This window comes from Zingiber officinale, chromosome 3A, assembly GCF_018446385.1.
Source record: "Zingiber officinale cultivar Zhangliang chromosome 3A, Zo_v1.1, whole genome shotgun sequence".
NCBI lineage: Eukaryota > Viridiplantae > Streptophyta > Magnoliopsida > Zingiberales > Zingiberaceae > Zingiber > Zingiber officinale.
The window spans coordinates 116,116,990-116,189,078 of NC_055990.1; the positions used below are offsets into that span (position 1 = coordinate 116,116,990).

The 72,089-nt window shown below is 43.1% G+C and overlaps 1 protein-coding gene across 1 annotated transcript; it reads right to left on the reverse strand.

Moving 5' to 3' along the window:
- Window positions 1–37,377: 37,377 nt before the first annotated feature.
- On the reverse strand, window positions 37,378–59,209 carry LOC122052316 (probable mitochondrial-processing peptidase subunit beta, mitochondrial). The gene is made up of 9 exons (XM_042613787.1): window positions 58,572–59,209; window positions 58,321–58,485; window positions 58,096–58,233; window positions 57,854–58,005; window positions 57,655–57,763; window positions 57,453–57,551; window positions 38,024–38,089; window positions 37,810–37,917; window positions 37,378–37,686 (listed from the first exon to the last, which is right to left on the reverse strand). The coding sequence occupies exons 1-9, from the start codon at window positions 59,169–59,171 to the stop codon at window positions 37,609–37,611; spliced, it is 1,515 nt and encodes a 504-aa protein (XP_042469721.1). The 5' UTR covers window positions 59,172–59,209; the 3' UTR covers window positions 37,378–37,608.
- Window positions 59,210–72,089: the final 12,880 nt, after the last annotated feature.

Genomic DNA, 72,089 nt, shown 5'->3' on the forward strand with positions numbered 1-72,089 from the left:
ACGTGCTGCCCTTAAATTTCCAGCCACCCTCTGCTGTATAAAAGGAAAAACCCGAAATCCAAATCCTGAAGAACCCAATGAACACATAGCAATGTGTACAATTGCAAATAGTATAGAATTTGCTACTGGAACCCAACAAAAAGTAACAATCCTGCTTCAGGTTCAGTACCACGGCAAGGAGCAAAGGAAAACCAATTTACCAAAACCTACATGCTCAACATACTAATCCCTCTCATGTTCTTTCTTTGAAACCCACGGCAGCAAACCCTAAACCAACAATCTTCACAGAAAAATTCGAAAACAAGAGGAATAAGAATCTGGAACTACTCTACTGCAGGTGAGTAGCAACTTACCGAGATGTTCTTGGACTTACAACCGAAGGGGAAAGCTCCTAGGGCTTCAGAGAACTCGAGCTCTCGGTCTCTTCTTGTGCTCACGGCTCCTCCTCGACAAGAGGATCACAATGGTGTGAAGACCTCAAGGGGAAGGGTGCTCGCCGGCCACCGGAAATGCCCTAGCTGCTTGCTGCGTTTTCGCCCTCGCAGGAGCTGCCGCACGCCATTCGCAAGCGAGAGAGGAGAGGAAGGGAGAAGTTTTAGGTCACGGGGAAAATAATCCCTAAGTTCTCTCTTTATAACTAGGGTATTCTGTTATGGTTTAAGAATATTTCGCTTCCTTTTTATTATGAAACATCCATTGGAACGCCTGGCAAGTCACGTTTTGACCGGGTCAGAGGTCGCGGGTTCGATTCCTCAGCCGAACCCCCTTTTCCCATTTATTTTCTATTTCCTATTAACTATTACTTAAATAAATTTCATTCCCCTTTTAATCAGTAATGCTCGCTGGAACACTTGGTCAGCCGGATTCGCTTAAGAGTTGGCTCGGCCGGAGGTCACGGGTTCGAATCTCGGCTTGGACATTTTTTTGTCGAAACTTCTTTCGTTTAGTAAAAATACCAAACGACCTCCAAAAATTACATAAAAATACTCTAAAAATTTATAAAAATCTCTAGAATATTTATATAGCATTTCAAATATTTTTTAACCATTATTAAAACTCATAATGAGGAATTTTGGATTGTTACAGCTATGTAGCATTCTAATAGACTCAAGTCTGGCTACTAGGGCATATATTTCATCATAGTCAAGTTCCTCTACTTGCCATGTAACGACCCAATTTTTCCTATTTTGAGTTCCAAATGTCCATAGAAATATTTGGAAATTCCTTTAAAATATTCTAGAGATTTTTAGAATATTTTTGCGTAATTTTTGGAGGTCGTTTAGTATTTTTATGAAACAAAGGAAGTTTAGGCAAAAATCGTTGGAAGCAAGGTTCGAACCCACGACCTCGGGTCGGAACCGAAACCGGCTTGACCAACTGAGCTAGGAGATTTTTGTTAACTCTATGTAGAAAGAATTAAGGATATAGTATAGTTTGGAATAAAACCCTAGTTATTAAAGGACCTAGTTCTTTTCCTTCCCGAGCCGAAAACCCTGCCTTCTCCCCGATCTCGACTCCGCGCGGCGCTCCTCCTCGAGCGACAATGAAGAAGAAGTCAGGCGTGGTCTCCGGCGCCGACGAAGTTTCTCCCGACCATCCTTCATCCGCGGGTGGTTGTCGCGACAGAGGAGAACTTGGGAGCACGAAGGAATCGCCGGGAAAAGTTAGCTACCCGAACCCTAGAAGCTTTCTTCCTCTCCTTTCCGGTTGTAAGTGCAAGAAACCCTAGGTAAGTACTACTCACCTGCGGTAGGAGTTGCTCCGTACGCTTGGTTTCCTTGTTGAGTTTTTACTCTAGGGCTCCCTTGTGCCGAAATTTGATTCATGCTAGGGTCGGATTGTATTCCATGCTGTGCCGAATTGGGAGAATGAATTAAGGTTTTAAGGTGGCTGTTTGGATCCCTGAGTTGTGCCAAAGTGGCTATGCCAAACCTCCTCTAAGGCATTAGGATGTTGAATTTTTCTTATGTTAAGGGTTTGTTTCCTTGTTTTGGGTCTTTAGCTGTGCCAAAACTTTAGGATAAGCTTTAAGTTAGTTTTGTTTTATAGACCCTTTGCTGAGTTTGCATATAAGTATCTTTTGAGATTTATATGATTACGGATTAGCATGTTTTCGGAATTTCCTGCGCCAAGAGGCATTCTATGTTAGATTTCCTTTAGAATTTGACATGCTAAGCTTCTTTTTTTTGAATATGCATGCTAGTTCACTGTAACATGCAGAATTATATGCTAAATTTCCTTTAGAACTTGCTGTGTAGAAATTCTATGCTGTTGCCATGCTTTTTCCGTGTATTCCAGCTGAGTTACCATGATTTAGGTTGCTGGAATTAGTTTACTCCCATGCTACTACCATGTTTTAGAATTTCTGAAACCATTTTTTTGGAAGTAGTTTAGGATTAAAACACACTAAAAGCTTAATTAAATGCCAAGGCATTTTTAATATCAGAATAAGAAAGATAACAAGTAAGTAAAGCAAGAGGCTAGTACCCGACATCCAAGAGCTTGTCTTTAAACAAATCCAGGTGATCACTTCCGAGGTCTTGGCCCTGGTAGACCGAGGTCTGCTCTTTTAGGATTGGTGGCTCACAACCCCAACCTATTAGGGAACGCGCATGAGATGGTACTAAGCCTGGGCCCAAAGAAAAGAAAAGTTAAGAAAGAAGAAAGAAAGAAGAAGAGAGTAAAAGATAGGAATTAAAAGATTAATTTCTAACACAAGGATATAAGAAATGAAACAAGTTACATGCTTAGAATAAATAAAAAGTTAGTTTCTGAAATTCTAAGCTTATAGTATTAATTTCTTGTTATCCTGCTAGATAGTGAGTATGACTTGTATCCAGTTTATTTTCTGTATACCATGAGCACATGCAGATTGCTCTAGTATTTCAGTTTCAGTACTTTTGCATTACATTTATGCATTGCGAGTTTTGTGAGATAGATTAGTACTTACTAAGCGTTTTCGCTTATAGATCTATTTTTTTTTCCTCCTACTGCAGATAAAGGAAAAGCTAAGATATGAAAGGGAGGCGAAAGGATGGTGGTGGTGATGAAAGAAGTGTGTGATGTTGAAGTGTGAAGCCTTGGGACCAAGAAAAAGTTTAATTGATTTCTTGTATTGCTAGAGATTAATCCATTTAACTTGTCTCTTTCTTATGGCTGGATTCCTTTAGTATAGCTGAAAGGTTTCTTCTTAATACTGGTTCTAGACTTGGATTTTGTTGGAATAATTCTTGTTACTTGCTACTGGATTTGATTTTTGATCAGCTGTCGTGATGAAGTAGCTTGAGTGCTATACTGCCATGCATGTTAGTTTATTCTTATCCTTCAGTTTGTTGTCGCCGTGATTAAACCTGAGCAAATTATGTTAGCCTCCAATTTGATTGCAAATTTGATCAGCTGCCTTAAACTTGTGCAAATTATGTTGCTAGAATTGCTTCTTTCTTATATGCTTTTGATATGGTTGAAGCATTGTTTTATTTAGTTGCTGGAAGCTAGTTCCCTTAGAATTCGAGTTATGGTTTGGTTTTCATGGAAGTCGTAGCCTGCCTGTGTTATTATTAAGTTTAAAATTCCTACACAAGTCTTTAGCATGCAGTTACAGTTAACAATGTTTAAATTTAGTAATATGCCATGCTTTACTTGGGTTGTATACATTGCATGTTTAGTAGGAAGTTATTTTAAATTCAGAGTTTCTTTCCGAAATCTTAAGTAGTGCTTTTATTGCTTTGAGCAACCTTAGTATAGTTAGTAGTTAGGTAGCAGTCGCCCTTAGAATAGTAGTAATAAGAAGGGCGGTCGTTACAAGCCACTAGTCTAGCCTTGTTTCTAACAATTTCCCCATTTTCACTTAGTTTATTTCTAAATACCCATTTTGTTTTTATTACCTTTTTATTAACAGGTAGTGGTACTAAGTCTCATACTTAATTTCTTTCAAATTGGGCTAGCTCTTCTTGCATAGCTATGATCTAGTCTGGGTCAAGTAAAGATTCTTCTATCATTTTGGATTCAATTTTAGAGATTGATACAATTTGACTTCGATTTCTAAAAGCTTATCTAGTTTGGACCCTTAAATTTGGGTCACCAATTATTTGGTCAATTGGATAGTTTGGGATGGTTCTAGTAGGCTCATTCTCTTGAAGTTGATGTTCTTCTTTGTATTCATGACTTAGGTTTTCACTTGCTCCCCCTTGACTAGTATTACCTCGTACAAACTCAATTGTTTGAATCGGGGCTTGTTCTAAGTTTTGGTTGGATTTTTTAAATTTTACATTTATGGTTTCCTCTATTCTTAGAGTGTTTTTGTTATATACTCTGTAACTTCTACTGTTTAATGAATAACCCATAAAAAATTTATTTTCTATTTTTGAGCTAAATTTACCTAAGTGTTCTCTTGTGTTTAAAATATACACTGGACACCCGAATGCTTTAAAGTATTTAATATTGGGTATTTTATTATAATAAAGTTTAAATGAAGTTTTATTATTATTTTTATTTATCGTGGTTCGGTTTTGTACATAGCAGGCTGTACTAACATCTTCTGTCCAAAAATATTTTGAAAGTTGACATTCATTTAGCATTGTCCTGGAGGCTTCAAGTAGAGTCTTATTCTTTCTTTCCACTATTCCATTCTGTTGGGGTGTTCTAGGGTATAAAAATTTGTGATAATAATCATTTTCAAGGCAAAATAGATTAAAATTATTATTTTTAAATTCACCTTCGTTATCACTTCTTATTCATTTAATTTTTTGGCTTTTTCATTTTCAGTTTGTTTGTAAAAATTACTAAAGACTTTAAATGTTTGATCTTTATTTTTTAAGAATTTTACTCATATGAATCTAGAGTAATTATCTATTATTACTAGGCAATAAAGACTCTCATTTATGGATTTGATTCTATAGGAGTCAAATAAGTCCAAATGCAATAGTTCTAGTATTGAGTTAGTTTGAGTTTGATTAGTCGATTTGTGGGTTGATTTGGTTTACTTTCCTTATTGATAGGCATTATAGATTTTTGTATCTAAGTTGGATTATTTTGGTAAGCCTCTAACTAAACCATTTAATTTTGTTAACTCTCTAAAGTTTGTGTGGGGCATTCTTCTATGTCATAACCAAGTTTCTTCTTTTTGTGTCAGGTGACACTTAAGTGAAAAGATAGTTACATTGATTGCATAGATGTTGTCCTTTCTAAACCCTTTTAGGTTTATTTTATGCTTGATTAAGCATTCAGAAGATAAGAACCTAACCTTATATCCAGAATCGCACAGTTAACTAATGTTAAGTAGATTATATTTGAAGTTATCAACTAATAACACTTTTTTAACAATAAAATTAATTTTGAGTTCGATATTACCTATCCCAATTACCTTGAGTTTATCGTTGTTCCCAAAGGCAATTGTTCCTAAGCTTTTGTATGTTAGTTGAGTAAATTTAGTGTAATCTCCAATCATGTATCTAGAACATCCACTGTCCAATATCCACTTGGTTTCCTATAAAAGATAGGAATTTATTTATTAATTGGATAGGTTATGTTGAATTCAAATTTTAAGGTTTAGATTTAATTTTACGTTTTAAATTATTGTTTAAGTTAACTTAATTTAATTTAATTTATTTATTTACTTGAATTTAATTTTAATTTAATTTAATTTAATTTTAATTTAATTTAACTTAATTTATTTTTATTTTATTTTATTTTATTTTATTTTTAAAATTTTTGTCTTAGTCATCTCACCCGGTCTATATTTTCAATCAGGGAATCCTATGATTTTGTGAGATGAATTAAGTTCAATTTCAGAAGTTGATTTAACTTTGTGTTAGATTCAAGTTTGGCTTTGGTTTCAACAAATAGACATTCTTTGGATAAAGTTCTGGGTTATGGTGAGTCACCTGGACATCATTAAAGTAATCATGCGTTCGAGGTTTTCCAAATAGTTATATCCACTGAACTTAGTACAAAATCTTGGTCTAACTAGTTAGGATCCGTAAGGGGTAGCTTCAATTAGTTCCACTAAGGTAAATGCACCAGGTTGAAGCCATATCTTCCTAGACATGCATAGACAGAGTTTCCCTAACTTACTATCATCCAAACTTTATCAGTTTCGTAGGTCAAGTTAAACTTTTATCCCTTTTTAGACTAGTCCTAATTACCCATCCAGGTAACTTGTTATTTTTTGAGGTGCCAACTATTTTGGAGCCTCCCCTTTAATTATTGAGATTAGATTTTAAGTTTTGGATTTGTGTCATTTTGTTTTATAATTATAATAGACTTGATTATAGTTTGAGTTTGAATTAATTTTGTTTTTACTTGATCTAGGCTTAGTTCGTATGTGGCTTTAATGGATTTATCTAGAGGGAGTAGTTGAGTTTGAGTTATTTGGTTTTAGATAGTATATTTTATTTTTAGGTACGTAGTATTGGTTGAGTCCTACTTGCGTGGTTAAACACGCTTTTGGAACTCAAACCCTAATTTGATTTTTACTTTGGTTAATTAAGGATATAAAGGTTCTATTAGTCGAGCTGAACTTGTATCCGAGTCTGGACTTGTTGTACACAGCTCTTTGTGACCTAAGTATCATGTCGAGGTACTTGGATCTAGTTGTGAATTTCTCCAATAATTCTTTTTGTTTGACTATTTCGTTTTTCAATTTGAAATTATCCTCCTCAAGTTTTGCAACTTGAGTTGGGATTTTAGGTTGAATCAGGTCAATCGTTTAATTTGATTTTAATTATTCATTAAGTGTTTTATTTTCACTTGTTAGTTCATTTATTTTATTTTCAGAGTTAGTTAATTTCTAATTTAAACATGCAATAATTTTAAAAAACTTGTTGCTTAAACCAAAATATACATCATCAGAACCTTCGAAAACGACTGCGGACTCATGGCTCAACTCAAGTTCGGACCCATCTTCCAATTCACTCTCTGTAAAATATCGGAAATTGGCGAATAATGATAAGGGAATTTTCTAGAATTTTTGAAAATTTTTCGGGAATTTTTCGGAGCCCGTATGACTAAGTTTACGGGGATAAAAATGGGGGCCTAGAAAGAGCCTGTTTAGGCTACCCCATTTAAGCGAGGAAAAGTTATTTTTCTTTTCCTTTTTATTTTATTTTTCTTTTATTCTTATTTCTTTTCTCAGTTTCTTCCTCCCCGCGCGCCGACGCCATTTGCCCTAACCTCTCTGCGTCGTCTTCTTCTTCCCAACCGACGTCGCAAACAACCACCGCACGCCGGCGATTAATCCCTCTCAAATCCCCTCTGCCACTTCTTCTCCTCCTCCTCTTCATCGCCCGCACGCCCTCACCCTCTGCCGCCAGCGATAAGAGCTGATTTCCTCTCATCTGGCCGACGCGACGCTGACCCCGATCCGCCGGCGTTCGAGCCCTAGCGTCGGCCTCTCGCCACCGCCGGTCCGTGCCCTAGCCAGCCCTGACGCCACTGCCGCTCTTCCTGCTTTCCTCTGCGCCACGGCTGAACAGCCGATCACCGGATCGAGCGACTCCAGCCTCTGCTGATCTCACGCCTGAGCGCTACTGCCCTCACCTCTTGTGATGCCACCCGATCGTCGGCTTGACTGTCTTGTGCTCAAGCTTCCATCTCACACACAGTAAGCATTCCTGGTTGTTTCCATCAGTAAGCTACTAGGGTAGGATTGCTATGTGTTATTTTGGTTGGATTCATGATCATTTTTCCGGTTCTGGACTAGGAGGAAAACATCGGATCAGTGGACCTCTTCTTCATTGTTGCTGATTGAGGTTTCGGTTGAGGTAAGATTAGGTTGTAAGATGAGTTGTTGCTTGATTTGTGATCCCCAATTATTGATCTCAACTTGATTTGAACAATGGAAAGGAGTTCAACAGGGAGATTGTGTTATGAGGGTGTTTCCTGGTTCAGCAGCTGAGACATCAGATTTGGGTAAGAAATGTTGGATAGTAGATGTAACATCGATCTGATTTCAGTTTGCTGGTTGAGATATTGAGGTTAGTTATTTGTTTGATCATTGTAGCTCAGTCCATTCCTGTTATATGATTAATAGGGAATTAAATTTATTATGAGTTAAGGTAATTAACAGATGAGTTAATTGATAAATGAGTAAGTTGGATCCAATTTGGGTTAATTAATTTGAATGGATTGTGTAGGACAATCCAAATGGAGGTTCCTAATGAAATTAGGAATTTAGTTTAGTTTGTTACATTTATGTAATTAGCTAAATTTCGATACCATGTGTTACAGGACCTTGACGCAAGACGAGCATCTTGACATCGGATTAGACCGGATACGATCCTCTTATCGGAGGCGGGTACCTTGACTTATCTTTTTGATATGTCTTGTTGATATGTCTAGTAGGTTATAGCCTTTAGTAATAATTATGTTCGTCCTTGTTTCAGTACGTCACTACCGGATACTCGTTACATGCTTGTTTGCTTACCTGTTATGCATTTTATGCTAGTATCCATATGATTATATATATGCTCAGTGAGGTAGTGACATACCATGCTTGTTATGTTCAGGACCTATATTTTTGATAACCTATCTGACCTGTGTACTTTAGTTCTTCGTATTTGACCATCGATATTACGGTACTCATTTTATATATATGGATATGGTCATGTTGATCACTTTATTGCTATGCTTAGTGCCATGCATCATGATTGCATGCTGCGCGATTGTCGGCTCCACTATGGTTGAGCACATCGCCAGTTACATGTACCGCACACACCACCACTCATGGGTTAGTGGTATATCAGACAGGTGTGTGGCGATTCTGCTGTTTGGCTCCGTTGGTCTGAAGACTCAGCGTGGTAGCCGGCAGATAGTTCCGCTCTGTTTGGCTCCGCTAGCATTTAGTGTAGCAGCGTAGTAGCCGGCAGACGGTGGACTATGTTTGGCTCCGTTGGTCAGGTGACTCAGCGTGGTAGCCGGCAGAGACACCTCCCCGTTATCGTATACCGGGAGATGAGAGCATTGAGCTCCCCCATTTATGCTTTGGGGTTAGAGGACAGGAGTACTCCGACATCATCCCGTCCACTCACTCACTCATCAGGTGTAGTGATGGTAGAGTGCACGGTTGTCATAGCCCTACCCACTCGGCCTCACTATTGTGTGTGAGATGACTGACTGGCGTCAGGGGTGACCAGGACGCATCATTGGCATCATACGCATCTATGTATTTTCTGCTTGTGCTTGCTGCACTTATATGCTGCATTTGGATGGATGCATATGTTTGACATGTATACAGGATTTATGACACTTCCGGTCTGACGACCTGATTATTCTGATAGGTGGCCCTGGTGAGTACAGTACTCTTCAGCCTTTTCTATTATGCATTTCCTACTTTTGTTCATGAGACTGTACTCCATAGTTATTATTATTTGTTATAGTTTAATATACATGTCAACTAGGTATCTGCTGAGTTGTTGAACTCACCCCCGTGGACACTATCTTTTTCAGGTACCAGGTTGTTTTTTTTTAGAGTCGCTTGGAGTATCCTGCTTGTCGGTCCCCACGTCACATCAGAAGACCTGTCTCTGCCTTTGTTTATTGTTATTTTTGGTATATGTATTTGTGTACTTAGCTTTGTGTTCCGATTTTGTGTCCGGAGTATTGTTTTGTGGTGTGGTGTAAGCCTAGCCGGCTAGCATGTCATGTAATTTGGTTTTCTATCGTTTTTCTGTTGTGTTGGTTTTATTCCAGCCGAGTAGGCTGATGATATATATATAATTGCGTGGTTGTGTGTATATTCCAGCCGCTTGTGGATGATGTATATTATGCCTGTAGAAATGCTTCAGATTGTCACCCGTACAGGGGAGGTGTTGCCGAAATTTCTTCAGACAGGGACTCCTCTGGGGCGTGACAATTTAGTGGTATCAGAGCAGGTGTACAATACTTGCTATGTGTTCTGGATTTTCGAGATTTATCTGATACCAATTTATTTGGTATCAGAGATCGGCTTACGAATCTTATTTTTCTTGGTGTTTCGGATTTTATGTTTTGGTCTTCTCGATGTGACTTTTCGGATTATGGGACCTAGCAGCAGCAGGACATCTCCAAGCTATAGGAGGTATGTTGGTATACTGTTATCCTACTATTTAGTTAGTGTATGCATTGTTGACTGTGATAGTTATGACACTTTGTATCTGGTATCAGTCTGATGTTGTAGCCATTTTACATGTGAGGGGTTAGCCACTGACGATGATCGACCTTAATAGAGATTGAGGGATTATAGTTTCTGGTGATTTTTCATATCATACACCAGTAGATTTAGTTTCTGTGATTACTAGTTGGTTAGCGGATTGAGGTACATACCAGCCTCTGCTATTATTAGTTGGGTAATGGATAATATCTATATCTTTATGTTGACCTAGCCAGTTGTATACCATTTTATTTTAGTAAATTTCAACAGTAAATATTTATTTACTCATGTTAGATCGGTCAGTAGAAGACTGATTTACGTTTGCCGACTTGGGTAGTCATAGATCGATATACCTTTATGATTGTGGAGGATCATTTGTGGGTTATTTGTGCTTAGTTATGTATCTATAACACCTTTAAGTACATGACTTGTACTGACGTGGAAGGGACTAAAATAATCGTATATCGATGTCGGCTCGACCAGTTTTAGAGGACCGATGTATCCTATTTCATGAAGATTTTGACCATGAACTGTATATACCTAGTTGGATGACTTAGAAGGTGCATTGGGGTTTGTGACCCCGCTGATGTAAGGAATTGTAGAGCTAATTGCTTAACACTTATGAGATACAATCGTTACTAGTGTATAACTTGGAGAGTACATTTGGGTTTATGATGTTAAAATTTTCCCCATTAGATATAGTATTAGTAGGGTACGACATTGACTTGTAATGTTATACCATGGCGTGTATATCTCTTTTGTCCGCTACTAGTTCCGTTGAACCTAGAGCAGGGTTGTTACTGGATGATTAGGCTGCTTTGTTTTGGGTTGTCTATGATTGATGTATTCCTGCTTGATACAAATGCAGGATTTTTGTTTAGGTATACCCGTAACCCATGAGTGTTGGTAGCATAGGGTTGGTCTCTTTGATTGAGCTAGTATGCTGATTTTGCATGTTTAGGTTGCATGTATATTATGATTGTTATGTGTTGTAGGAATCCTGTGGTTGACTGTCCATTTGCGGGTAGTATATGTATACATGTTCTGTTATGGTTGTAGGTTCCTTGTGGATCATAGCTATGTAGTTCGATGTATGTATCTGAATGTATTATGGAAAGTATTTTGTCAATTTAATCTATGTTGTGGGATGTGCACATGAGTTTAGGTATTTTGCTTGATGTATCTTGTCGATTTAATCAGAGATGTGCTATGTGCAGATGCGTTTGGTGTAAGATTCGAGGTATCTTGTGGATTATATATGGTTTATGGGTACACTGGTGTTTATTGTGAATTATTGGAAGTATTACGTTGATTATACTCTTGGCATATGTGTATATATGTCATGTGAGTGTTGTTTGAGGAGTATTGTTGATTTTACCTACGATGATATATGCTCACAGGTTTGGTAGGTATTGTAGGAGGTATCACACTTATTTATACCTGTGCTATGAGTGTGTTTGATGTGTACTAATTGGTTGATTATGTTGATCATACCTATGTTGTGTGTACATGTGTGTCAGGTGTATTGTTGGTAGCAGCATGATGATTCTACTTACGTTGAATGCAGGATGTGGAGTGTCTGCATTATGTCATTTGTTGGATTACCTTGTCAACTAATTTTCTTATCATTGGGTGACTCACTACGATGTGGATAGAGTTGAGGATGGGTTTGATTTGATTACTGGATTGTGATACCCTAGGCTACCCACGTGATATGTGGTAAAGCGACCCCATGTAGTCTCTAGCTAGATAGTTAGGTGCCTTGGGCACTTAGGTTTGTTTGTGGTAGAGCGTAGCTCCCACATATCTTGGGTTGTTTGTGGTGGAGCGTAGCTCCCACATATATTGCGGATTGCTTGTAGCGGAGCATTGCTCCCATGTTTATTGTAGATACATATTTCGGATTATTTTGTGGTGGAGCGTTGCTCCCACATATGGAGGATTTCTTGTGGTAGAGCGATGCTCCCACATATGTGGTATTTCGTGTGATGGAGCGTTGCTCTCACACTAGAGGATCTATTCCTTGGTGATTTATGTTGTTGGTGATTAGATTTCCGATTTATTATCAGAGATCTTATGGATAGGAATGTCTGTGATACGGATGTTATGTGTCTTGGGTTTTGCCATTTAAGCTTACCGTGCCTTAGGTGTTTTCAGGGACTTGATGATTCTGGTATTCCGAGGATGTTTGGATCAGTTTCCATTGTCTTTGTTGACGATGATGTGATCTATTTCGGATCCGCGGTGAGTCACGTACATCATCTTTGCAAAGTTCTAGAGATGTTTCGATGAGAACATCTATATGCGAAGTTCAGTAGTGCATTTTGGGATTGTCTTCTGTGAGATTTTTGGGGCACATGGTGACCAGTAGGAGTATACCGTGGTTCCACAGGAGATCGAGGTTGTTACTGTTGGGAGTAGACGGAGTCTATAGAAGAGGCTCGCAACTTCTTTTGTTTGGCTAGAGATTTCCAGAGCTACGTTGAGGGTTTCTCACGGATGGCTATGCTACTTACACGCCTGACTAGGAAAGACGTGAAGTTCACTTGGACTGAGGATTGCAAGACCAGCTTCTAGGAGCTGAAGCGGAGACTAGTGACGGCTTCGATTTTGGTTTTACCTTCTGAAGAGGACGGATATATCCTCTACACCGACGCATTTATTCAGAGTTTGATGCTGTTCTAATGCAGCATGATAGAGTAGTCTCCTATGCTTCTCGTTGGTTGAAGGAGCAGGAGATGAACTACCCTGTACATGATCTGGAGCTAGTCGCCATTATTTTTGCCATGAAGATTTGGCGACATTATTTATATGGCGTTACATTTGAGATTCTCACTGACCATAAGAGTCTCAAATATCTGTTTTACTTAGAAGGAACTTAATCTCCGACAGAAGAGATGGATGGAGTTCTTGAAGGATTTTTAATTGTACCATTAGCTATCACCCAGGGAGAGCTAATGTGGTTGCCGATGTACTTAGCAGGAAGTCCAGAGGGACTTTAGCTTCCCACCGAGTTGTGGTCACAGACTTGATTCAAGGTTTCTCCGAGTTGGGCCTTGAGGGATAAGGACAGACAGAGCAGGGTATTCTTGTTACCATGGTTGCTCAGTCGTCGATCAGGACGAGGATCCGAGAGCCCTAGGCTGCTGATCCGTATTTGCAGTTTATTTTGTAGCCGGATAGTTTCCGGGCAGTAGACCGAGTTTACCCGAGATGAAGCGGTGGTTATATATTTCCGTGGTCGCTTATGCGTATCTCCATTTCACCCGGTCAGGGAGGAGTTACTTCAGGAGGCTCATCGCTCATGATTTGCTATCCACCCAAGCGGTTCCCGTATGTACCAAGATTTGAGGTGTTCCTATTGGTGGAACGACAAGAAGGAAGACATCGTGGATTTTGTAGCTAGATGTCTTGTATGTCAACAAGTGAAGGCCGAGCACCAGAGACCTGTCGGCTTACTTCAGTGGATTCCTATTTCCGAGTGGAAATGGGAACACATTACCATTGAATTTGTGGTAGGTTTGCCGAGGACACGACGAGGCCATGACGCGATTTGGGTAATCGTTGATCGATTAACCAAATCCGCGCACTCGTTAGTGATCCGGAAGACTGATTTCCTGGATCGATTGGTAGATCTGTTTTGCCGGGAGATTCATCAGATCACGTGGTGTCCTGTTGACTATTATTTCGGATAGAGACCCCCGGTTCACGTCACGTTTTTGACAGAGTCTGCAGCAGGCCTTGGGCACATAGCTCTGTTTCAGTACAGCTTTCCATCCTCAGACAGATGGATAGGCACAGCGGACCATTCAGACTCTAGAGGACTTGCTGAAGTCTTGTGTATTGGATTTTGGAGGCAGTTGGGAGGACCATTTGCCATTGGTAGAGTTCGCCTACAACAACGGTTTGCATTCGACTATTCAAATGCCACCGTTGAAGTGTTGTATGGTAGGCCTTGTTGGACACCCACCCTCTGGATGAGGTTGGGGAGGCCCAGTTGTTGAGACCTCATAGAGCCCAGCATGAGGCAGAGTTGGTCCGTACTATCAGACAGAGGATGTCAGAGGCGTAGGACCGTCAGAAGAGTTATGCTGATCGGAGACGCAGACCACTAGAGTTCTCTGTTGGCGACCATATATTTCTGCGAGTTTCACCCATGAAAGGGGTGAAGAGATTTGGCATCAGAGGTAAGCTAGCTCCGCAGTATATTGGCCCTTTCGAGATCTTGGAGAGGTCGGAGTCGTAGCTTACCGACTGACACTACCACCATCCCTGTCAGGCGTTCACGATGTATTCCACGTATCTATGCTGAGGAGATACGTACCCGACCTGACACATGTGCTGGCAGATATCTCAGTTCCAGTTCAGCCTGACATTACTGATGAGGAGATTCCGGTACGGATTTTAGACCGGAAAGAGCGTCAGTTGCGGAACAAGACTATCTGACTAGTTAAAATCGGATGACAACATCATTCGGACAAGGAGGCTACCTGGGAGCTCGAGGATAAGATCTGAGCTCAATAACCCCATCTTTACACTTGAGGTATGTGATTTAATTTACCGTTCAGCATTTTGTACTCTTTACCTGTTGTTAGCAGTTGCTGATGGTAGATAACGAAATTTGGAGATAAAATTTTTATTAGTGGGGGAGAATGTAAAATATCGAAAATTGGCGAATAATGATAAGGGAATTTTTCGAAATTTTTGAAAATTTTTCGGGAATTTTTCGGAGCCCGTATGACTAAGTTTACGGGGATAAAAATGGGGGCCCAAAAAGAGCCTGTTTAGGCTACCCCATTTAAGCGAGGAAAAGTTATTTTTCTTTTCCTTTTTATTTTCTTTTTCTTTTATTCTTATTTCTTTTCTCAGTTTCTTCCTCCCCGCGCGCCGACACCATTTGCCCTAACCTCTCTGCGCCGTCTTCTTCTTCCCAACCGGCGCCGCAAACAACCACCGCACGCCGGCGATTAAGCCCTCTCAAATCCCCTCTGCCACTTCTTCTTCTCCTCCTCTTCATCGTCCGCACGCCCTCACCCTCTGCCGCCAGCGATAAGAGCTGATTTCCTCTCATCTGGCCGACGCGACGCTGACCCCGATCCGCCGGCGTTCGAGCCCTAGCGTCGGCCTCTCCTCCTCTTCTTCAAGCGCCGGCCACCAGGTTCGCCGAGCCACCGCCGGTCCGTGCCCTAGCCAGCCCCGACGCCACTGCCGCTCTTCCTGCTTTTCTCTGCGCCACGGCCGAACAGCCGATCACTGGATCGAGCAACTCCAGGGACTCCAGCCTCTGCTGATCTCACGCCTAAGCGCTACTGCTCTCATCTCTTGTGATGCCACCCGATCGTCGGCTTGACTGTCTTGTGCTCAAGTTTCTGTCTCACACACAGTAAGCATTCCTGGTTGTTTCCATCAGTAAGCTACTAGGGTAGGATTGCTATGTGTTATTTTGGTTGGATTCATGATCATTTTTCCGGTTCTGGACTAGGAGGAAAACATCGGATCAGTGGACCTCTTCTTCATTGTTGCTGATTGAGGTTTCGGTTGAGGTAAGATTAGGTTGCAAACGGGTTGTTGCTTGATTTGTGATCCCCAATTATTGATCTCAACTTGATTTGAACAATGGAAAGGAGTTCAACAGGGAGATTGTGTTATGAGGGTGTTTCCTGGTTCAGCAGTTGAGACATCAGATTTGGGTAAGAAATGTTGGATGGTAGATGTAACATCGATCTGATTTCAGTTTGCTGGTTGAGATATTGAGGTTAGTTATTTGTTTGATCATTATAGCTCAGTCCATTCCTGTTATATGATTAATAGGGAATTAAATTTATTATGAGTTAAGGTAATTAACAGATGAGTTAATTGATAAATGAGTAAGTTGGATCCAATTTGGGTTAATTAATTTGAATGGATTGTGTAGGACAATCCAAATGGAGGTTCCTAATGAAATTAAGAATTTAGTTTAGTTTGTTACATTTATGTAATTAGCTAAATTTCGATACCATGTGTTACAGGACCTTGACGCGAGACGAGCATCTTGACATCGGATTAGACTGGATACGATCCTCTTATCGGAGGCGGGTACCTTGACTTATCTTTTTGATATGTCTAGTAGGTTATAGCCTTTAGTAATAATTATGTTCGTCCTTGTTTCGGTACGTCACTACCGGATACTCGTTACATGCTTGTTTGCATACCTGTTATGCATTTTATGCTTGTATCCATATGATTATATATATGCTCAGTGAGGTAGTGACATACCATGCTTGTTATATTCAGGACCTAGATTTTTGATATCCTATCTGACCTGTGTACTTTAGTTCTTCGTATTTGACCATCGATATTATGGTACTCATTATATATATATATATATGGTCGTGTTGATCACTTTATTGCTATGCTTAGTGTCATGCATCATGATTGCATGCTGCGCGATTGTCGGCTCCACTATGGTTGAGCATATCGCCAGTTACATGTACCGCACACACCACCACTCATGGGTTAGTGGTATATCAGACAGGTGTGTGGCGGTTCTGCTGTTTGGCTCCGTTGGTCTGAGGACTCAGCGTGGTAGCAGGCAGACAGTTCCGCTCTGTTTGGCTCCGTTGGCATTTAGTGTAGCAGCGTAGTAGCCGACAGACGGTGGACTATGTTTGGCTCCGTTGGTCAGGTGACTCAGCGTGGTAGCCGGCAGAGACACCTCCCCGTTATCGTATACCGGGAGATGAGAGCATTGAGCTCCCCCATTTATGCTTTGGGGTCAGAGGACAGGAGTACTCCGACAGCATCCCGTCCACTCACTCACTCATCAGGTGTAGTGATGGTAGAGTGCACGGTTGTCATAGCCCTACCCACTCGGCCTCACTATTGTGTGTGAGATGACTGACTGGCGTCAGGGGTGACCAGGACGCATCATTGGCATCATACGCATCTATGTATTTTCTGCTTGTGCTTGCTGCACTTATATGCTGCATTTGGATGGATGCATATGTTTGACATGCATACAGGATTTATGACACTTCCGGTCTGACAACCTGATTATTCTGATAGGTGGCCCTGGTGAGTACAGTACTCTTCAGCCTTTTCTATTATGCATTACCTACTTTTGTTCATGAGACTGTACTCCATAGTTATTATTATTTGTTATAGTTTACTATACATGTCAACTAGGTATCTGCTGAGTTGTTGAACTCACCCCCGTGGATACTATCTTTTTCAGGTACCAGGTTGTTTTTTTTTTGGAGTCGCTTGGAGTATCCTGCTTGTCGGTCCCCACGTCACATCAGAAGACCTGTCTCTGCCTTTGTTTATTGTTATTTTTGGTATATGTATTTGTGTACTTAGCTTTGTGTTCCGATTTTGTGTCCGAAGTATTGTTTTGTGGTGTGGTGTAAGCCTAGCCGGCTAGCATGTCATGTAATTTGGTTTTCTATCGTTTTTCTGTTGTGTTGGTTTTGTTCCAGCCGAGTAGGCTGATGATATATATATAATTGCATGGTTGTGTGTATATTCCAGCCGCTTGTGGCTGATGTATATTATGCCTGTAGAAATGCTTCAGATTGTCACCCGTACAGGGGAGGTGTTGCCGAAATTTCTTCGGACAGGAACTCCTCTGGGGCGTGACACTCTCTGATTCTAGTTCATACGCCATCAGTGTGAGGTAGTTGGTGTGTCTTGGCTAATCATTGTCTGATTCCTCTAAAGATGATTCGTCCCAAGTCGCCTTAAGGGCTTTCTCCTTCTTGAGATTCGGGCAGTCAGTCTTGTAGTGCCCCTTCTTGTTGCGTCCAAAGCATGTCACATTCTTGTTGTTCGAGTTAGAGGTGGAGTTGATCTTTTGCAAGTCATTGTCGGTGAAGTTCTTCTTTCCCCTTGTCACGCCCCAGGTAGTCCCTGCCAGAGAAAATTTCGACAGCATCTCCCATGTACGGGTGACAATATGAAATTTCCTACAATGCCCTCAGGGCCACATATACCTCGGCCAACACGGTCAGAACAATAATATATATAACAGTACAAATATAGCAAACATCCACGTAGTTTAATAGTAACAACTAAACATAAGCAAAGATAAGGAAATCATCGCAAAAATCCTACTCAACTACACCCATAAAACACAAATCTGATATCCTACTCAACTACACTCATAAAGCACAAATCTGATATCCTATTCAACTACAGTCATAAAACACAAAACTCAAGCATACATCCGAATGAAAACCCATCGTCAAATAACAAAACGTACAAGATCCAAATGTCAAGCTATAAGTCTGAAAAACATAGTCTAACACAATAAGTAAAACCCAAACTGTGTGAACTCGTCGCAACACGCAGTGGTGGGGGACTAGCGACTGGAACCTCCTGAACAGCCTCAACCTGAAAATAGTAATAACAGGGTGTGAGTCCAATACTCAGTGAATACCTAGTTGACATGCATAGTAAACTATAACAAATAGCAATAACTATGCCTACAGTCTCCTGATATAACATATAGAAAGTGCAAAACTGTAAGATAAGGAGTAACTGTACTAACCGGAACCTGGGTATAGGGATATCAAGGTCGTCAGACCCAAAGTATCATAAATCCTGTATGCATGTCAAACAATTCATCCATCCAATATACAGCATATAAAGTGCAACAACCACAAGCAATAAATGAAAATAATGTATATAATGCCAATAACATGTCCTGGTCACCCCTACTGCCAGTCAGCCATCTCACACACGATAGTGAGACCGAGTGAGTAGGGTTGTGACAACCGTGCATTCTGTCGTTACTACTGTTGATGAGTGACCAAGTAGACGAGATGCTATCAGAGTACACCTATCCTCCTACCTCAAACATAGTGAGGGAGTGCAATGCTCTCATCTCCCGGTACGCGATGACGGGGAGGGATCCCTGCCAGCTACCACACTGCATCACACTACCCATGAGCGGACCAACGGAGCCAAACAGAGCAACTTGCTGCAACACACCCTGCCTGAATAAAAACCACTAACTCATGAGTGGTTGTGTGTGCAGACCCATGTAACTGGTGATGCGCTCAACAATAATGGAGATGCCAACCGCTAAGCATGCAATCATGCAAGATGGTGCATGTCACTAAGCTGGGAAATATCCTGATCTTATCCCTCTCCATATAATGTGTACCAAAATATGTGGATCAAATAATATGATCTAGGTGCACATGTCAGGTAGGGTATCTAACCAGTCCAGTATATCATAAAGCATGGCATGTCAGTACCTCTATAACATAAATAAAAAACAGGTAACAAATAATACATGCTCGAAAATAAATAGTGGCATGCCGATACAGATATAATCATAATTATTACTAATTTTTAAAATCTACTAAACATATCAACAAGACGTATCAAAATAGATAGGTCAAGGTACCCGCCTCTAATAGAGAGGTCCAATCCAGTCCAAATCCGACGTCGAAATGTTCGTCTCGAATCAGAGTCCTGCATCAAACAACATATAAATATTTTATTTAGCTAAATTCATAAAAATAGCTAAATAAAATCCCTAAAACTAATTTAGGATAAAACCCTAATCACATAAACTCAATTTACCTATTAAAATCTAATAGTTAATTAGGGTTAGTTACCTAATCCCTAATCACCTATTAGATTAGAAATCCAAAACCTAAGTCCAATTACACATGAATATAAAACATGATCAACCACATGTACTACTCTAAATTCAATTAACCAGCTAGTTATCCAATTATCCCTAACTCAATACATAAACCTAATTCATCAACATGCATAACCATCTAGAAATCAAATACACTATGATCTACAACTAAGATCAATTTCCCTACTCCTTACCTCAAATTCAAACCTATGCTCTTGATCCAAAACCACTAGTGATGCTAGTTTAAGTGCTGTCGGTAAGTAACACCACTGGAACCAAGCTTCCCTGCTGGAATCTTCCTCCCATAAGGTCTAGAGGAAATCAACAGTCCACTTTCCGTTGATCCTCAACCATAGATGGTTGCTGCCGGAAGAAGACTCCACCACCAGATTACCTCAACAATCCACGCCTCTGGTGAGCAAGGGAAAAATATGAATCGATCACACAACATCTCAACAACCCACAAGGTACGTTGCTTACCTCCAAGATCCAGCTACGGAACGGCTTGGCACAATCAATCAAGCATAAATCTCGGCACTAGTCTATGGTCGGAGAAGGTGGCGGGAGCACAGAGGGAAGGGAGGTCCGGCGAATCAAATCTAGGGCTCGGCGGTGTGCGTAGAGGCTAGGGCACAGCCTTAGTGCAGGGAAGATCGCGCAGAGAGGACGAGAAGCTGAGATGGGGAAGAGGAAAGGAGAGACTCATAGCTTCCCTCGGCCACTGCCTTTGTACAAGAGGGGAAGAGGAACTGGCGCGAGGGCAGCGCGGGCGCGTCCGTTGGGGGAACAGAAGAGAAACAGCCGGAGATTGAGGGCTCGGGCACGCGGGGAAAAAAGGAGAAACGGAGGAAATAAAAGAAAAAAAAAAAGGAAAGGAAATGATTTAAAGAAAATAAACATTTCCTCGTTAAAACGGGGTAGCCTTCACAGGCTTCCCAGGACCCCATTTTTATCCCCGTAACCTAATCCATATGAACTCCAAAAAATTTCCAAAAAATTTCTAAAAAATTTCAAAAAATCTCCTTATGGTTATTCGTCCATTTTTGGTATTTTACATTCTCCCCTACTAATAAAAATTTGGCCCCCAAATTTTCGTTATCTACCATCAGCAAGTACTAGCAACAGATAGAAAGTATACATGCTGAACGGAAAATAACCCACATACCTCAAGTGAAAAGATGGGGGTATCGAGCTCGGATCGTATCCTCGAGCTCCCAAGTAGCCCCCTCGTCCAAATGATGTTGCCATCCGACTTTAACCAGCCAAATAGTCTTGTTCCGCAGCTGACGCTCCTTCTAGTCCAAAATTCGTATCGAAACCTCCTCATAGGTGGCGTCAGGCTGAAGGGAAACTGGTATATCAGACTGGGTCTACTTTGTATCTCCTTAGCATAGATACATGAAATACGTCATGCACGCCTACCAGAGCGGGTGGTAGCACCAGACGATAAGCTACTACTCCAATCCTCTCCAAGATATGGAAATGGCCAATGTATCATGGAGCTAGCCTACCTCTGAGGCCAAATCTCTTCACCCCTTTCGTGGGTGAAACTCGCAGAAAAACATGGTCGCCAGTAGAGAACTCCAGGGGTCTCCGTCTGATAGTACAGACCAACTCTGCCTCTTACTGAGCTCTATGAGGTCCCAACAGCTAGGCCTCCCCAACCTCATCCCAGAGGGTGGGTGTCTGACAAGTCCTACCATACAACGCTTCAAACGGTGCCATCTAAATAGCCGAATGAAAGCTGTTGTTGTAGGCGAACTCTACCAAAGGCAAATGGTCCTCCCAACTGCCTCCGAAATCTAATACACATGACCTCAGCAAGTCCTCTAGAGTCTGAATGGTCCACTATGACTGTCCATCTGTCTGCAGATGGAAAACTGTATTGAAACGGAGCTGAGTGCCCAAGGCCTGCTGCAGACTCTACCAGAATCAAGACGTGAACTGGGGGTCTCTATCCGAAATAATACTCAAAGGAACACCATGTAATCTGATGATCTCCCGGCAATACAGATCTGTCAATCAATCCAGGGAATCAGTCTTCCGAATCGCTAAGAAGTGCGCGGATTTGGTTAATCGATCAACAACTGCCCAAATCACGTCATGGCCTTGTCGTGTCCTAGGCAAACCCACCACAAAGTCCATGGTAATGTGTTCCCATTTTCACTCAGGAATAGGAATCCACTGAAGTAATCCGGCAGGTCTCTGGTGCTCAGCCTTCACCTACTGACAGATAAGACATCTACCTACAAATTCCGCGATGTCTTTCTTCATACCATTCCACCAGTAGGAACGCCTCAAATCTTGATACATGCTGGTCCCACCTGGATGGATCGTAAATCGAGAGCGATGAGCCTCCTGAAATAGCTCCTGTAAGACCAGGTAAGACTGAGGTATGCATAATCTACCTCGGAAGTATATAATACCCTCCTCATCTCATGTGAACTCGGTTTGCTGCCCGGAAGCTATCTAGTTGCCAATAAACTGCAAATGCTAATCACCGGCCTGGGCCTCTCGGATCCTCGTCCTGATCAACGATTGAGCAACCATGGTAACGAGAATATCCTGCTCTGTCTGTCCCTGCTCCTGAAGGCCCAACTCGGAGAAACCCTGAACCAAGTCTGTGACTGAAACTCGGTGGCAAGCTAAAGTCCCTCTGGACTTCCTACTGAGTGCATCGGCAACCACATTAGCTTTCCCCGGGTGATAGCTAATAGTACAATCATAATCCTTCAGAAACTCCATCCATCTCCTCTGTCAGAGATTAAGTTCTTTCTGAGTGAAAATATATTTGAGACTCTTATGGTCAGTGAGAATCTCAAATGTAATGTTGTACAGATGATGTCGGCAAATCTTCAGAGCAAAGATGATGGCAGCTAACTCCAAATCATGTACTGGGTAGTTCTTCTCATGCTCCTTCAACTGACGAGAAGCATAGGAGACTACCCTGTCGTGCTGCATCAGAACAGCGCCCAAACCCTGTAGAGATGTGTCAGTATAGAGCATTAATCCGTCCTCTCCAGCGGGCAAAACCAAAACTGGAGCTGACACTAATCTCCGCTTCAGCTCCTTGAAGCTGATCTCGTAATCTTCAGTCCAAGTAAACTTCACGCCTTTCCTGGTCAGGCATGTCAGCGGCATAGCAGTCCGGGAGAAACCCTCGACGAACCGTCTGTAATATCCTGCTAGTCCCAAAAAATTGCGGATCTCCTGAACTGATTTTGGCTGCTCCCAACTGGTGACAGCCTTGATCTTCTGAGGGTCTACTGAAATACCTCTGCTAGAGACCACATGTCCTAGAAAACTGACTGAGGATAGCCAGAAAGCACACTTGCTGAACTTCGCATATAGTCGATGTCGTCAAAGAGTCTCCAAGACTATGCGAAGATGGTGTGCATGCTCCTCTTCGGAACTCGAGTAGATCAAAATGTCATCGATGAAAATGACAACGAACTGATCTAGATACTCCAAGAAGACGCGGTTCATCAAATCCATAAACACCGCTGGAGCATTGGTAAGCCCAAATGACATTACCAAAAACTCATAATGGTCGTATCTGGTACGGAATGTTGTCTTCTGAATATCAGATTCTTTGACTCTCAACTGATGATATCCAGACTGTAGATCAATCTTAGAATACACCGAGGTACCTCTGACTGATCAAACAAATACTCAATCCACGGTAAGGGGTACTTATTTCTGATGGTCACTTCATTCAGCTGTCTGTAATCGATGCACAACCTCAGAATTCCATCTTTTTTCTTGACGAATAGTATCGGAGAACCCCACGGAGAAACACTAGGTGAATGAATACCCTATCCAATAACTCCTGGAGTTGGACCTTTAGCTCGTCCAACTCTTTCGGTGCCATACGATATGGAGCTTTTGATGCTGGCGCGGTCTCTGAAATCAGTTCAATAGCAAACTCCACTTGCCTTCGGGGAGGCAAGCCCGGTAGCTCATCTGGAAATACATCGAGATACTCTCGGACCATCGGAACGTCTGAGAGCTGGGAAGTACTGCTATCGTCAGTATTAATCATAGACACAAGAAATCCCTGACAGCCATGTGACAACAGCTTCTGAGCCTGAATCGTTGAAATGATAAATATGTCATCGTCCCTGATGCTAGTGAAATCCCACGAGGGTTGGTTCGGAGGTCGGAATGTGACCACCCTCGTCTAGCAATCAACCGTGGCATTATATGCAGACAGCCAATCCATGCCAAGGATAATGTCGAACTCGACCATTTCCAGCACTAATAAATCAACCATAAGTATCATGTTGCCAAAATCTAACGGGCAACCTCTGACCTCCTAAGTGACGTCCAATGTATCACCGGACGGTAAGGAGACGGTCAGTCGCTGCGGTCTACGAGTAGGTAGTCTACCTATGTCCTTCATAAAGGCACGAGAAATAAAAGACTGCGAGCTACCAGTATCTATCAGCATATCAGCGAATAATGCATAAAGTAAAATCATATCATGGAAAATGGATCCGTCGGCCCGCTGTGCATCCTCTCTGGTAACTGCATGAATATGTCCAGTCTCTGGCGATGGTGGAGGTGGTAGTGCTGCCAAAGGCTGCGGTGCCTGAGTCTGAGCCTGCCACTGTGACGGTGCCGGGTACTGAGCCAAAGACGGATAAGTAGGCTGCGACTGATACTGGACCAGCGGCTGGGGATGTGACTGGTACTGGGCCAGTGGTTGTGGCTATAGATGATACTGCCCCTGAGTCAGATACTGTGGTCCCGAAACAAAACTTTATGGTACAATGAGAGCACTGGGGTACTCCTGTCCGAGCATGCCAAATGTAGCTGCTGCAAGGGGAGCTGTCCTCTACTGATGATGTGAGGATTGGGCTCTTGCCCTCCTCGCTGAGCCCCTATCTGACTGAGCTGAATTCCTTGACCAAAAACTCTGGAAGCAATATGTTGAGCCTTCAGTGAAAAATCTTGGCTCAGGTGCCCGGGCAGTTTGCAATAATAGCAAACCGACTGTCCCAAGGAGCAGGCTGTGGTGACGTGGTCTCTGGACCCACATCTGGTGCAGTGAGTGTCGTTGGCAGGCTATTTTTGATTCTGCTGAGAGAACCGGGAATGTCCTGATGAAGATCACCCTGACTTTTGAGGCTGACCAGAAGCCCCAGAAGTACCCTGACCTGGCCGACCACGACCACTCTGCTGTTGTCCGTTAGCCTGTGTCGGCTGGATTTGTCTTGATGTCTCACCCGTCTACTTCCTCTTCCTATCCGGAAACGCTCTCTGCTAAGCTGACTCAATCATGAGGGCTCTATCCAACGTCTCTAAATAGGATGAACTCCTAAAACCTGCAAGCTTTACTTGTAGATATCCATCTAGTCCCTAGACAAACTTATGCATATGGGAACTGCCCTCAGTAACCTAATTCTGGACAAAACCTAGCCAACCGATTAAACTCGCCATTGTACTCCGTCACCGAGCGATTGTTCTATCGCAGACTCAGAAAATCTTGCCGATGAGTCATCTGATGTAAAATACCGAAAATAGGCGAATATTAATAAAGGAATTTTTCGAAATTTTTGGACATTTTTCGGGAATTTTTCGGAGCTCGTACGGACAAGTTAACGGGGATAAAATGGGACCGGGGAAAAGCCTGTTTAGGCGACCCATTTAAGCGAAGAAATGTTTATTTTATATTTCCTTTTTCTTTTTTCTTTATTTTTCCTTTTTCCTCTCCGTTTCTTTTCCTCTCCCCGCGCGTGTCGTGCCCTAAACCTTCGACGCCGTCTTCTCCTCCTAACCGGCGCCGACGGCTGCCCTAACCGCACGGTGGTTTTCTTCTTCCCTTCCACTTATACTTCTCCTCTGCAGAACCCTCCTTCCCTCATCTCTCACGACGCCGGCCTTCTCCACCCGATGGCACCGCCGGTGCTCTTCCTTCTCGCTCAGCGACGCGCCGCCGCCACTCCTACCGATTGCCTTTGCCCTAGTTGAGCTACACTGCCACCGATCGAAGCCTCTCTTCACCTTCCTCCTCAGCCTAGCGCCGACAGCCGGCTGCCTTTCCTGTGCTGATTCCTTGCCGCTGCCCTCTCTGGACCGAAGCAGCGTCGGCCACCGAGACTCCCTTTCTTCTCCTCTGGTTCGACGAGCCACCACCGGATCCTCCTTCGCCACTGGCCGCCGGCAGTGAGGAGACCAGGGGGTAGCGAGTTAGGTAAGGCAAAAAGGGGTATTTGGATTTTTGATTTGGATCCTGTGCTGAATTTGTTGGTTGATAACTATGGTACTTGTCACTGTTTTCCCACAGCAACTTCTCCGGGTCTCGACAGTAAGTTCTTCAGGATTTGAGCAGCACTGAGGCATCGAAAAATTTAAGGTAAGATTCTTGTTTAACGTTGTGGATTTAGGTTTTTGCTGTGGAGAAGTTAATTGATGACCAGTTAAGGTTGATCAATAATTAGGGTTTTCCTAATTGAATTAGGTATATTGGTGATTATTATTTAGGGGTTTTGCCCTAAATAGTTTTAAGGATTTATTTAGCAATTCATTTGAATTTTAGCTAAATAAAAGTATATCTATTGGTATTACAGGACTTTGACGCGAGACGAGTATCTCGATGTCGGATTTGGACATTCCTATTGGAGGCGGGTACTTTTGACTTTTAGTCTTTGATATGCCTAGTAATGAAATTAACATATTGCATCAATTGTGTTTCTTATCTGTTTCGGTTAATCACTACCCAAATCTTGGTACGTGCTTGATTGATTGATTGATTTGCATCTCATATATATTTTACCTGTTTATACATGCTTATAGGGGGTAGTGATATACCATGCTTCACCATGTTCAGGACCTAGGTTTTTATACCTTATGTGTACCTTTGATTCGATATGATTCGTTGACCTAGGGTGCACTTTTCTATATATATGGATTAGGTCAGGATGTTTATATGGTTATTGTCATGCATCATTCGCATGATTGCATGCTGTGCGATAGTCCGCTCCATTATTGTTGAGCACATCGCCATTTGGATCTGCACACACCACCACTCATGGGTTAGTGGTCGATTCGGGTAGGTGCAGCAGGGACTCTGTTAGGCACCGTTGGTCCGCTCATGGGTAGTGTGACACAACGTGTTATCCGGAGGATTCCTCCCGTCATCGTGTACCGGAAGTTGAGAGCATTGCGCTCCCCCATCTATGATTTGGGTTAGGAGGATAGGTGTACTCCAATCCACTCGGTCACTCATAAGGAGTAGTGACGACGGTTGTCACAGCCCTACCCACTCGGCCTCACTATGTGTGTGAGATGATCGACTGGCGTCAGGGGTGACCAAGATGCATCATTGGCATCATATGCATGATGCATTTATTGCTTGTGTTTGTGGTTGCTACATTTATATGCTGCATATTGTTGGATACCTATGTTTGACATGCATACAGGATTCCTATACCACTCGGACTGTTTGACCTTATACTCAGGACCTGGTTAGTACAGCATTCTCCTGTTTACTTCAGATGTATTTTTATCTTTCTTATCAAGAGACTGTACGCATGATTAGTGCTAGGTGTTGTTTCTTTACTTTGCATATCAATTGTACCTGCTGAGTGTTGGACTCACCCCGCCTCCATTGTTGATATTTTCAGGTTGATACAGTCAGGAGAGAGTTCCAGTTGCTAGTCCCTGCAGACCTCGAGGATGTGATTTGTTTTCGTTTGGTTCCCTTTTCTGTTCTAGACTGTTTGAACTCGTTATGTTCTGGATTTATTTACTTATGGACATGGTATAGATTTTATTATATCGATGGATTTGGATTAGGTTTTTATTCTACTACATGCCTGCCTGGACGTAAGAGGTGATCGTCGGATTTGAGCTTTACGAGTGTAGTGGGTAGGGTGGATTGTCGGTGTATTATTTCTTGTTTAATTATCTTAAGCTGCGTGGTTGTGACGGTGAATAGATTATATATAAGTGGTGATGTTTTATTTTGTTGTTATTATTCCAACCGGTGGCTGAGGTATTGTGAGATGTAGAAAGTTTCAGATTGTCCACCGTCAGGGGAGATGCTGCCGAAATTTCTCCTCCGGGCGTGACAATTTAGTGGTATCGGAGTACGTTTTACGATCTTTGTTTCGTATTTTTGATTTTGGATTTATCGATACCAATTTATTTGGTATCGAGCGGGTTATGATCTTTTGGTGTTACGAGATTTATCGGATACATTGTTGGTATTCGGATATTTGGGTTAGCCGGGTTTAGTGGGCATTTTCGATTCGATATGGTTATGTTTGGTTCCTTTTGATTTATTGGATTTCGGTGATATCGTTCGAATTTTGAGGTCAAGGGGGGGTACGGAACATCTCGAGCGCAAATAGGTATGTTGTTATTTTATGTTGGTTATATTGGTATTGATATCCGTAATTTAATTTAACAGATATGAGACGATCTACTCGTATTCTGCGAGACGTGGTCTGGGCGACCACGTCACGAGGACCAGGATCTCTGGATATGCGAGATGCCTGTTAGTGAGCCTGTCGATCGGTGACGCACTCGGATGCGCCGAGGAGCATCGGGCTCTCAAATCCCAATAGCTCCCGTGGAGATACCTATTTTGGCCACACCGACGGTATCCACGCCTACCCTGTTTACAGTACCATCAGGGGTACCATTGGTGTACCCGACATCTGCTCCAGGGCCTACAGTGTACCCGACACCAGTGGCACCTATACCCCCAGTGCCTACAGTAGCAGCAGCTGCTCCATATCCGTACCATTACCTACCGTATCTTCACTGCCACCACTTTTATTCCCCATCAGTACCACCGACGGCTTATGCTCCGATATATACAGAGCACCGGAGTTTCTCCTCCGGTTTATTCCGCGGTACCACCTGTAGTATCAGCTGCAGCCATCCCGACACAGATCATTGATATTGTTGCTGCACGAGCTAGGATTCCAGCATTGGCCGAGTCGATGAAGACTCGTTTCACTCTTTTCCGCGGAGATCTCGATCCGAGTATGGCTCTGTCATGGATAGAGACTATGGAGCAGACTTTCTTCTATATGACTTGCTCCGAGTGGGAGAAAGCGGTGCCGCTTACCATTTACTGGATGAAGCTAATGCACCGTGGGTTACTCGCGTTCTATTATTGGTGGCTAACGTCACATGGACCAAGTTCGGAGAGACTTTTGAGAGCCGTTTCTTTCCATTGTCCTATCGGATGTCTCGTAGACGAGTTTTATGAGTCGAGGCGTAATAATCGCTCGATGACCGAGTATATCTGAATTCCTTGGTTGGCTCTTTTGTCGAGTTAGTTGCGGAGGAGAACTCGCATGATATTTATCTGAGGACCGGATGGTTATCTGCATACGACTTGCGGATTAGGGATTACATCTTACTCGATGCATTGAATCGAGCTTTGATGATAGAGTTAGCTCGTGAGGCATATCCGACAGGAAAAAGCATCCGGGTCGACATCGAGGCGGTCCAAGGCAACCAGACGGCAGCCTCGGAGTAGTCCGGGCGGTCCGAGTACTTTGGGCGCCTCGTAGGCCTCGAAATCAGGCGGTCTTCTTGGACGTTCGGTTTCTCAGCGCAACCACCTTCGGTGATACACATTGTTTGAGATGTGGATCGAGATCACCTCACCTCGGCTTGCTCTGGGGCAGTCGGTTGCTTTTATTACCGCACCCTGAGTGTCGGTGAAGGCTCGGCCTGCGGGAGGTCAGTCGAGAGGGCAGTCTAGTCGATCGAGGCATATCGAGGAGGCGAATCTTCACGTCGGCGAGGCCTCCTCCGCAGCATTTGGCATGCTTAGACAGAGTACTCCGGTGCTTGAGCACCCCAGTTTTGCTCAGGACCTTATTATCCGACTCGCGATGTCAGACTCGGCCACCATCCTCTCGGTCTTATCGCACATAGTCCCGGCGCCTCGATGGCGAGCTTACGCACTGGCGGCCCGGCGATATTACCACCTCCTCCTCCGCGGTCGTGTTCATGTGATTACGAGAGAGGATGCTCGACGGATCCGTTTTAGTACGATTTCCATTTATGCATTTTCCGATATTTTGATTGATATTGGTAGTTCGCACTCTTTTATATCCGTACCTTTATGGATTGGTAGATTACCCTCTTGTTAGGTTTGGCGATTGTCTCCCTACCGTCGGTGATACTTTAGACGTCACCGGAGATCGAGGTTGGTTAGACTTTGGCAACATGATACTTACGGTAGATCTTCTAGTATTGGAGATGGTCGAGTTTGATGTCATACTTGGCATGGATTGGCTGTCAGTTTATCATGCTACCGTTGATTGCCGAGGGTGGTCACCTTCCGGCCTCAACCAACCCTTGTGGAGTTTCAGCATCGAGACGCCGCATCTCGATTATTTGCGATTCGGTATGACAGGCCGCCTCCTTGTCATGGTTTTTCGTTGTCGTTGATCGATCGAGGCGAGTAGTTCGCAGCTCTCAACGGCGTTCTGTTGTCAGAATACGGATGTATTTCGGAGTGCCGGTTTGCCTCGAAGGCGGTGGAGTTCGCTATTGGTGATTCCGGAACCGCACCGACGTCAGCTCCGTATCGTATGGCACCAAAAGAGTTGAACGAGCTGAAGGTTCAACTCGAGCTTTAGATAGAGGATTCATTCGCCTAGTGTTTCACCATGGGGTTCTCCTTCTATTTGTCAAGAAGAAAGCGGCACCATGAGGTTATGTATTGACTACAGACAGCTGAATGCTGTGACCGTCAGAAATAAATATCCATTACCCCGGATCGAGGATTTGTTTGATCAGCTCCGAGGTACATCAGTGTATTCTAAGATTGATCTGCGATCCGGATATCATCAGTTGAGGGTAAGACTCAGATATTCAGAAGACAGCTTTCCGTACCAGATACGGTCATTATGAGTTTTTGATAATGCCATTTGGGCTTACCAATGCTCCAGCGGTGTTTACGGACTTGATGAACCGCATCTTTCTGGAGTATCTTGATCAGTTTGTTGTTGTATTCATCGACGATATATTGATCTACTCTCGTTAGGAGGAGCATGCAGATCTTACAGCGATCTTGGAGATTCTTGACGACATTAATGTACGAAGTTGATAAGTGTGCATTCGGCTATCCTCGATCGGTTTTAGGGACACGTGGTTTCTAGCAGGTATTTGATTGATCCTCGAAGATCGAGGTCACACGGTTGGGGAGCGGTATCGATGTCGAGATCCGTAGTTTTACGGGATTAGCAGGATATTACCGACGCTTTGTCGAGGTTTTCGCGTATTGCTATGCGCGACGCGCCTTACGGTGAGGGCGTGAAGTTTACGTGGAAGATTGTGAGACCAGCCTTCGGGGTAGAGCGGAGATTAGTGTCGGCTCCGGTTTGGTTTACCTACGGAGAGGATGGATTGTACTTTACACCGAGCGTCTCTTGGGGTTTGGTGCTACGATGTATACGCGAGTAGTCTCTTATGCTTCTCGTCGCTGAAGGAGCATGAGAAGAACTACCAGTTCATGACTGGAGTTACGCCATCATCTTTGCTCGAAGCTATGGCGACATCATTTATACGGTATCACATTTGAGATTCTCACCGATCATAAGAGTCTCAAATACATTTTCACTCGAAGGCTTAATCTCCGGCGGAGGAGATGGATGGAGTTCTGAAGGACTACGATTGTACCTTTAGCTACCACGGGAAAAGCTAATGTGGTAACCGCTCGTTGCAGAAGTCGGAGGACTTTGGCTTGCCACGGACTTCAATCACGGACTTGATTCATTTTCTCGAGTTAGATCTTGAGGCGAGGACCCAAGGGAGGCGGTATTCTTGTTACCATGGTTGCTCGATCGTCGATCGACGAGGATCCGAGAGGCCTGAGCCGATGATCGGCATTGCGTTTTATGCGATCGGATAGCCGGCGGCCAGAAGTTACGAGGCGAGGAGGTCATATACTTCGAGGCGATTATGCGTACCTAAGTCTCATCCGGTCTTACAGGAGGCACCGTTCTCGATTTGCGATCCATCTAGGCGGGACCCGTATGTATCGAGACTTGAGACGTTCCTATTGGTGGAACGGCATGAAGAAAGACATCGCGGTTCGTAGCTAGATGTCTTATCGTGAGCACCAGAGACCTGCAGGATTACTTCAGCGGATTTCTATTCCCGAGTGGAAGTGGGATCACATTACCATGGACTTTGTGGTAGGATTGCAGGGACACGGCGAGGCCAGGCCGTTGGGTGTCGTTGATCGATTAACCAAATCATATATCTTAGCGATCCTGAGGATTGATTCCCTGGATCGATTAGCGATCTGATTATCAGACTACATGGTGTTCCATTGAGTATCATTTCGGATAGAGATCCACGGTTCACGTCTCGTTTACTGCGGCGAGCCTTGGGCACCAGCTACATTTGATGCGACTTTCCATCCACAGACGGATGGGCGGTCAGAGCGGACCATTCGGACTTTAGAGGACCTGCTGAGGTTATGGATTTTGGAGGCGATTGGGAGGACCATCTGCCTGGTAGAGTTTGCCTACAACAACGGCTTCCATTCGGCTATCCGGATGGCACCGTTTGGCGTTGTATGGTAGACCTTGTCGGACACCGTCCTTTGGGATGAGGTTGGAGAGGCTCATTGTTGGGATCTCATAGAGTTCAGGGGATGCGAGTTGGTCCGTACTATCGACGGAGGATGTCGAGCCTAGGATCGTCGGAAGAGTTATCTTGATCGGAGACGCAGACCACTAGAGTTCTCTGTTGGCGACCATGTATTTCTCCGAGTTCGCCCACAAAAGGGTGAAGAGATTTGGCCTCGGTAAGCTAGCTCCATGATCATTGGTCCTTCGAGATCTTGGAGAGGATCGGGCGGTGGCTACCAGCACTACCACCATCCCCACATCGAGCGTGCATGATGTATTTCATGTATCCATGTTGAGGAGATATGTACCCGATCCGACACATGTGCTGGCAGATAATTCAGCCTGACATTACTTATGAGGAGGTTCAGTGCAATTCTCGCGGAAAAGGCGTCGATTGGAACAAGACTATCCAATGGTTAAAGTCGGATGGCAGCATCATTCGGACGAGGAGGCTACTTGGGAGCTCGAGGATACGATCCGAGCTCGATATCCCCATCTTTTCACTTGAGGTATGTGATTCAGTTTACCGTTCAGCATTTATACTTCCTGTCTATTGTTAGTACTTGCTGATGGTAGATAACGAAATTTGGGGACCAAATTTTTATAAGTGGGGGAGAATGTAAAATACCGAAAATAGGTGAATATTAATAAAGGAATTTTCCGAAATTTTTGGACATTTTTCGGGAATTTTTTGGAGCTCGTACGGACAAGTTAACGGGGATAAAACGGGACCGGGGAAAAGCCTGTTTAGGCGACCCATTTAAGCGAGGAAATGTTTATTTTATATTTCCTTTTTCTTTTTTCTTTATTTTTCCTTTTTCCTCTCCGTTTCTTTTCCTCTCCCCGCGCGTGTCGTGCCCTAAACCTTCGACGCCGTCTTCTCCTCCTAACCGGCGCCGACGGCTGCCCTAACCGCACGGTGGTTTTCTTCTTCCCTTCCACTTATACTTCTCCTCTGCATAACCCTCCTTCCCTCATCTCTCGCGACGCCGGCCTTCTCCACCCGACGGCACCGCCGGTGCTCTTCCTTCTCGCTCAGCGACGCGCCGCCGCCACTCCTACCGATTGCCTTTGCCCTAGTTGAGCAACACTGCCACCGATCGAAGCCTCTCTTCATCTTCCTCCTCAGACTAGCGCCGACAGCCGGCTGCCTTTCCTGTGCCGATTCCTTGCCGCTGCCCTCTCTGGACCGAAGCAGCGTCGGCCACCGAGACTCCCTTTCTTCTCCGGCAGTGAGGAGACCAGGGGGTAGCGAGTTAGGTAAGGCAAAAAGGGGTATTTGGATTTTTGATTTGGATCCTGTGCTGAATTTGTTGGTTGATAACTATGGTACTTGTCACTGTTTTCCCACAGCAACTTCTCCGGGTCTCGACAGTAAGTTCTTCAGGATTTGAGCAGCACTGAGGCATCGAAAAATTTAAGGTAAGATTCTTGTTTAACGTTGTGGATTTAGGTTTTTGCTGTGGAGAAGTTAATTGATGACCAGTTAAGGTTGATCAATAATTAGGGTTTTCCTAATTGAATTAGGTATATTGGTGATTATTATTTAGGATTTTTGCCCTAAATAGTTTTAAGGATTTATTTAGCAATTCATTTGAATTTTAGCTAAATAAAAGTATATCTATTGGTATTACAGGACTTTGACGCGAGACGAGTATCTCGATGTCGGATTTGGATATTCCTATTGGAGGCGGGTACTTTTGACTTTTAGTCTTTGATATGCCTAGTAATGAAATTATCATATTGCATCAATTGTGTTTCTTATCTGTTTCGGTTAATCACTACCCAAATCTTGGTACGTGCTTGATTGATTGATTGATTTGCATCTCATGTATATTTTACCTGTTTATACATGCTTATAGGGGGTAGTGATATACCATGCTTCACCATGTTCAGGACCTAGGTTTTTATACCTTATGTGTACCTTTGATTCGATATGATTCGTTGACCTAGGGTGCACTTTTCTATATATATGGATTAGGTCAGGATGTTTATATGGTTATTGCCATGCATCATTTGCATGATTGCATGCTTCGATAGTCCGCCCATTGACGCATCGCCAGTTACATGGATCTGCACACACCACCACTCATGGGTTAGTGGTCGATTCGGGTAGAGTGTGTTGCAGCAGGGACTCTGTTAGGCACCGTTGGTCCGCTCATGGGTAGTGTGACCAGCGTGTTATCGGCGAGATTCCTCCCGTCATCGTGTCTGGGAGTTGAGGCATTCGCTCCCCATCTATGATTTGGGGTAGGAGGATAGGTGTACTCGACAGCATCCGTCCACTCGGTCACTCATCGGGAGTAGTGACGCAGAGTGCATTGTCACAGCCTACCCACTCGGCCTCACTATGTGTGTGAGATGATCGACTGGCGGGGTGACCAGACGCATCATTGGCATCATATGCATGATGCATTTACTTGTGTTTGTGGTTGCTACATTTATATCATATTGTTTGGATACCTATGTTTGACATGCATCAGATTCCTATACCACTCGGTTGTTTGACCTTATACTCGGGACTGGTTAGTCTGACATTCTCCTGTTTACTTCAGATGCATTTTTATCTTTCTTATCAGGAGACTGTACGCATGATTAGTGCTAGGTGTTGTTTCTTTACTTTGTATATCAATTGTACCTGCTGAGTGTTGGACTCACCCCGCCTCCATTGTTGATATTTTCAGGTTGATGCTGTCAGGAGAGAGTTCCAGTTGCTGGTCCCTGCAGACCTCGAGGATGTGATTGGTTTTCACTTGGTTCCCTTTTCTGTTCTAGACTGTTTGAACTCGTTATGTTCTGGATTTATTTACTTATGGACATGGTATAGATTTTATTATATCGATGGATTTGGATTTGGTTTTTATTCTACTACATGCCTGCCTGGATGGCAGAAGAGGTGAGTTCGTCGGATTTGAGCTTTACGAGTGTAGTGGAGTAGGGTGGATTTCGAGTCAGTGTATTATTTTACTGTTTAATTATCTTAACTGCGTGGTTGTGACAGCCATAGATTATATATAATGCGTGGTGATGTTTATTTTTTGTTATTATTCCAACCGCGTGTGAGATGTAGAAAAGTTTCAGATTGTCCACCGTACAGGGGAGATGCTGCCGAAATTTTCTCGGACAGGGACTCCTCTGGGGCGTGACATCTGATATGCATGTGAGAAGTAGCAGCTCTCAAAAGCCTCTCTGAATCTGGCCCAGGTGATGTTCTACTCGCCTATGATGGATCGCTGCGTAATCCACCAGGTGTCAGCCTCATCCCATAAATGGAAAGCAGTCAGCTCTGCTTTCTCCCACTCGGAGCAAGTCATGTAGAAGAAGGTCTGCTCCATGGTCTCTATCTAGGACTAAGCCACACTCGGATCAGTCTCTCCTCGGAAGAGTGTGAATCGACTCTTCATCGACTCTGCCAGTGCTGGGATCCGGGCTTGTGCCGCGACTATATCAGTGAGGTGAGTAGGAGCGGCTGCAGGAACTGACGGAACCACTGGAGCTGGTATAACAAGTGGTACCGCTGCATAGGCCGGGAGAGGCATCCCCGATGTTGCTGCATAGACTGAGGCAGGTGCCATTGGTGGCACTGCAGGTCAGCATAGGTGAGCGCGGCAGGAGGTACGGTGGATGGTGGTACCGGAAGTGGAGCAACTGTTGCTGCTGGTGCGGGTGCCGCGTATGCAGTGGGCACCGGTGGCAGTGGTGTCACATGTCACAATAGGATTTCTTTGCCTGCCGTATGCATTTCTTTGCCTGCCCTCTTCCCAGAGTACGAGTCTCACAACTCACAATTAGCGCTTACCTTCCTCAAGTTGACTTCAGCACCATGGCTTCTAAGAGTACAAGTCTCTCAACTCTCACAACTCATGATTAGCACTTACCTTCCTCAAATTGACTTCACCACTATGGTTGTCTTCCGTTAAATTACTTATCCCTCTAATCTAATGCATCAGTTGACTCACTCCGTGTCATCATGTATGCAGTTTGCCTCCCTTCAATTGTCATCTTCATGTTTGCAGTTTGCCTCCTTCAATTGTTGCATGTGTCATCCTTCCTACTTCATTTATGCAGTTTGCCTCCTTCAATTGTCATCAACGCTTTACCTTAATGCTCCTTGATGTCTCATGTCATCCTTCTGTAATCTCTACGACCTCGAGCCATTGTGCTACCAACTTGGTTGCACCAAGTCATTCTCCACGAGTCGATTCAACACCATTTCAATATTTCTCATCCTACAATCCTTCAATTGCCTCATGCCTTTTCTGCAACACGAACTTCTAAGCTACTGAGTGTGTCATCTTGATTGCACTTAGTCATGTCCCTAGGGCGTAGCACAGATGGGAAATGCATGATTCTGTGACTAAAAGGTCCAGGGATCGATCCCCGAGGTGTCACTGCCTGGGATTAACGTCTCCGCTATACACTTTTCACCTGTGTACCTGTATTTATCTCCCTCCATATCCATAGGACCAACTCTAGGGGAACTGCTGATATGACGATTCCACATTTTTTGATTACACTTAGTCATCATCCAACAGTCGACCTCTATTAAATCTTTACACAACTCAAACCCACATCCCATCACAATGCAGTATTTAATTTAAACCAATTGCATAAATATCAAAATCCAAAATAAAATTCAACCACTTGGACACAATTGCACCTATAAAAGACATTGTGACTCCTTAAGATTCAAGAAATGCATTAGAATATTTATTTATGGATTAAAGCAATTTATATATGTGAATAAAACTATTATATGAACTTAAGTTGATAAAAATTTAAAAATAGATACAAATGTAATTTTTAATATATTTTTTTTAATTTAAAAAATATTTAAAGATGGTAAACCTCTTCCCTCCTACCGCACAAAAGCCACGCCATCAAAACTCAATCAGGGTTCGAAGATAATGGGAATATTAGGATGCTTCAGCAACAATCATGTGAAAGTAAATGATACGTAGAATAACATTCGTGGATGCTTCAGCAACTTAAAACTTTCAACATATTACCTCAATTGGGCTATTGAACTATTCTCACTTATGAGAGCAATGAGCACATGATCAATATTGAATATATATATATGTGATGAATACCACTATAATTATATAAGTTACATTAACTTGAACTAAAATGACAAGTTGAGAGATTATGTGCCTCTAGTTTCTTGTAAATTTGGTTGTTCAGATGCAAATGGACCAGCATACAAGGGCCAGTGCTTATACCTTGTGCCCTTGCTAAGCAGCGGTCCGCAAGCGGAACCAAGTTGAGTCTGGCAAATCCCTGATAGGTCCCATTGCTGCAACTGCCACATCCTGTAATGCGAAGCTGTCAAATTACTCTAGTCGAAGCAAGTTCAGAAAGGTAACCACAACTTAGGTTTAGATTAGCTATTCTAAGTCAAAACTGAGATTTAAATTAAGAATATAAAACTGTGCCTTGTCAATTATGAAGTTCCGAGCTGTCTCCATCACCACAGCAGCATCGACGGCATCTACACGAGCAAAGAATTCAATGAAAGGCATTACCCGCCTATACGTCAACATCTGCATTCATGAAAAAGGAAGATCATCTTCTCCATATTCCAACCATCGTGTTATGAATATTGCAAAATGCTTCCTCGGCAAAACAATTATCCGCAACCATGTTTACCTGACGACCATTATTCTCAGAGACTGCTGTGGAACCATCAATATGAAGCAACATGGCAGATTTTAACTGTACAATATGATCAAAATCTGTTAATATCGTGTCAAACAATAGTAGTAAAAGAAAATTGCTTTGCAGAACATATCTTATGAAAGACTAGGTAACAAACAAACTATAAGAAACTAACTTCTTGGACTTAACTCTATGTAAAGCCATAACACTATCACTAGTAATATCCAAAACAACTTCTAAGATAGTTCTATGAAATTGAGCTCGTGATACAAGAAACACATTAGGCTGCTGATCTAAAAACACAAAACTTCTCAATTTGCAGCATATATCGTCAAACCATGTTTAATAATTCAATGAAATATATTTTTTTTTAATTCAAAATTGACGTACATGGCAACATTATTTGAGGAGTTCAGCAATAAGTCAATGAGTAGAACAATTATCAATATAAAAGCACTACCAATCTACTCTTTTCCTCATTCAGAACAGAATTCAAAACCAATGTGATCCATGTGTTTTAGGAAGATGGACTCCAATTTTTCTTATTTTGTTCATATTGCAACTTGTAGTGTTGAGAGTCTTCATCCAGTTCTTCCATGAATGTGCCCAGAAAAGGAACAATACCAATTGTATATTGGGGCAATCCCTTCTGCATAATCTGCACGCTGATTGAAAATTGTCCCAAGTGCCCAATGCATTTCAAGTTTGATTGTAATTTTGCTATTTGGTTTAGCCCTATTGCTTCGATAAATTTATTTATCCAAATGCCCAAGAGTGACAATACCCGGATACTCTTAGAAGATTTTTGTAGGTCAGAGAGATGCATCCCTTGCACTCTCCTATATCGCTAATGTTTTTAATACATTGTGTCACTCCACAATGCAACATCAGATAAAAGTTACCATTCTTGAGTTTTGCAAACAATTGCTAGAAGAGATATACTTGTATGGCATCTCAATTTATATCAGACATGACCCTGGCTCGTGCATCAACTGTTGCTTTTGAATGGGATTTCATCTAAACGGCTTGGGTTCTTCTTTCCTTTTAGTCACATATCCAAATCAAGAGGAGATATAAAGGAATTTATATAGGATGCAACCATTAGGAGAGTGTGAATAGATGATCACATAATTTTCTTGCAAATACAAATCTTAAACAATTGTTAGGTGTATGAGCATGTCAAAATCAAAGAGTGATAGTAATAGGTTGCAGAAGCAACCATAACAGAAAATAATACGACACTAACAAAAGGGTTTAACATAGATCGAAACTCCAAGTTCCTCTATTCATGGCCGTCACATGACAAACCAATCAAAATTACTGATTGCACTCCTCTACTGGATATAATGGAACAAGCCTTTACAATTTGAGGTTAAGACCTCAAGGGCTTATAAGCTCTACAAACAAGGATGAAATCTCAACAAGATCAGAAATTAACTTATCCCTATTAGTTACTACGAAATAAGTACGAGAGATATGCAAGTCTTACAATGAAAAAAGACAAACACTAGAATGCAGCTTTATCAATTGAATGATGTCTTAATCATTTACACCTAGGAAATGATGTCTTAATCAGAAGCTTTATCAACTTATCCCTATTGTCAGACCAATCAGAAAATCCTGGTCACTCAACCTCTAGGAGTTGCTTTTGGTTGACTGATTTGATTGACCAACCTTTTTACAAGAAAATTGTCTTGGCTGGCCAACACTTAGTACTGAGGTTTTCTTGAGTATCCAGTTTGACAAATGGTTAACCAACCTATAGAATGAAGTTAAACTTTGCCAACATAATTTAAATCAGCCAAACTTGATATGTACCAGAAGACTAGGTTATGTATCAGTTTTGGTCAACCAACCTGCGGAATGAAGTTAAACTTTGCCAACATAATTTAAGTAACCCAAACTTGATATACACCAGAAGATTAGGCTACGTATCAGTTTTGGTCAGCCAACTAAAAACCACTGGTTACCCAAAACTTTTAAAATGCTTAAAATGGAAGTTGTAGGACACCTTATAGATTAGCATTATATTTGTCCGAATCACAAACAATGATCTAGAACTCCTTATAAAAAACGTAAGCAGTCCTCAATGCTAAAAGTGAAAAGCAAGAAACTTAACCTAAATATTTTGCAAGATGACAAATGGTTTTATGAAGAAGCTCTATGTTGAATATGTGTGAATGGAGAACAGATGGAAGAGGATAGAAACTTCATTGTGAATGAGACTTTAGTCCCATATTGGGAGTTTCATGACATGTTGGTTGATTTATATTGATTCACATGCATTGAGGATGTGAACAAATGCATGGGGAGAGGCTCTCTCACGCGTGAGTGCGCAGGGGGTGCAAATCCAGGGCTTGGATTGCACCAAACCAAACTGACTCGTGTGCGGGCATAACCTGCGCGCGCCGAATGCCGAACCGGTCGGGGTAAAATTTGCCCAAGTAGAACAACCAACATAGTGGAACAACCAACATCCAGTGATAATGAGTGAAACGGTGGGTTTTCATTACTCGACGAGTAATGGTCATTAATCGATCATTAACGTTGTCATTGATCTGAACTCCTATATAAAGAGGCTACGATCACAGGCAAAGGATACACACAACAACACAAGTAGAAGCTCTCCACCTTCATTCCCTCCTCTGTCGTCAACTTCTGCTCGGCAGAGTGCCTATGATATAAATTAGGCGCCATTCAGTTCGCCATGACCACCAGTGCTTGGTGGGAATCACGATCTGCCCACTCTATAGATCTGTCGCTTTGCAACGCATATCTGCCAGACAGCTGATCAGCCCGCTCGGCAACTCAGTCTGCTCTTCGGCACGTAACAGAAATCAGCCCCTGCTGGCAGCCTGAAATTATCCGCTCAGGTCTTTTGTAAGTTGAATTTAATTCAGTGTAGTTTAAATTCAACTAATACCCCGTAAATCTCCGACAACATATTGTTTGTTTCCAACAATCTTGAAACAGATTTGATTCTGTTGAGATGACCACCGAACGGAATGTTGAGGTGCAACAGACTCAACACGTGCAGGCCCACTCCGCCCCGATTGGAACGTGCAGTCCACTGAACTTCAAAAGGTGGCAGCAAAAGATGTTCTTCTACCTGACCACGCTCAATCTGGCTTGGTTCTTGACTGAGCACTCACCCAAGCGTGCTGAGGATGCTGATGCGCAGACCATCAGTGCAGTGGAGGCATGGACTCATTCTGAGTTCCTTTGTCGAAACTACATTCTCAACTGCCTTGCCGACTCGCTGTACGTTGTGTATAGCATGAAAAGAACGACTAAGGAGCTGTGGGAGCCCCTAGACAAGAAGTACAAGACAGAGGATGCAAGGCCAAGAAGTTCATCGTGGGTCGATTCCTGGACTACAAGATGGTTGACTCCAAGATGGTGATCAGCCAAGACTAGGAGCTTCAGGTGATCTTGAACGAGATCCACTCAGAAGGGATGGTTATGAGTGAAACCTTCCAGGTGGCTACTGTCATTGAGAAGTTGCCTCCCGGCTGGAAGGAATTCCAGAACTACTTGAAGCACAAGTAGAAGGAGATGAATGTGGAGGAACTCATTGTTCGACTTCGCATCGAATAAGACAACAAGAGTTCAGAAAGAAAACTGTTCTCTCAGGCTACTGTGAAAGCCAACGTGGGCGAGCACGGTCAAAGCTCGAAACGGAAGAACCCTAAGTCTTCCAAGATGGGACCCAGAGGAATCTTCGGAGTGCAGGAAGCCAAAGAAGAAGCAGGAGGCCAACCTGAACGAGGGACCAGAAATGGACGACCTCTGCGCTGTGGTCTCTGAGTTGAACCTGATCAGTTCAAACCCACGGTAATGGTGGATCGATACTGGAACCACCAAACATGTCTACTGCAATAAGGAGCTTCTCCATAACTTTAAAAAAGTCACTGGAGACAAGCTGTTCATGGGGAACTCAATAACCTCGGACATTATGGGCCAAGGAAAGGTGGTGCTGAAGATGACATCGGGCAAGCCTTACTCTAAACAATGTGTTGTATGTTCCGGAGATTCGGAAGAATCTAGTATTCGGATCACTGTTAAGCAAGCATGGCTTTCGCATTGTTTTTTAGTCAAACAGAGTTGTATTGTCCAAGAATGGAATGTTTGTAGGAAGGGGTTATGTATCTGATGGGCTATTCAAGCTCAATGTAATGATCATTAGGCCCAAGATAAATAAAAATGAAAGTTCTTCCACTTACATGTTTGAGTCTTCGTACTTGTGGCATGGTAGACTAGGACATGTTAACTACGATGTGTTACGTAGATTAGTAAACATGCAAAACATACCTGCATTCCACCTTGACCCAAAACACAAGTGTGAGATTTGTGTTGAAACGAAAATAATAAGGTCATCCTTCAACATATTGAAAGAAGTAACGAACCACTTGACCTAATCTACACTAATGTGTGCGACCTAAAAGGTACGCCAACACGTGATGGTAATAAATACTTCATCACTTTTGTAGATGATAACACAAAATACTGTTATGTGTATCTTCTCAAAAGTAAGGATGAAGCTATAGAGAAATTTGCTCTCTATAAAACTGAGGTTGAAAACCATCTTAATAGAAAGATTAAGGTGATTCGAAGTGACCGAGGCGGTGAATATGTATCACCGTTTGCTGAGTTGTGTGCTGAACATGGGATCAAACACGAAACAACAGCTCCTTATACTCCTCAGCAAAATGGAGTTGCTGAGCGAAAGAATCGAACTCTAAAGGAGATGATGAATGCTCTTCTATTGAGCTCTGGATTGTCAGAGTCCATGTGGGGGGAAGTTGTGTTAACAGCTAATTACCCTTTAAATAAGGTGCTCCGGAAGAAAATAGATAAGAGTCCTTATGAGTTGTGAAATGGAAGACAGTCGTCCTACAAATATTTACGAATGTGAGGGTGTCTTGCCAAAGTGTTGGTGCCTGATCCGAAAAGTATTAAGATAGGACAAAAGACTGTTGATTGTATATTTATTGGATATGCACAGAACAGTGCTTATCGGTTTGTTGTGTATGAATCACAAATACCGGAGATACACAAGAACTCGATAATAGAATCGAGAAATGCCTCGTTCTTCGAGCATGTGTTTCCGTATAAGACCTGTGAGGATATGGAGAGTGAGCCCCGAAGTTACTTAGAAGTTGTAGGCTCTTCTGATGGACCTCACTGGAGAGAGGCAATTGCATCTAAGATAGAATCTATCTTGCAAAATCACACTTGGGAACTTGTGGATCTTCCTCCGGGAAATAAACCACTAGGTTGCAAGTGGAATTTTAAGAAGAAAATGAAATCATATAGCACGATTGATAAGTATAAGGCCAGATTGGTAATCAAAGGATACCGACAACGAGAATGTCTCGATTACTTTGATACGTATTCTCCGATGTCGAGAATAACTTTCATTAGAGTATTGTTGGTTATTGCCGCTCTATGGAATCTCGAAATACATCAGATGGATGTAAAGACAGATTTTCTAAACGGGGATTTAGAAGAAGAAATCTACATGGAGCAACCCGAGGGGTCTTTTATGCTAGGACAAAAAAACAAGATTTGTAGATTAGTAAAGTCATTATATAGCTTGAAACAAGCACCGAAACAGTGGTATGAGAAATTTGATAATGTCATTAAGGAATGTGGATTCAGGATTAATCAATGTAATAAATGTGTCTACATGAAAATCACAGAAAGTGACTATGTCATCTTATACCTCTATGTAGCGACATACTTATCATTGGGAGTAATGATAAGATAATCAAATCCACTAAAGATATATTGAACTCAAGATTTGACATGAAAGACATGGACCTAGCTGATGTGATTCAAGGAATCAAAATTCTTAAAATCACAGAAGAACTTGTTCTTAGTCAGTCCCATTATGTGAACAAAATTCTTGAAATTCACGAGGGTGATCTGCGTTGGCGACGCGATAGATACGAGTCGACATCTGTCGAAAATCGAGATGAAAGTATCTCTCGGATAGAGTACTCTCGGTGATTGGAAGTCGATGTACTTGATGAGTTGTACCGACAGATTAGGCTCCTGCGATGAAGTAAGTGATGAGATACATGAGTAATCCGATGTTGAACCTTTGGAAGGGATAAGAAATCTAAGGTACTTGAGGTATACTCGTGAATATAGACTATACTATATCCTATTGTGATCGAAGGATACAGTGATACAAGTTGGATATCCGATATAAAAGACTCTAAGTCTACAGTGGATATGTCTTCATCTAGCGTGCGGTTATTTCCTAGAAATCTTAGCGAACCGTAATAACTAGATCACGATGAAATCTGAGTTTGTACCTCTTGTGAATGTGGTGAAGAGGTGAGATAGTTCTGACAATTCTTAGAAGATATTTCTAGATAATTGAAACTGGTAATTTGCATACATTGCGATAGTCGATCGTGATTGGTGAGACGCGAGCCGTCGTATAATGGCAAGTCTAGACATATCGTCGTGACATAATACCGATTAACAACTACTCTCACGGGAGTTATCCTTATTGGTATGTGAAGTCGAAAGATAACCTATGATCCATTAACGAATGGTTAAATCGAGAGTTAGTTGTAAGCTCATCAAGAGAATGGGTTTGATCTGGTTGTCGTGATCGATGTAGAGGACACCAACCTATCTTGTTGGAGATTCGAGAACTAGGTTGAAGAACAACTAATCTACTGTGACTAGACACCTGTAGGGGATAGTCGATGAAGCGATGACTAGGCGGGGTAAGTGGGCTTTTAATGATCAAGAAGAGTATATGACAACTCTTGAGGGATCACCTATGTGAGAAAGAAGTGGGACCGCTTCGAAGAGAATTAGAGGCACAATTCTTAGAGTTTCTTACAAAATCAAGCGTGTTCATGGCCAAGAACGAACATACTCATAAGAACTGAGTTGTATTAGGGAGAGTCTTGAGTGAGATTTGTCACTTCTTACACAGACAACAGTATAGTTCAAAGACATCGTGTCTACTAACCAGTAAATAACCAAATCTTCACAAGAGAAGGTTCAAAGGGTAAAATCTACCTATCCTATACTTGACTCAACTATTGAATACTATCACATACTCTATCTCCATTCATGTGGGGAATTGTTGAATATGTGTGAATGAAGAAGAGGTGGAAGAGGATAGAAGCTTCATTGTGAATGAGACTTTAGTCCCACATTGGGAGTTTCATGGCATATTGGTTGGTTTATATTGATTCACATGTATTGAGGATGTGAACAAATACATGAGGAGAGGCTCTTTCCCACGCGTGGGTGCGCAGGGGGTGCAAATCCAAGGCCCGGATTGCACTGAACCAAGTTGATTCGTGTGTAGGCACGACCTGTGCGCGCCGAATGCTGGACCTGTCAGGGCAAAATTTGCCCAAGTGGAACAACCAACATTTTGCCATGTAAATATTTTTGCTGCTGTGTAACGGATGCATTAAATTCGAGATTAATGCAGAATCAAAACGATCGAGTGATAATGAGTGAAACGGTGGGTGTTTCATTACTCGGCGAGTAATGGTCATTAATCGATCATTAACGCTGTCGTTGATCTGAGCTCCTATATAAGGAGGCTGCGATCTCAAGCAGAGGATACACACAGCAACACAAGTAGAAGCTCTCCACCTTCATTCCCTCCTCTGTCGTGCAACTTTTGCTTGGCAGAGTGCCCGTGATAGAAATCGGGTGTCACTCAGTTCGCCGTGACCATCAGTACTTGGTGGGAATCACGGTCAACCGTTGTATCCTGAGAAACAAACGACCATAGTAAGCCTCAAAGCACAATCGAAGGTGGGTGAATCTGTTTCAAGGAAAATGCGTCAATCGCAAGCCTCGGTTCGCAGCTCAAAACCCGATCAGCCTCTCCGCTCAGCATATTTGCTCGCTTGAACTGTCTTGACCTGCCTGTTTGTCTCGCTCGGTCTACTCCTAAACCTGCTGTTCAGCCACTCTGCAACACAGATCTGCCCGCTCTGTAGATCTGTCGCTCTGCAACACAGATCTGCCCGCTCTGTCGCTCTGCAACACAAATCTGTAGTTCTGCAACACATATTAGATCTGTCGCTCTGCAACACAAATCTGCCCGCTCTGTCACTTTGCAACACAGATCTGCCGCTCTGCAACACAGATCTGCCAGACCTGTCACTCTGCAACACAGACCTGCAACTCAGCCAACTTGCCCGCTCGGTAATACAAACCTACTATTCGGCTGATCAGCCCGCTCAGCGATTCAATCCGCTCTTCGGCACGTAACAGAAACCAGCCCCTGCTGGCAGCTTGAGATTATCCGCTCAGATCTTTTCGACTGTAAGTTGAATTTAATTCAGTGTAGTTTAAATTCAACTAATACCGTGTAAATCTCCGACAACAAATTGTTTGTTTACAACACTCTCTAGATAATTTTACCTCAAAGTAGATGTTTATCCTATTGTTATAAAAATCAACCCATAAATCTACAATTATCAATTATACTTCAAGCTTGACATTTCACCAAGATAGAAGCTCTAAACTGCTTCAGGATTATCCTTCAAGTACATCTACCAAGCCTACGATTATTGACTCGGGTACTTCTAAACACAAATATGGTAGTACCCACTTGATTTATGTTCTTACATTCTCTAGCACACCTATAAATGTCATTTTGTCGTTTCACCTTGGCAAAAGGCATTGAACAAATCTTTGTTGCTCTATCTTTATTGATCCTGTCCGAACGCTGAACCAACGGACGCTGGGCACGTGGCGCTCCCCGGCTGCTGATGTGGATCTTCGCCTGGCTGCACGAAGCTTCGGCGAACCTGCACAGAAGTCGGGCCAGGAAAGAGTTCCCGGCGGCGACCGTCGGCCTGTCGAGGCAATGACGGTTGAAAGTGGCTCTCAAATTAGAACCTCGTGAAGGATGAGGGCCTTTATATAGAGGCGTGGAGAAGCGAGTGCACATGTCGAGATATGCGTGTCAGTAGCCCGTACGATGGGGCTTGTCGGTGAGCTTACGACCCATACTGCTGATCAAGTATGTCCTCGATGGGATAAGCGGAACCCCGCCGCGTGATTTGGAGTATGACCGTATCACGACGTATGCAGTTGTCGAAGATGTCCTTGTCTTTTCCCGAACTCTATGGTCCAAGCCCAAGCCAGCGTCCTGTTCCGGTGGTCGTATATGATGGTCGCAGGAAATTATCGGTAATGTGTTTTGTGGCGGTATTAGCGGTATGCTTCTTGTCTTGATAGGCGTCGTCCACTCGACCTACGCTCTTGCTCGATGGTAGGAACCCGATTTCCATAGGGTGCCTTTTGCCGTCGGCTAAACAAGGCGACGCCGGTCGGTCGAATCCTTTCTCGGTCGGCTTAGTTGGTCAGGCCTTCTTGATGAACCGGCTCTCTTTGACTTCCACGTGGTGTTGACTGGTCCCTGTTTTTCCGTGGGATCACTTGCCTCCTTGAGTCTAGTCGAAGGAGGCGATTAGTCAATGGCAGATGCCAGGCAGGGCGGCTCCTTCGTCTAGTATCCTCCGATCGGCTACTGCGAGGATGGCCTTGCGTGAATCAACGGTAGCCTTGGCGGATCTCCTCGTAATGCGTCGATCTTGACATTAAGGGCGGCGTCGTTCGTTAAATGCTTGAATGGTCGAATGCCGCGTGGCGTGATACCGCGTCATCGGCTGACGGTGGCATGGTGCTTTGATGGGATCGAAGCGATTCGAAATGGACGGCACGATGCACGCTTTGATTCTCGTGACCTGGATCCAACGGTGGAGACCGGCCGGCCTCCACCCTATAAATCCTTCGTTTACTTCTCTCTCGCATTTGCCTCTGCGATTTCGACCCCTGCCCCCAGCGCTTTAGAACTCTGGCGATTGCGTTCTCCTGTTTCCGACGATCTCCGGTGTCTCCCTTCGATCTTCCTTCTTTTTCGTAAGGTTCTCCTCCTGCCTTTCTTGTTTCCGGTGCTCTTTTTACATTTCTTTCTCCCGTTTTTGCTCCCGGATACTGTTCCGGTGCCCTCCTCTTGTTTCCTCATCTTTCCTTCCTCGTTTCGTTCCGGCGATGGCTAGTTCTTCCCACGAAGACCGGTCCCTCGGCTATGGTACACTACCGTGCGTCCCGATTCGAGGCGTGACTTTGATATCTTGGTGATAATTTTGATATTCAGCGATTTTGAACTTTAGCGGTCCCTCAGCTCGGCCCACAACGCCTTATGTGCATTACGTGTCTTCGCGACCGATTTACGTGATCTGCGCTTCCTGTACATCCTTTCATCGTAGGCGTTTGTAATTTTTGATTGTTCAGCTCGGCGATCGGTACCCAACACCTTTCGTCTCCTCTGTGGTGTTGTTGTTTTATTGAGATTCCTGACATCCCCTCCGTAGGAGGTCTTTTTATTTTATTACCCCAAGCAAGCGGTAGGGCACCTTCGTGTTCAAGCTCGGCCGAGCTAGTCTTCTTGACAAGCTACCTACTTCCGATAAACATTGGAAGGATTATTTTCTACGTCCGTATGCCCGATCGAGGTGACTTCCGACCAGTGGCATCGACTTGCCCCCTCGGTGAAGAAATTCAAGACGAGCCGGACTATCACGCAGCTGCAGAATATACTTGATGCGACTTGACATCGATAAGCTTCTTCGAAGGAGTGATGTACGTCTTCGGCTTGAGTCCCATACGGACTCCTCTTCCGGCCGGATTTTGCTCGGGCATTTGTTTTAATTGCTAACTGATTTCTTTTCTTTCCCTTCAGCGGACATCGTCATGGATTCGGTAATGGCGGCGTTTTGAAGAAAGGCGGCGTTAGAAGCCGTGACGGAGAAATGGGCGTTGGGTATCCGGTGGTCGGATCACGAAGGAGAGGCGGGACTCGGTGGTCGGTGCTCAGCTTCTCAACAAGCGTGGCTAAGCGGAGCCACCCCGGAGAACCAGCGCACGAGGAAGGTTCGCTCGGGAGGAGGCGACCTCTGAGGCGCGGTGGAGACTCCCTGCGGTCGGCTACCTCAGCGGTCCACCGTCAAGCGGGTCCTGCGGCTGCCGGCAGCGCGAGCTGAAACCATTCGTCGGCCGGGCGCCTTGGCCCAGGGGAGCAGTTGCTCGATTGAGGCTACTCCGTCGACACCCTTCCGCCGCTCGTCATTCGATCCGGTAGCTCGACCGTTCGTTCCAGTTTTACTTGATCCCGATCCTTAATGGCCGGTCGACGACCTGATCGTGGTCGTACGATTGGTCACTCTTCGTCTCCGTGACTGCTTGCCGACCGTAGTGCGAAGCATTACCTTGAAAGGCCTGGTGAGATGTGGGTCGATGCTCGGGCACGCCTGTGATCCCCTCGAAACTTGGCGATAGCCCGTGCGGGAGGCCGCGGGGTAAGTTCGCTCTCCAAGTTTGTATGCATTCTTTCGATCGGCCGCTATGACTCTAATTTTCTTTTGCGAGGATGGGTGGAGAGATTGCGGTCTCAGCCCTAGCCGTGGTGGATGAGGAATTAAAGCGGTGAAGGCGGCGTGCGGTCGTCTGCTCATGAGGCCCATCGTACTCGGTGCGAAGGAGCTTGAGGGCTCGAGATATCTTGGCCGAGCGGAAGAAAAGCAGAGTCGGGCTCGCGCCTTGGTGAGTCAGAGCGACAGTCAGTCGCTCGACCAAAATTAACCACAGCCACCAGAAAAATCGGCCGTCTCGATCTGGAGAAAAAGAGCGTGGAAGCTCGGGGCTGGGTGAAGATAAAGAGCGATGGGCACTCGATGAAGAAAGGGCCGCTCGGCAGCGGAAAAGCTTGAATCGAGCAGGCCCTCATTGGCTCGGTGGCTTTGAAGAATATCGAGATCTGCAGAGCCTAGTCGGTCATTGCCTTGAGGCAGGACTACGTCCGCTGCCCGAATTCTGGAGAAAATTTGTGGAGAAAATCCTTCTGACCTTCGACTTGGCTATGGCCGCCATGACATATCTGGAAGTCGAGGCCTTCTTCAGTCCTAATATTACGTAGGCGATCGGTGGCGCACGGATAACATCCCAAGACCCTACGATTATATCGAGTAACTTTTGTAATTGACCACTCGGCTAGATGATCCCTTTTGTACTTAGGCGGTCGGCCTGAAGTTTTAATTTTAATGCGATGTTTCCTTTTTGCGTACTTTGTCCTTTTGCTAGTTAATAGGTGTGTTGTCCGCTGCTTTATTATCGTACCTCTGGCGTTCGAAAGATTTTTGCAATACATGGAGTGCCCTTCGCTCGGCTAAATATTTCAGCGTAACATTCCGCTTTGATAGCGAGATCGCGCTAGAAAGCAAGTACCTTTGGACTCGGCCGGAGCGTAGAGTCGGTCGAGCGATATTGGCGGCGTTTCCGGACACTGCGGTCCTTTTTGCCTTCTTCGCTCGGGATATTTATAGGCGCTGGCTCGTCTCTCGATATTTAACCGTGGCGGCGGTCTTCTCGGACGTTTGCAGTCTCTCGATATTTAACGTCGGGCTCGGCGGTCTTCTTTTATAGGCGCCGACTTAACATTTAAGCTCGGATAACAGCTAACCTTTAACAGCCTTTACCACGGTCGGGCGTACTAGCCGTCCTTTAATTCATTTCCGCTTCTGCATTACAAGGACATGGGCGACTAGAATATACACAATGAATTACATGATTGCACCTTTCAGCTCGATAAAGTGGAGATGATTTCGCTCGAGTCGGTCGGTATGTGTCAGTCTTCGTCCTCGAATAGTAAAGCGCTGGCGGAGCTTTCGATGATTTTGAGACCCGCCCGCGGGCTCAGCTTCTGGCGTCGTGGCGACGACTTTCTTCAGACAGTCGCCGACACAGCGATCTAGGGATTACTGGCGGTTGTTTTGCTTCATCCATTGCCGTCGTCATCGGTGAGCGGACGCCTTGGCTCGCTCCTCGTCGACGAATCGACTCGGGTTCCTCGCTTGGCGTTGTTGTCATCGTAACTGGATCCGGCGGACTCGGCCTAATTCGATAGGAATAACTTCACGCCGTACACGGTGGAAAGGCGTGGCCGCCGTCCTTCCTTTGGAGTCGTTCGGAGGCCCGTAAGGCCAGGGGCACCTCGTCCTGACTTCCTCCCGTATATCGGTCGGCGGCGGAGTCTGAAGAATTTCGATTAGCTACTTGACTTGACCGTTGCTTTGGGGGTATGCCAGTGAAGTGTTGCTCGATGTCGTAGCTCGGCACCGATCTTGAGCAACTTTCGGTGAGCTGCCGTCGGGTTGTCGAATCGATCGGCGAAGGATCAGGAATGATGTCCCGTGAACTTTTGACCATCGTTCGGTGATCTGGCTCGGCCTCCACCCACTGGAAAAATAATCGGCCGTCACTAGCGAAATTTCCATGTCCGGTCGCCATAGAAAATGGACAGCGATATCCGTTTCAGCTGATCGAGCGGATATGAGGCTGTTGATGCCATTTCCTCTGCCGGTCGGTGATAGAAGTTATGGTACTTCAGCGAAAACACGTAAACACGGTCCGGCGGCGATGCTTGTAAGGTTGGCCAAAGTGCGGCGATAGGATCTTCTTAGCGGTGATCGTCCACCGGATGTCCTCGCGTGATCCTTGATGTACTTCTTGGAGGATGTAAGCCGAGTCCTCGAGCTCCGCGCGTTTCTAGGCTTCTTGTAAAGGCGATCGGCGATGAGGTGTGAGACCGTGGCTCTCCTCCGTAGCGGTGGGCTTCGTTACGATCGGGTGTGGCGCCTGCGCGAAACTCCGTAATGGGTGTCCTCGGTCGCTCGGAAGCGTAAGGCGTTCCATACGGTCGGCGATGCCACACACACTTGTTCGATTGGGCTGAATGGCGGCCAGCGTTATCGAGCTTTGAGTTTGGCTAATCATCGGTAGCTTGATTTCGCTCGGGTATCTTACGACAATAACTTCTCTAAAATTAGCTTTAAGCTTCTCGAAGGCTTCGTAGAGCTTGGTAGAACCGTTGATTCGAAGGTACGGAGGTGACGACCATTGGGAATCCGAATGAGTCGTAAGCACCAATGTGTCTTGCTGTAATTTATGAGGGCCTCGTAATACCGCCGTTGTTCGTAGCTTTATAATCCGGTAGGACGGATAAGTCGTCTTTTCTTCTTGAGGGAGGCAGCGGTATTCGATCCCGGTAGGGCAGGTGGATGATCAGTCATGAATATTTTCCACGTAGGCTGCTCAGATTACGCACCTCGGCAGAAATCGGGGCTGCGCTTTGATTGGCGGCGGGGCTGGTATTGGATGTCAATTCATAACTCAGTCCGTTTGATGACGCGGATTCGGATTGATATATATGCATAGGCGGGCTATTAGTTTAATGAATTATGATATCGCTGAAGTATGGACGAAAGGTGGCGAGGACAGGGCGAGCTTCTCGAGCCGTGTGGCGAGATTGACATCTTTTAAAATGTGACTAAGAAAATACAGGCTCTTCTCAGCTCGCCCTCACTTTAGGGCGATGGCTTCTCGGTTGAAGATAAGTGATCAAGTGGCTCACCGCGATCGGCTAATACCGGAGAGAGCTCGAGATATGCCTGAATCTTGACGCCGATCGCGTTCTTCGTCGATAAACTTATTGGCCTTGTGAATTTTGAAAAAAGGAAGACTCGGTCGGTTTTGGAGATGAATCGGAAGCGATTATCAAAGCCGGTTAAGCGTTGTACTTCCTTGTATTTCTTGGAGGCGATGTCTTGTAGAGCTTTCACCTTGTTAGGATTTGCTTGATGCCCTTCGGTCACTATGTACCCCAGCGCCCTCCTTTTGCTCGAGCAGGCACACAGGATTTAGCTTGACTCCGTATTTGCGTGGCGTTCGAAAGGTTTCCTCCGTGTCTTTGAAGAGATCGGCCTCGGACGGACTTGATGAGAATATCGTCCATAAACTTCGTTCGCGATTTGCTCCTTGAACACTTTGTTCGTGGCGTTGATAAGTGGCTCAGCGTTTTCAATCGGCGGCATCGCACGTTATAGCGGTGGTCAGTCGGTAGATCATGACTTTTCTTGATCTTCGGGCGGGCATGATGATAGCCTTGGTAGCGTCGAGCATCGTATTAATTCGCGGTACGGTAGAGTCCATAGCGATCTATCCGAGCGGAGGATAAAGTCTTTCGGCGAGCTTTGTTGAGATCCAAATCTCTGTCGTACTCTCCACTTGTTGCGGCTTGGAGACTAATACTCGTTCGCTGATCGGCTCGGGAGGCGCACCTCGCGGATATGGTCGGCCTCGAGTTTTCCACCTCAGCTCGGATGATGGAATTACGCTCGTGTTGAAATCTCTTTTGCCTTTCTTGGCGCGCGTGCGGGCGTGGAGCTCGTGCTGCTTGTGATACTTGGTGAAATTCGGCTGTGTGGGCGAAGACATCATGGTTTCTTGAGGCGTTGGATCACCTCCTTTTTCGATTTGCCTCTAGATCGGACCTTGATGAATGTCGTGGCCTCCGATCGGGTCGGTGTATTGCACTTCCTCTTTTCTTAATAAACTAGAGGGAGGCTTTTCGATTATAGCGTTCACCTCGATCCGTGGCGAAGCGGAATTTGCTTCGCTCGGACCGTCTCAACAGCATCGTCGAGCTACGGTTGATCTCCCGTACTTCTCCACTTTGTCTTGACGGGAACTTGATCTTGATGGAAGATGGAGCAGGAACTCGCTAGCCGGTTGTCCCAAAATGGCGTTGTATGATGAGGAAAAGTCGCCACCACGAAGTTTCATCTGGCGTCCTACGGCTCTTCTCGATGAGATAACGATCGGATCATGCAGGCCGTGGGACTTCATTGCCGTAAACCGTGGGGGTTGTCGTAAGCGGACTCGGCTCGGTCGATTTGTAGTTGATCAGCGCTTTTTGAACATGATGTTGGCCAAGCTTCGTGTCGATAAAGAGCGGTGAATAGTGTAATTGGCTATTACGCTTTGATGAAGCGAGCGTCGTCGTGAGCACTTGACTCCTTCAGTCCGGACGGCGATTGGGTCCACCGCCGCTCTTTTGTGACTCTTGCATGGATGCGGCTGGGACTCGCCTTTCTTGCTCGGTTGGAGTCTCCTCCGGTCGGCCCGCCGTGATAATGTTGATCTCGCCTCGGGAAGTATTACTTCTATTTTCTTCTTCCGGCGGATGGTCGAGACCGTTCTCTTGACATTCGGCGATTCTCACCTTGGAAGCGATGTCGGAGTCTGTTCTTGTCGCTATCATTTCGAGTCGATCGGCCGTGAATTCTCTGTCGCTGTCGGTGAGGGAACCGTCGGCCGCCACTCAGGGGCAGGATAAGCCACGAAGGAAGACTTGACAATCCCTTGTGTTGTGCGTGTCCGGTGTGGGGGCGAACATCGGGTCCATTTCTTTTTGCTTGAGGTAATGCTGCCTCTCTGCGTGAGACTGGCGTGGGAGGGCGGATTGCTTGACCCTTGGTCTCTGGGCGGTGATGGCGGCGTCTGTTTCCTCGGCGGGAGGAGCCGCTCGGTTGGAGTTTCTTTCTGGCCTTGCGCCTCCTCGCGTTGATGTATTCGTTGGTCGGTGTAGCGTGTGGTCGTAGTCTCGGGAAGCTTCGAATGAGCGATCGGAAGAAATCCCGTCCGAGGCCTTGTGTGAAGGCATTCGTCATGGTCTCAAGATGGCCGTTGGAATATCCATGGCCACTTTGTTGAACCACTGGATGTAAGCTCGGAGCGATTCACGGGTTTCTTGTTTGATGGCGAACAGACTAGCTGGTTTTGATAGCGTGGCTTGCAAGTGATGGAGGCGATAAGTCTTGAAGCTTGTGATGGATCCGTCCGTGACCTCGAAACCAGCGTTGAGTGATCGGATAGGGTGGTGAGGAAACCGACCTCACCCGTACGTGTATTGATGCGGGGTTGCCGTGTTGTCGAACTTGCCCGAATGATCATCCGGATCGGTGGTTCCATTGTACTCGCCGATCGTCGGAGGCACGTAGTGCTTGGGTAGAGGATCTCGTAGAATAGCCTCCGAAAATTGGCGATTAATCCGCTCGGGCGATGAGTCCGCTCGAGGGGCTTTTTCTCGTCGGCGTTTCGTGAAGAAGATCCCCGATCTCTATGGTGGGTGCGGCTTGGGGTGCGAAATAGGGCCGTGGAATCTGCGGTGGCTTGAGGTGTTTCACTCGGCCACCGAGATCTTTGAGGTTGTTCTTTGCTCTAACCGCTCGGTTGTTGCCTTTTTTTGCTCCATGAGCTTGGCCTCAATTCGATCGAGCGTGAGTTCCTCCGTGGAAGCGTTCACGTGTGTTGTCGTCGGTCGTCCGTTGTTTGGTTCGGATGCGGGGCGTTCCGGAGACGAGCATTTGATCTGTCGAAGCGCGAACGACGGCCGCGGGCGCGTGGCGCTCCGTGGTGGTGGATCTTGCACAGCGCTCGGCGAACTGCACCTGTGAAGTCGGGGCGAGAAGGGGTTCCGTGGCGACCCTCCGACGCTCCAGTCAGCAAGCAGTGACAAGTGGCTCTCAAATTAGAACACGTACCTCCGGTGAAGGATGAGGGCCTTTATAGAGCGGAGCGAGTGCACACATATCGAGATGTACGCGTGTCGTATATCCCCATACGGTAAGAAGCTGGTGAGCTTACGACCCGTGCACCGGTCCAGTATGTCCTCGATGGGACGTGGAACCCCCAGCGTGATTTGGAGTATGACCGTATCACGAAGCATACACTGTCGAAGATGTCCCTTGTCTTTTCCCCGAACTCCGGCCCACGTCCGCCTTCCGTCCGACCGGTCATATATGATGGTCCACTTGGGAAATTATCGGTAATGTGTTTTGTGGCGACTGTTAGCAGTATGCTTCTTGTCTTCGGCCGAGCGTGCCGTCCGCTCGGCCCTACGCTCTTGCTCAATGAGTGCCGGAACCCCGACTTCCATAGGGGTGCCTTTTGGCATCGGTTAAACACCGGGCGGTCGCCCGGTCGGTCAAATCCCTTTCTCTGGTCGGCCTAGTTGGTCCGACCTTCTTCGATGAACCGCTCGGCTCTTTGACTTCCACATGGCGTTGACCTGGTCCCCTGTTCTTACCGCCGGATCACTTTATGACTTTCCAATGTTCTCTGTGTCTCTAATTTCCTTATAATTTATTATTAATCAACAACCATGCTAAATTTCTAATTGCTTTGCATTGTTCATTAGTAATTCTTTTTTTTTTAACATTTAAAGACAAGGAAGGTGATTGACATCATGCATGAATCTTGGAGTTGTATTAATTATTTGCTCTTATGGTTGATCCCTCCATGCTTTCTCTAAAATTCATAATTGCCTTAGTCATCTAAGTCCTAATTATTAAAAGATCATACCTTGATTATCTAATCTTGAGAGTCTTGAATGTCCTAGCAGTTCGAAAAACATTTTTGATCTACGTTTCCCAACAAAGTTATTGGCATGCATTTGTGTTATTCTCTTTAATTCATTTTGATATTTAGAGTTCTAATATGGTTTGTCCAAAACTTAGTTTTAAATATTTTGTTACTTTTATAAACAACTGTACAATATAACGATTTTTCTTAATGATAGTTCTAAACTCTACTTTATTTTTTCTTCCTTTATGTCAAGGTATGAACCAAATATGGTGTATTAGTTGAAGTGCTACGAAGTGATAACAGTAAAGTATATTTTTCTAACTACTTTTAGGGGTGAGAAAAAATATCGAAAATTTGGTATGTTGCACATACCATACCAAAATATACTTAAAATTTGGTATGTTGCATATGCCATACCGAAAATTTCGGTATGGTATTATACTGTACTAATTTTTTTGGTATCGGCGTAAGATTTAATATCAGTATACCACATATACCATACCGATACTGAAATTTTAATATAAACGGTATGAAACTTATACCATATCAAAAATTCAGTATATCAAAAATTCGATATACAAAAATTTCAGTACAATATCGGTATGAATTTTTTTAAACCGAACTTTTTGGTACGGTATACGAGTTGGTTCAGTATACCATACCGAACCACCCCTAACTACTTCCAATCTTTTATCTCTAGTCAAACAATCTTCATCGATTATCTTGACCCTATACATCCCAATAGAATGGTGTAGCTGATATTACTAACACAACTTATGAATGAATTTGATGTACTCAACAAAAGAGGAGTGTCTTATGAGTTCACTGGTATATCAACATTCTAATAGAAACTTTCTAAGAAGTCAACACTTAACAGTGTAGCTCTAAATTAACTGACTGAGACCTCAATGCTCAAGGGGCAAACATCAATATGCCGATTAATTCCCTTGCTGGCATTGGAAACTCAAAAGTTCTGAGCAATATGAACCAAGATATAAATTGCTGAGAAAGGGAGAACACAGAAATGTGTAACATTACATGAATACAACAAGACAAGCACAATTTCAATACACAGAACAATGGTGCTTTAAACCAGGGGACACATGCATGCTTACGAACTACTAAGGGGAAAAAACAGTTGACCCTTACACACCTGATTCCTAGCTCGAGTCACTTCCTCGTCTGATACTTGAAATGCTAGTCTCCGAATCTCTTCCATCAAGACATTTGATAAATCATATAAGCAACTTGGCTGCAACAGTAGAGTTTAGAGTCACAAGAAAAATAATTTATCGTGATATATTTATGAAAGAAGAAAAACAAAAAATAAAATTCATAAATGGAGTAAAGCTTGCCATGGCAGATAAGAAGACCCCAAACAACCCTGTGTCACTATAGTTGGTATTAAAGGCCATGAAGCTATGAGCCAAGTCATCAGTTCCTACTCGACGAGCAAGCTGTGACCTGCCAATAAGTCATGGAACAGTGTTGTTAATATATACTACTTAAAGTGTATGTCATTTTGTGAAACTTAGCTTCCGAGATTCATCTTACCCTGAGCAACTACCAATGCCAGTGTTTTTTTCCCAACTACCCAATAAGCTCTGAATTACCATGAGAGGGATAGAGCTAGGTTCTGTCCAAGATGAACCTTTAAACGTTACCACAAAGTGTGCCAAAGGCATTTCATTATCTTCCACTCGAACCTGTGATTAATCAAATCAGATGGCATCAAATGATCCCAAAACATATTTGGCACAAAAGGAAGGTTAAATCAGTGCCATAAGAAAGAAGACCTCGCAACCAGTGAACACAGCTGGATTAGCAGCAATAAGCTGGTCGGCAGTGGTAGGATCACTTGAGAAATTTGTGAACAATCTTCCAACCATGTTAACAATCTCGTCATGATTAACTGCTCCCGCAGCTGAAATGACCTAGGTACAAGAAGCATTTTCAAAATTTGAAAAACTCTCTTTGCACTATCAACAAGCAAAAGTGTAAGTGCATTCCAAGTTGATCACCATTCTAGGGCCAGTGTAGTGAGTGGAAATGTATTGTCGCAAATCGACCCTCGAAATCCGTAGAATGTTCTCTTCAGGGCCCAATATTGTGTCTCCTAAAGGATGGCCATGGAAAGCAGCAGAGTGCAAGTGGTCAAAGAGCACTTCTTGAGTCTGCTCTTGCACCTGTTTAGCCCCAATACCAACAAGCAACAAATTCAGGTAAACGCAAGGAGAAGGAATAGAAAGCATGGAAGCGTATTTTTGGGGACCTCCTTCATCTCCCGGAGAATGACTCCGCGCTCCCTCTTGATGGCGTGCTCAGGAAAGTTGGAGTTCTGCAGGATGTCAGCAAGCACGTCGATGGCGAGGGGCACGTCCTTGGACTGGACGTCCGCGAAGAAGGTAGTCTGCTCGCGAGAGGTGTAGGCGTTGAGGCGGCCACCCATGTTCTCGATCTCCACCTCGAGCGACCGGGCGGTGCGGCGGCGCGTGCCCTTGAAGATCATGTGCTCGAGGAAATGCGCGGTGCCATTGGTGCCGGGAGCCTCGAAGCGGCTGCCGGCGTCGATCCAGACGCCCAGGGAGGCGGTATGGGTGGCGGAGGAGGGGGTGGTCTGAGTGACAACGCGGAGGCCAGAGGGGAGGGTGGAGAGGCGGACCTCGGGGAAGCGAAGGAAGGGAGAGTGGTCAGGGAAGGGAGTGGCATCGGAGGAGCTGTGGTGGAGGAGGAAGCGAGGGTCTGGCGTAGTAGTCTCCTGGGATGGGGCTGGGCTGGGGGACAGCGAGAGGTAGCGGGAGGAGCCGAAGGAGGAGGAGAAGGCGGCGGCAGGGAGCTTCCTCCTAGCTCCAGACAAGCACAGCGCCGCCATAGGGTAAGGATTCGGCTCGGCTCGGCTTTTATATTGCGAAAAACAAATAAATCAAAAGAGCCAAATGCAACACTAATTTTGATGAAAATTACTATAACATAAAATAAGTTATCCAAATAATTTTAATTATATGATAAATTTTATCCAAATTTACCATAATAATGTTCGAATATTTTTAATTAAATTATAATAATTTAATTAATATTAGAATAATTTTAATTAAAATTATTTAGAGCACTTCAAAAAAAAAACAACTAAAGATCAATCTAGGGTTATAAATCTGTGAAATCGAGCTAAAGTTTTGAGGTGTTCTAAGTTATTTGATAGAACAATTAAATCAAATTAAATTGAGTTAAAATAAATTAAATTATTGAAATGATTACTTAAATTTAACTTGATTTATTTGTTTTTGAATTTGAGTTGGGATCAAATTTGGTTTGAGTTTAAATTTTTTTTAGTTGGTACCAGATATTTAAATCTTTGGTTCGACTAATTCTATGGGTGGTTGGTTCGGGTTCATAGAAATCAAAAAAATACACATAGAGATTCATCCTAATAGTCAGCGTTCAAATTTTTCATCGACCATCTGAGTAAATCAGAAAAATATGTTGGGGTTGCAAGGTTGCAAACATAGTCCCATATTGAAAACACACGGAAAAGATCATGAGTTTATAAGAGAAAGATATCTCCATTGGCATGAGGCCTTTTGGGTAGAGCCCAAGAGCAAAACCATGAGGGCTTAGGCCCAAAGTGGACAATATCATGCTATTGTGGAGATATCTAAATTCTTTTCGATCCTACAATTGGTATCAGAGTCCGGACTGTCAGAAGGTTTAACCGCCGACTGTGCACAAGAGCTATGGTCTGATTGAACCATGTGAGTACAATATTAACCTCGAACAAAGAAAGTGGGGGCTCCTAGGGCAGGAAGTCCTAGTAGGTCGGGTAGACCGAGGGGCAGGAAGACCTGGTGGGTCAAGGATCGGACGTGGGAAGCCCATGGTCCTTTGTTTGAGGGGAGGATTGTTGGGGTTGCAAGGTTGCAAACATAGTCCCATATTGAACGTGGGGCTTAGGCCCAAAGTGGACAATATCATGCTATTGTGGAGATATCTAAATTCTTTTCGATCCTACAAAATACACATAGAGACTCATCCTAACAATCAGTGTTCAAATTTTTCATCGACCGTCTGGGTAAATCAGAAAAATACACATGGAGACTCATCCTAATAGTCAGCGTTCTCAGATCTGCTACCCATTATAAAGAAAATTTTCCATAATGCGTTACAGTTGAGTTTCAAACTATATATGCCTAGTTTATCATTGGAGGATCTAACTATGACACTTTATCCTCAGGAATAGTTTAAGCTTAATTTGTTTAGATATTATCAATCTCTCAATTCAAGATTATTTGATAAATCAAATTTATTTATTTATTTTAAAATTTTATTTATTTATTTAACAAGTTGATATGAGTTTTTAGTAATAAACATATTCCATGAATATTATTGATAAAAGTTAAGGAACCGAACATACATACATTTAAATTTATTTATTTAATTTACAAGAATTATTTAAATTTATTTATTTAATTAATTTCATATATATTCAATGAATATAAATAATCTCTACTAAACTTATTGACTAATATTTAATTCATTTAAACCATACTAAAAAAATTTTTTAAAAAAACCATACTCATTGGTTATAGTCCTATAAATATTGATGTACTAATCCGATTGTACCAATTCGATTCAGAGGTTGACTCTTTAGGTTTGGATCTTGGAATATTGTCAACCCAGCTGGTATATTTGTTGAGGTTTTTCATCTAAATGAGATTTATAATTATGGATATTGGGTTTTTGGATCACTCATTCGTAAGTATTTCTCAATTTATTCTGATAGTCGATGGAAAATTTCTGTGAAATCGGATTGATCATCCTAAGTTCGACGTTACACACCCTGATTTTTTTTTTTTTTGAATATTATCAAAAAACTTGTTTCCAAAAATATTTTTATTTTTGATAATATTATAGTAGTTAAGAGATCATAATTATTACATAGTTATAACAGCTATGATCTTATTGCTCTTATATAATTGTAGCGACTATAATTCTATAGCTATTATAATTATATAGTTGTAATAATTATAATTTTATAATTGGTATAGTAGAGTAGTCATAAAATTGAATCTTAAAATAGTAAGATTTTACATTATATTTTAAATTAATTTTAAAAAAAACATGATATATTCTTTTTTAATTGATCATTAAATATTTTAATCCAAATTATAACATAAATCTACATATAGAATATTTTAATTCCTATAATTATAAATTACTCAAAATTTTAAACTTTTAAAGAACCAAATACTTACAATAAAAACACAATATAAACATAAATTCAAATCTAAAGCTTAAGTCCAAAGTTAAATAAAACACAATAATGCACGATTTTATAATGATTTCAATCGATTTTCATAAATAAACTTGTAATTTTTATACGAATTTATGAGTCAACTCGATACTACAAAATAATATTGATCAATATTAATTATAAATTATTGTGATAATTATTTAGCAATTATGATCTCATAAATATTACGATATAAAATTCAATATGGATGAGAAATAATCTGTATATATTATAACGGCTATAAATAGTAGATGGTATAATATAATGTTGATGAGTATTAATCAAAATGAAATGACAATATAATATTGTCACCTATTAGAGTTTGACATATTTATGGCCTCACACTTATAATTTCGTAATTGTTATAACAAGGGAAAATTTGCATGCAGTCTCCATTGGCAAACATAACTTTGCATGCAGTCCCTACTTCCCAAATTCTTTGTTTTCACTCCTAGTCAAACATATTTATCTAATTGCCCATGATATTTTTAGGTATAAAAAGTTCAAAAATCAGTATAATTTATCTTAAATTCAGTACGTTAAATTTAGAATCTAGTATATTTTTTTATCAAATTGAGTACAATTCTTTTTTCATCTTAATTGGATGGAAAATATATTAGATTTTCTTTAAATGGTACTCAATTGGATGAAAAATATACTAGATTTTCTTTAAATAATAAATAATGCTGAATTTAGGAGGAATTATATTAAGAAAAAAGTTATGCTCAATTTAATAGAAAATATACTCGATTCTAGTTTAAAGTGCTGAATTTAATAGGAATTATACTCTTTTTTAGACTATTTGTACCTAAAAAATATTAGAGTTAATTTTGATAGAAAATATTCACAATTTTCTTTAAATGGTACTCAATTGGATGAAAATATACTAAATTTTGTTTAAATGATACTGAATTTAGGAGAAATTATATTAAGCAGGAAAAAAATCATGCTCAATTTAATAGAAAATATACTTGATTCTAATGTAAAATACTGAATTTAACAGAAATTATACTCGTTTTTAGATTTTTTATACCTAAAAAAATATGAGAGATAATTTTGATAGAAAATATACTCGATTCTAGAATAAAATACTGACTTTAAGAACAATTATACTCATTCTTGGACTTTTTATACCTAAAAAATCTGAGGGCAATTAGGTCATGATATTTACATGAGGGGAGTTGAAGCAAAGAAAACTTTGCATGTAGGGAGTGGAAACAAAGATTTTTGGATAGAGGGACTGCATGCAAAATTAAGAATGAGATTGGGGATTTTTCTCCACTTTACCGTTATAACAACCCTAAGAAAGATATAATTAAAAATAAAAAATGTATTAAGTGGAATGGAATCGCTAATTTAATAATAAGTAAAAATAAATATTATTTTAACTATTTCAATATTTAAAAAGTGCCCATTTATTTTTTTTTACCGAAATTTAAATTAATACTTAGATTTAGCTATTTAGGGTTTAGAATTTGAGGGTGGTGGAAAGTTTTTTTGTTCATCCTACTTAATCTATTCGACTCAACAAGGCTTGTGATCCTATTAGAAAGCTGGGAAGATGGTTAGATGGACACTTTGCTCTGATATTGACTAGATGGAGACTTCTGGCTATCATGCATGTCACAAAAAATATTAATATCGGGCTAGGGAAGGGGTCCCAATGTTGGTCCTCCGACGCTCAAGTTAGTAATTGATTTTTGGAGAGGAATAGTGAAAAAAAACTATAGCAATGAGTGTGTATAAATATGTAGTATCATATACCTTCGCCTGTGAGTGAAGATTTCATTTTATAATGCCATTGTTATGTCTATGCTGTTGGGACACTCCGGAGCTAGGGAGTGAATAGCTCGCTCGCTTCGCTTCGATGATGATCATGCAGCGGAAAAACTCAAAGCAAACCTCCCTATGCTAACACAAATGATTTACTTGGTATTCACTTCAAGATGAGGTGACTAATCTAAGGATCTACACTCAAACACACTCTCCACTATGAACAGGCTCCTTCTTGGAAATAAATTTGGAGGTAAGAAACCTCGTACACACTCACACAAGCATACAACATAAAACAAGAAATGAACGTATAAGAATACAAATGAAAACCTCTTCTTGCTTGATCTCTTGTAGCTTGTAGATGTCTCTTGAATTTTGGAAGTGCAGTAACACTTATCTCCAAGAACCTTCAAGAATGAACAATAATGGAGAAGAGAAGAGCGTGAGTGATCGGTGAAGAGTTATGCCTTTGAACCTCGCCAATGGCTTTATTTTGTCGTAATCTAGGACTCCCAATTGATTGTGTCTGCTCCCAATCGATTGTCATGTTAGATCCAATTGATCCCAGCCGTCCAAAGCTCGTAACCTGCTCAACGGTTATATCTCAATCGATCAGATAATCGATTGAGGTAGCTTGATCTATCAACTGATTGATCCAGATGACTTATATGCTCTCACAAGAAGATCTTGGGATCGATTGGGCTCCTTCCCAAACGATTTAGCACAATAGTTACTATGTTTCATAAAAACGCATCTCCAATCAATCAAATGAATGATTGGAGTAGCTTAATCAATCGGTTAATCGATTGGGGAGCACACTGTGCTCTTGTGAACGGTTGATAATCGATCAACTAGTTGTCATTACTCATGGGACTCTCCCAATCGATCAACTAGGCTCTCGTTCAATCGATCACATGATCGATTGACCAACCCTAACTTACTTAACTCAAGTCTAGGGTTCCAAAATCCAATATTTAGTCAACCGTGAACTGTCAGGACTCCTCATTGCCTAACATTTGGTCAACCTTGACCTACTGGGACTTCGTCACCAAGTGTCTGGTTAACCCTTTGACCCACTTAGACTTTTCTCCTAATGCCAAGTGTCCGGTCAACCTTAACCTACTTGGACTTACCATCTTGTGTCAAATGTCTGGTCCTCCATAACCCACTTGGACTTCCAAACAATAGGTGTCCAGTCAACCTTGGCCTACCTGGACTTTCCGCTACCTGGCTTAACTCACCAGAACTTCTCACCACTTAACTTCACTCACCAAGATTTACATTTTCCTAGCTTCACTCACTAGGGCTTTTCACACTATCTGATTTCATTCACCGGGACTTCTCAACTGTCCAACTTCACCCATCAAGACTTTCACCTGACTTCACTCACCAGGATTTTCATCTTCCTAGCTTCATTCCCTAGGGTTTTTTCAATCTATCTGACTTCACTCACTAGAACTTTCTAGTTGTCTAGCTTCACTCACTAAAACTTTCACGCCAAGTGTCTGGTCAACACAAACTCATTTGAATTTTCATCTTCATCTAACCTTTCCATTGGACTTGCCCTTGCCTAACCTCCAGTTAGGACTTTCCAGTCAAGTGGTCAACATTGACCTACTTGACTTCTAGTCAAACTTTGACCATTAATCTCTATATGGAAAATTGCACTAGTTGTAACGGCCCGGCCTGGGCGGGCCCCACCCAGACCGAACCTGGAGCGCCACCAGAATTGTTCATCATGTTGATGACTAGCTCCACAGACCACCAGAGGTCCTTTCAGCGTGCTTTGTCCTCACTCACACGCACACTAGAAAACTTCCCAAGAGGTCACCCATCCTTTGATTTTTCCAAGCCAAACACGCTTAACTTTGGAGTTCTTAAGTTTGGGCTTCCGAAAAGGAAGGTGCACCTTGGTGATATGGATAGTACAATCTAACCTTTTAAGTCATACTTAACCAGAATATCAGAATCGGGGTATTACAATCACCCCCACTTAAAGACACAACGTCCTCATTGTGTAACCACGAATCACACCACAGACAAATCCCAAAATCTCCCTCGCTAGGTGGTGCCCTGAGTGCTCTTGCCACAGGCGCACTCACGGTCGCAAAGTCACTCTGATATCATCTGTAACGCCCTAGCTTGGTCGGGCCCCACCCAGACCGAACCCGGAGCGCCACCAGAATTGCCCATCAGGTTGACGACTGCTCTACAGACCACTGGAGGTTCTTTCAGCGTGCTTTGTCCTCACTCACACACACCCTAGAAAACTTCCCAGGAGGTCACCCATTCTCAGATTTCTCCAAGCCAAGCACGCTTAAGTTTGGAGTTCTTAAGTTTGGGCTTCCGAAAAGGAATATGCACCTTGGTGATATGGATAGTACCATCTAACTGTTGGTGCAATATCCCTCAGGTCAAGGTTGACCTGGGTAACCAAGCTGAGTCTTGGTTTGGGTTTAGATGTTTGACAATAAGATATTGATTGAAGAAGAGTCAAGTAGGTCAAGGTTGACTGGATACTTGACTGGGAAGTTCTAACTGGGATGTTAGGCAAAATGAAAGTCCTGGTGAGTGAAGCCAGGCAGAAGGAAGTCCTAGTGAGTGAAGCTAGGCAGATGGAAAACCCTAGTGAGTAAAGCTAGGTGAAAGTCCTGGTGAGTGAAGCCAGGCAAGGGAAAATCCAGATGGATCAAGGATGATCGGACATCTGGTGTTGGGAAGTCCAAGTAGGTCAAAGGATTGACTGGATACTTGGCATGAAAGAAAAGTCCAAGTAGGTCAAAGGGATTGACCGGATACTTGGCACAGAGAAAAGTCCAAGTGGGTCAAAGGGATTGACCGGACACTTGGTAAGGGAGTCCTAGCAGGTCAAGGGAGTGACTAGATGCTAGGCATGACATACCAACAGGTCAAGGTTGACCGGATGTTGGTTTGGAGGTTTAGGACTTGGTTTTGGACAAAAACCAAGTCGGATCGATCGATGGATCGATCCGGCTGGATCGATCGCTGGATCGATCCGGCCCCAATGAAAGCTCGGATCGATCCGTGGATCGATCCGAGGTCAATCGATCGATGGATCGATTGGGGCGACTCGCGATGAATAGCCGGATCGATCCGTGGATCGATCGCGCATTTCTTTGAGATTGAAGGTCGGATCGATCCGTGGATCGATCCAAAGCCTCCCCGATCGATTGGGAACATTCGAATCGATCGGGATCCGACCGTTGACATCGTTTATAGCTGCAGGCGTTCGATGGCTGCGGTAGAACTTCACCGATTCACTCCAGATTACTCGCCAGCTCCTCCACAGCGCTCTCAAAGATCAGGTCGCCAGTTCTTGAAGGATCTTGGAAGCTTTCCAAGTCAAGAGGCGGATCAAAGGCAAGAAGAGAAGCTAGGGTTAGGGTTTTCTGTACTCATTGTAAGCTTTGCGCTTGTATTTTGTTTCCCTTTCCTTTCTTCTTGTACTGAGAGTCTTGTAGGGCTTCTCCGCCCTCGGTAGTTACCGAAAAGGAGTGTTTTCATAGTGGAGGGTGCGTGCGTGGTGTGGATCCTTGGACTAGTCACCTCTTGTGAGGTGGATACCAAGTAAACCAACCGTGTTAGCGTTGTTGCATTTGTTTCTGTATTTTCCGCTGCATATTCTTGAAGAAACAAGCAACGCCAAGCAACGCCGAGCACCGAGAGAACGCGACGAGCTATTCACCCCCCCTCTAGCTACTTTTGGTCCTAACAAGTGGTATCAGAGCAAGGCCGCTCTTCACCGGAATCATCACCGAAAGGGTCAAGCATAACAAGAAAAGCTAGAGGGTGAAGAAGTTGAAGCAAATTCTTCAAGTTCAAGACTTTATCAAGCTCAACTTCAAGATGCAATTCCAAGATGGACTTGGATTTGACACAAGGGTGGCTCCACCATATTCATCTACAAGCTTCGATTCTTGGAAATCAAGAATCGAAAATTTTCTTATGATGGAGATAGAGCAATGGTTTGCTCTCATGGAAGGTTTTGAAGCTCCCACAAATTCCAAGGGCAAAGTACTCAAAAGGAGCAAGTGGAGCCAAGAGCAAGTCCAAAGGTGCGAAGCAAATGACAAAGTGACCAAGCTTCTGGTCAACTTATTGCCTAGCCACATCTTGGCTCGAGTTGGAGAATTCGAAGATGCCAAGGAGCTTTGGAGCAAATTGGCCAAGCTTCATGAAGAGATCCCCTCCACTGTACAAGATCATGAAGAATCCAAAGAGGGTGACTCTTTGGAGCAAGACCAAGAGGAGGACTCCGAGGTTGAGAGATGCTCAACCTCCGAAGAAGAGGAAATCCAAGAAGCTTCATCCTCAAGGGAATGCACCGAAGGGAACAAGGAGGGAGCATACTCCTTGTTTCACATTCAAAATGATGAAGCCTCCACCTCTAGGATTGAGGGGGAGCAATTCTTGGTGACGCCGGATCAAGAAGAAGGAGAAGCTTCTACATCCGGGTCAAGTGAAGAAGAAGAAGATTGTGCCACCTCCGAAATTCAAGAAATATCAAATGGAGGAGCAAGTGCCATCCCTATACAAGAAGGTATAAATGTTTCAATTAATAATAAAAATCATATAATATGTTTTGAGTGTAGGAAACATGGGCACTACAAGAGCAAGTGCCCTAAATTGGCCAAGAAGAAGGGCCAAGTGGCACAAAAGGGCAAGGCGAAGCCCAAGGAGATCATTCCCAACACAAAGAAGAGCAAGGAGCATATTATATGCTTCTCTTGCAATCAAAAGGGGCATTACCGAAGTCAATGCCCCAAGGGGAAGAAGGTGGTCAAGGCTCAAGGAGGCACTAGGCAAGGGGGAGCCTCCAAGGTAAAGAAGAAGGTAACATTTATTGAGCCTACCCCTTTACATTATGGTAAAAAGCATGATGGTTCTAACTTTTATCATTTTAATGCGATTTACCATAAGAATAGGAAGCATGAGGGCTTTAAGGAAAAGCATGTGGCCCTACATGCCAAAACTACTATCCCTAAGGCTAGGAATGTAGGTAAAAACCTAGGCGATAACTCTAAGGATGTAAGATACAAGCCTAGAAACAAAAATGCTCATGGATCAAATGAAAAACCAAAAACTAAGGACTTAGTGATAGAAAATCAAGTCTTGAGATCAAGGCTTGATAAAATTGAAAAGACCCTAAAAAGGATGGAAAATATCCTATTAGGGCAAAATGAGCATAACCTAGGTTTAGGGGTACAAAAGCCATCCAATGGCCATAGAGGTTTGGGATACAAACCAAAGGCTAAGAAGGATGTGCCCTCTTACCATAGAGTTCCATATAGTTATGGAACAAACCCTAGGTCTAGTGGTCAAGCCAAAAATACTAGGGAAGTCATCCCTAAGAGTATTTTTGCAATAAATGTGACTAAGACTTCTAAGAAGTCTAAGAAAGTCACAAACAAGGTTACAAGGGAGGTTATCCTTAGAGTTGACCTAGAAAATGTGACCAAGGCTTCTAAGAGGCCCAACAAGGTCACTAGGAAGGTATCTAGGGAAGTTATCCCTAGTGAGTACCTAGAGCATCCAAGGAGCACCAATAGGTGTTGGGTTCCTAAGAGCATCTTCTCTACCCCATAAATGGGTTAGAGAGTGTCAACTCCGATTAGAAGGGTAGTTAACCCAACTTTGAGGAAATTGACACTCAAGGAGCATTTTCAAGGTTTTTGTTAACCTTTGAAAATAAAATGGAATTATTGATTACTCCTTGAAAGAGTAAAATGTGCCTAATGGTGGAAGAATTGATTTTAATTTTAAATGGCACATATTGGAAAATTAATAAGAACTATCAAGTTGGGTTTTTGGTATGTTCTTAGGCAATTTAAGGCAATCTGGGCCTTAAATTTAAAAGTGCTACTCTTGAGGAAAAATGGAATATGCCAACATTTGAGGACATGTTTATTTTAATTGGCATAAATTAATCAAGGGAATAAGAAATGCAAACTTAGGCTTTGGCATTTTCTTGAAGCACTTTAGGGCAATCTAGGTTTAAGGTGTAAGTTTAGCTAAGACTTTAAGGATACTTAGATAGTTAATCTAGGTATATTTTATTTATGCTAAATCTTGCCATGATTGTTTGCCCATAATATGCCATGACATCATATTTTATCTTATTTGGATTTTGCATTCATGACTTATCATGAAAAATACAAAAATACCATGTCATGCCATACATACATCATGTAGTTATAGAAATCTTTCTTTTGAAAGCTATTTTATTTTGATGTATGCCATAACATAATCATGCATTAAGTTTAATTCCTTGTAATTAAGGATGAATGACATTTAACGACACTTATTGACAAGTGACATCCTAGGTGGATGTCTAACATTTCTAAAATGTCTAGATAGATATGCATGATCCCTAGAATAGGGCAAAACCAAATTTTACATCTCACAAAGACCTCTAAGGTGACTTGTATGTGTTTTAGTGCATATTATATACAAGTGAGATGTTAGGATGATGAACAAAGCTCAAGATGTTGATTTAGTGCATTCCTTTGAGTTTTAAATTCATCAAAACACATAGTTATGTGTTTTCCCATCATTGGGAAAGCTAATGTACAAGTCATGTGCATTATGCCCAAGGAACATGATGGGATATTGGTTTTGAAAATGTTTTTAAAATGTTTTTGGAAAACCTTGGTGAAGGCTATCTTTTGATAGTAATCACCATTGAATAGTTAGACACAAACTTGAAGAAAAACACTAAAGTTTTTGCAAGTTTTCAAGTTTGTGTCAATCTTTGAAAATATGATGTATTTTCATAGAAAACTATTTTTCCATGATTAAGTATGCCCTAAATAATGTCTACACGAAATTTCATAATTTTTGGATTTTTGTAGAATTTTCTAGGGGTTTCTGAAGTTGACTGAAATGGAATTTCAGCAACTATCAGAGCTCCGATCGATCCATGGATCGATTGGAGTTCCATGAATCGATCCATGGATCGATTCAAACGGCAATTCCCGCGAGCAGAAGCTCGCTGGATCGATCAGCCGATCGATCCAGGGAGTCTGAATCGATCGATTCAGAAAGGTTCAATCGATTGGAACCCAACTCCAATCGATCCAAGTTGCTGATTTTGGCTGGGAAGGCCTGATTTCAGCATCTTTGAACCTCTTTGAGTCTAGGTAACCATTTCAAACCCCTTAAATACATTTGTATACATACAAAGGGTGTTTTCATGTTGAAAACAAGGATGGATTGGTTAACGAAGACTAAGTAGAAGTTTAGGTTGAGGTTGTTTCAAATTTTGAATATTTGAACCTCAAAACTTCCAAATTTGGGTTTCCTAATGTTTTAGGGATTCCAAGTCATTGTTGGTGCAATGACAGAAGTTACCACCATGTCTTTAGGGGGAGGGACTCTTTAAAGACATGAAAATTATTTTTCATGAACCTTGGAAGGTGGTTAACCTTCTGTTGTGAACTTGCTCAAGGTTGAGCATTTAAACTTGAAATGGGGAGAAATGGGGAGTGGATATCCTCATTATTTCAAGTGGACACTCATGTGGTAGATAATGCTCAAGGTTGGGTAGTTGTCTACATTGAGGGAGAAGTTAAGGATAAATGAAGGGTATGGGACCTTCATTATCGTGTTGATCACAACGAGTGATGTTGTGAACAACGATGAGCAACTCTTCGGGGGAAGAGTCTTCAACAAATGGATTTGTTGAAGTGTGCCCAGAATGGAGCATAGGTTGATGTGTGTCCAACGATGGGTTGATGTGTGCCAATAGGGGAGAATGTATGGTTAAGCTTAGTCCTTCATTACCTATGGGAAGGTCATAGGGGAGAATGAAAGGACTCATGAAAGGGAGTAAGTTAGGCTTTCATTACCTAGAGGGAGTTTGCCCTCTTGGGGAGAATGAAGAGCTTAATTTATGCTTTCATTACCTAGTGGCATGAAGAAGGAGGCTATGGGATTAGCCTAACTTACATATGGGATTGTAAGTGTTATTGTGGTATTGTCAAACATCAAAAGGGGAGATTGTTGGTGCAATATCCCTCGGGTCAAGGTTGACCTAACCAAGCTGAGTCTTGGTTTGGGTTTAGATGTTTGACAATAAGATATTGATTGAAGAAGAGTCAAGTAGGTCAAGGTTGTTGGATACTAATCTAAGTTCTAACTGGGATGTTAGGCAAAATGAAAGTCCCGTGAGTGAAGCCGAGGAAGGAAGTCCTAGTGAGTGAAGCTAGCGGATGGAAAACCCTAGTGAGTGAAGCTAGGTGAAAGTCCGGTGAGTGAAGCCGGGCAGGGAAAATCCAGATGGATCAAGGATGATCGGACATCCGGTGTTGGGAAGTCCAAGTAGGTCAAAGGATTGACTGGATACTTGGCATGAAAGAAAAGTCCAAGTAGGTCAAGGGATTGACCGGATACTTGGCACAGAGAAAAGTCCAAGTGGGTCAAAGGTTGACCGGACACTTGGTAAGGAGTCCTACAGGTCAAGGGAGTGACTAGATGCTAGGCATGACATACCAACAGTCAAGGTTGACCGGATGTTGGTTTGGAGGTTTAGGACTTGGTTTTGGACAAAACCGAGTCGGATCGATCGATGGATCGATCCGGCTCGGATCGATCCGTGGATCGATCCGCACCGTCCCAATCGAGCTCCCGGATCGATCCGTGGATCGATCAGAGGTCAATCGATCGATGGATCGATTGGGACGCTGATGGCCGGATCGATCCGTGGATCGA

Coding starts and splice junctions, on each gene's coding strand:
- LOC122052316 (XM_042613787.1), bottom strand. CDS start 59,171: ATGGCGGCGCTGTGCTTGTCTGGAGCTAGGAGGAAGCTCCCTGCCGCC. Junction 57,552..57,654: donor GGGTCTTCTTATCTGCCATG/GCAAGCTTTACT, acceptor CTACTGTTGCAG/CCAAGTTGCTTATATGATTT. Junction 37,687..37,809: donor GGAACTTCATAATTGACAAG/GCACAGTTTTAT, acceptor TTCGCATTACAG/GATGTGGCAGTTGCAGCAAT.